Raw genomic sequence first — 60140 nt, 5'->3', positions numbered from 1 at the left:
ACAGTTATGTGTATACTGTTGATAACTGTCCTTGTTATAAATCAAATAAAAATCACTTAAAACTTTTTGTAGATATGTTGGATAATTTTGAGTTTATAACCCAGACCATTCAATTGATGAGATGACTTACATTGTATATTAATATATATAATGTTTATTTGCCCTGATTCCTTCTCTGAATGTGAAGAAAAGGTACAAGAGTCAAATTTTCCTTTGTGTTAGGAAAAGAAGAGCCCAGGGGAGACTGAAGTAGAGAACTTGGAAGGGGGGTAAAGGATGCATACTTCTTCCTCTAACAAGATAAGAAGGTATTATGACCAGATGCTTCTTTGACCTCTTATAGTTAGAAACTGGCTAAAAAAAAAAAAAAAAAAAAAAATTTACATGTGGAAAGCATAAGAAATGAATTGGCTCTCAACATAAAAGCCATCACAGGTTGTAATGAGCTCTGGATTTCTTAAACCAAGTTTATAGAAATGCTGTAGGAAAACGACTGGTCTGGAGAAGCATGATTACAAGTGTGAATCTAGGGTGGGGGGATTTTAGAAACAGCCAGGACCATTTCCAAACGGTATGTACTTCCCCCCTCTGAGTTGTGACCCTACACACGGACACACACGTGGCCTTGAGAATCAGTGTTGAAGGAGCACCCACATTACCAGTGGTTGCATTGCCAGGTGCTTTACATTTGTTAGTTCATTTGATTTGATTTGATTTGACTGAATTTAATTTTCACTACTCCATGAGAATGGTATTTAACACTGGTACAGATAAAAAAAGAGGCGTACACAGACAGACAACTTTTCTGAACCCTCCTGGTAGTCAGTAAATAAAAGAACAAAGATCTGATTCCAGGTGTATTTGAACTCCAGTGTACTTGTTCTCCTGTAACATGTCTTCTGAGTAGACAAAAGCCATCGAAACAGTGGAACATACTTATTCCCTTACCGCCCACTGCCCCCAACTCAGAATCCACAAAATTAAACTTGACCACACTTACAAAAACCAATTATCATCTGATTTTTTAATATGTATTTATAATAAAAGTAAGCACATCTATTTCGACATCTTACTGCTTTCAGATGGTAGGCACATCCTCTATCTTTCTTTTTCTATCTATATAATAACATGGTGAGGGATGTCATGACAAATTCACTACCAACCAGAGTCTATGACTGTGCTACCCTAGATGTGATGACTAAACAAACTCCAAATTCAAAGAAAACACTCTGCCCCACACCTTCTTAGATCATCTGCTTTTTGGCTGTTTTCTTCTGGTCATATTATTATGACGGGCTCTGTTGAATGACTCACTCCTTTCAAAGTAAGGTCTATTTCCAGATATTTGTGTATTGAAGATAGTTCTCTTTACCCTGCTCTCCCCCTCGGCCTAGGTGGGCAAAAGAATCACTCTTTATAGCTCGTACACTGCCTGGTTTATCCTCCATCAAAGTAAGTGATCTCTTCTATTTCCCTATGCCTGTTCCTGTCCATCCTCCTAAATCAGGTTGTTTTGGTTTTGTCAATGTGCAGCTAGAGGAATAAAATCAAGCCTAGGGCAGAGAAGAAGAGGAATTTGATATTTTTTGTGTAGTGTCATTCTACTTTCCTTATTCTTGCAAAGGCTGCCCCTAAAGAATAGAAAAGGTCAAGGCCTATCCTGCCCCTCCCTGAGCATCTGAAAATTAAGAGTCAACATCTTTTGAATTAGTCCCTGTTAAGAGCAATTCCTTTGCCTTACAAACCATAATTTCACGCCCCACCTCTCTTTCTGTGTTGAGCTCATCCCAAGCAAGCAGGAAGTTGCTTTCAGACTGAATGCAGTTTTCCTGGTGCCTCTCCTCTGACTCATTCCAAAGTTCTGTTGTGAATAGTAATGGGACATCAGAATCTGCTTTAACATAGTTATTGGACTTTCAAACAATATGTGTTGACTAAGCCCCTACTCATTACAAAGGGCTTTGCTGATCCAGGAAATACAAAGATGGAAAAGAAAAAGCATGCATGGTTGGGAGAAAGTGCTGTCCACAAAAACCAGAAGACAATGTACTTCACATCTTTTAAAAAATTATTAAAACTTAAGTAAAATTTTAAAGGTCATTAAAATATTTAAATAATTTGCCCCAATAAACTACTTTTCTTTTTTCATTTATCTCAAGGAAAATTTCAGCAATGAGGTTAAAAAAAAAAAAAAAACTATGTTCATGAAGGTAGTCAAAACACTTCACATTAGGAGATGGTTTCAGAATCTTATGATGAATCTGTTCGGTGTAATACAATTCACCCTTTAAAAGGTACCCATTAAAATTCTTAACAATGAATCTAGGTACTATATTTGCAAGTTTTCCTTAAGTTTTAAATTATATCCAAATAAAAAGTGATAATATACTTTTTATATAGCTACTAGATAAATATACAGGTACTAGAAATAATATATACAGCTAATAGAAATAAAACTTGGTAACACAAGGATATGCTTATGAAATAGCATTAAGCATAAAAAACACAATATAAAGTTATATATTATAACTTGTGAAAAAGACCTATATATGTGAAAAGTATTGAAAGGCTAACATGTAAAATGAAAATGGTTTGTTTAGGTAACTTTTTTTTTGTCTTTTTCTTTTTTGGGGGAGGGGTCTTTTTAGGGCCGCTCCCAAGGCATATGGAGGTTCCCAGGCTACGGTGCCAATCGGAGCTGTTGCCGCCAGCCTACACCATGGCCACGGCAACACCAGATCTGAGCCCAAGCAGCGTCTGCAACCTACACCACAGCACACGGCAACGCCAAATCCTGAGTGAGGCCAGGGTTCAAATCCACAACCTCATGGTTCCTAGTCATATTCATTTCTGCTGTGCTACTACAGGAACTCCTTGTTTAGGTAACTGCTCAAATGTTCTTAATATATTGTTTATTCTTTTTACTAAAAAATGAATGAACAAACAGAAACGAAAAAGCCAAACCCAGGATATCCTAGGATCTGACGGAATATGTCAGGGAAGGTACAGAGGAGCCCATGCATATTCCTGTTCCTGTTGTATGGTTTACACATCGTATAAAAACATCTATCAACAACTGGATACTTCTCAAGCTGCAGTCATGGAATGGATCCATCAGCTATTAGTTACCAGTGATTTACAAGGTCAAGTTGGAGAATTTTAGAGTTGAAATTGTCCTCTAAGGCCACTCGAGTCAGCTTCTTGCTTTCTGACAAAGTAAGTGAGACTCACTGAGGGATAAGTGATTTTTTTCTTAGGCTACATAATTAGTTGGTGAAAAAGCTGAGACTAGAATTCAAGTTTTCTACGTCAATTACATATTCCAATTATCTAGCATTTGTTATTTGTGACAAGTGACCTCAGTATAACTTCCAAATTTCTCTCCCATCCTTCCCAATGCCATAAGACAGGGATATCCTTTCTCACTTCTACGCTATTCTTGCCTCTATGATTCCTTGGGCTGTACCTCTGCCTGCAAACACTGCCTGGCACTCTTCATCCCCACCCCCAAACCCCACAGGTACTCGTACTACACTCTACTGTCCACTTACCTACTAGCAGTATTGGGTTAGAATTTTTTTTTTTTTTTTTTTCAGAAAACATACCAGAAAAGATAAAGAAATTTTTAGTTCCAGCTCTTCTGGTCACTTACCCCACAACTCTGTAACCTACTCAATTACTTCTCTGAATCTGTTTTAAGTGCTTTGAGGAAATCAGTATTTTATCACAGAGAAGGAAGAATCCAAATATAGTACTATCCATTCATGTATGGAAGGAATTTTCTGATAGTCTTTGGCTTGCCGTGGCCAAGAATGAGACACATGACAACATGATAACCCAGGCAAGAGTGTCCCATCTTTTTTAAATTAAAAAAAATGATGCCACAGCCTGTGGAGCATTTGCAAGCTTTCACAAAATACCTATCACCTGGTATTATGTGTAATCACAACTTACAGGTATAAATAAGTCTTACTGATTTGTGAAATTTCCTGTCCATTTCTGATTCCATTCCACAAGTCATGCTATTGGTTCCAGTTGATTCCTTTAGACTTGTTTAACAAGTTTGGTTTTAATTATGTGGGATTTCCTCCTTTGACTTCTATTCTTTCATAGATCACATATAATACACTAGAGTCATTCATTTGAGTGGAAATCTCAGAGTGGTCAGATAGCAGAAAAAAGGACAGCCTCACAATTCAGGATTAAAATGTATAGGTAAGTCCTGTTTTTTTTTTTTTTTTTTTACCTCTGTAGTTCTGAGTTTTTACTATATCATAAAGGATATAAAAAGTGTACAGAAGCTTAAGAAATTTTGGTTGTGCCTAACAATCCTGTAGTTACTTTTCCCAAAACTTCACCAAAACACTTGGATATTGTTTGGATAATATGCTTGATATTGTTTAAACAAGGTGCTTGGCTGCCTGACTGAATCTTTACGAAATGAATAAACCTAAAGAGATAGCTCAGCGTTATTAAAACGTATCTTTAATAAGGAAGTGCTTTTGCTTTCTCAGGTTTAACTTTTCAAAAAAGTCATGTGTGGATTTTAAAATGTAATCAGTAAAAGTTTCCCATTGTTTTAAAGTTTTTTGAGCATTCTGTATTTTCACTCCTGTCACAGCATCATTACTAGCTATTAAATGTGCAATGAATCCTGAAGCCCTCTTTAGGAAAGGTAAAGACAGCATATGTCTACCTTTTTTTATATATACTATAGTATTGTTATTTTCAAGGAAGTATTTGCTGATACACAAGAAAGAACAGTATTTGCCTAGTTTCATTTTCAGTTAATAATTCCTTGACTTTATACGCTTTCACATAAGAAAGCAACAAATTGTATCACAATCTAGAGTTGGATGGTACAATCTCAAAATTGTATATTTTGATGTGTTTGTATCTGCAAGTATATTGTTATTTTGTTTTCTCAATGAACACATAAAAATGATACCAATCAGTCATTTTAAAGGGGAATATATAAAAGCACGGACAATCTGTTGGCTGTGTTAAGTGTAGTTGAATTGACTTTAAATCTCCTAAACTTTAGAAAAGTCTTATCAAAATTCAAATCTTTTTAATAAAATCTATACACGTATGTGCATTTGAGTATATATAAAGGATTAAAAAATGGGCAGAAGTCTGTTTCCAAAAATAAATGTAATTAATGAGAAAATAATAATTTCATATTCATACAAGGGAGGGGTTCAACCACCTGTTAAAATCTATAAAGTAATTGATACATTGTGTCTTCTCATTTTAATGTGAAAATAAATCACAAAAATGTATTTACTCATTGACTAACACTGTGTAAAGCTACACATTTGAAAAAGTCTAATAAGAAACATAGGAGTTCCTGTCATGACTCAGGGGTAACAAACCACACTAGTATCCATGAGGATGCGGTTCGATCCCTGGCCTCACTCAGTGGGTCAAGGATCCGGTGTTGCTGTGGCTGTGGTATAGGCCAGCAGCTGAAGTTCCAATTTGACCCCTAGCTTGGGAACACCCATATGCTGTGGGTGTGGCCCTAAAAAGACCAAATAAATAAATACAATATAGACACTAATCATATTTGTTGTATTCCAGTGGTGAGCTTATGAATTATATTTTTACATTATTCCTAAAACTTCTATAACAATGTAGTATGTTTTAGTAATCACAATAAAATCTGAAATGCATTTTGCTGAAACATTTTCAATTTTGCAAAGAAATTTCTGATTTAAAAAGAACTGATCCCCATAAATAGCTAAATGTCATTCAAAGGAATGTAAAGGAAAACATGTAAACACTGCAGACATGAAATACATGTACAATTTCAGAATGCCTTGAATAAATCGAATTTATAAATTGATCCATCCTTACAGGAAATATGATAGATACTAAATCAGAGGAAACTTTCCAATCACAAAGAACTCTTCTTTGGACCTGAAGTTTCTATAGAATACATTTTGAAATATTTTATATCTTAAAGATAAGCTGCATCTGCAAATAACCAGTCTTTTTTTATTAACCTAAAAATATATAACTCACAATTAGTTTTGTTCATTGGGTGGTTGGTTGATTTTTATTAGAATGAGATAGAGTTACCACATCAAGCTGGTGAAATTTTGAAAATAACTTATGAATCCTCATTCATCAACTTGAGAACCCATGACTAGGAAACAATGCCTTCTGTCAACCTGAACAAAGAGCAGAATAAAATTTTTAGTGGGGAGGGGAGAGCATATTCAAATGGCCTGGGATTTAAAAATCAGACAAATTTTTATTTTGACAATCTTGTTTCTATAGCAGGACATCTCCCTGAATTTAATAGTGCAAGGAATGAATTAAAACACACAATTTCCTTCTCTCTTGGAATATTCCCAAAAGTGTAAAGACACACTATACTATCTCCAATTTTTAAAAAACCCTCAAACTTCACTATTTTCTAATTCCTCCACGTGCTCTGAGAGGCCAAGGTATCCAAATTGGGTAGGGGAAGGAAGACCAAAGTAATATGTTTTTAGATAATTCTAGTTCATTTTTAGGTAATTTTAGGTAAACCTCCAGGTAACTCTGTGATACCTTTCATTGAGAACAAGCTCTCTTGGATGGTTTGATAACTTTTATATATAATAAAGACCTCTTTTAGGTTGTACTCTCCTGAAGGTTGCAAAGATGATGAGTTCCTTTCTTAACCAACCTGTCCAGCCCACTATGAAGAAGGAAATCCTACCACAGGACCCAGGAACCCAGGCAGCTGTGTTATCATGATATAATAATTACTCATTTCAAATCCTGAACTATTCCAGATTTCCTCAGGTCTTAAGAGAATGTTTTGTCCACTGGACTGGTATGAGGTGAGGTTTGGAAAATAGGATGAAGGTTAAAAGCTGGAATTCAGAAGGCCGTTTAAGGAGAGATTTAAGGTAAATAAGTATATATCTGCTCGGGAACAGACAGTCTTAGCAGGACTCCTCCCACCATAACAAATCTTATTTCCATTTTCTTCCTTTTTGTCCCTGCTCAGGATATGATTAACTAACTACAGAGACATGTCAAAACCAATCAAATGCCATGGGGAAAAAAAAGCATTCCAAATTATGCCTGTTGTTTCAATTCTGGTTTATGGATTGCTATTTTAATTTTTTAAAACCATGCTTAAAATTGTAAATCATTAGGCAAAGAATATATTTCTACATATTAATTAGGCAAGTGGACAACAACTTACCTTCACAGTCACAGAGGCCAAAATGATGCATTTCAGGAACAAGGTAGTGCCCATAAAAGCCTCCGGCCACATGCGACAACAGTTGTCCATTTGGCCAAAATGTTTTTCTAATGTTGGTACAGACTAACGAGTGGTGATGGCATTATACTATGTGGTGACTTCAGTCACCTAGAACCATATATTCTCTAGCAAATTCTCTTGTATCCACTGCTAACTTGTTCTCTGAAAGGCACTCAAACTATTTCCTCAGAAATCTGTTACTTGCCTGACTCATGACCCTCCAGCTCCCAAGACAGAGATGGTTGATACCTGTAAAATAAATCATGAGGACAAGAATCTATATCTATTGTTCTAAGGGAACTTAAAGATACCCTCCTATTCCTTAAAAGGTTGCTCCAACTTGAAAAAATCTTCTCCTGAGCAAAGAAAATTTGCCATAATTTCCATTTTTTAGAGAATTCTTTAAATATAAATTCTGCATATGCTCATGGTATGTAAAATTAAGCACCATCCCAAGTCTAAAATCATTCATAGGGTTAAAAAGATCATTGAAAATAAAACTGTCTTTGGAAAAGTTTATGCTGATGAGTAACTTAGCAGAAATATGCCATTTATTTCAATGGCAGATTCTATAAAATATTTATAAGATCCATGTGCCAAAAAAATATGAACAAGCATATCAGAGATTGATAAAAGAATATGTGAGCTCAGGTTTCAAGTCAATGGCTAAAAATAACTATTGAACATTTTTTCTTAACCTAGACAATTTTTTTATTCTGAGTGAAACAAATTAAAACATATAGTTTTCTTCTCTACTGGAATATCCCTTTTAGTACAAAGACACACCATGCTATCTCCAGTTTCACACACACACACACAAAAATCCCTCCTTTGATCCACACCCCTTCTCTAGTTACTACTTTCTCATTCCCTGCCCTTAATGGCAAAACTCTTATAAAAGTTTGTCCAGACCCACTTCCTCCATTTCTTTCTTCTCCCAGTCACTTTTTTTACTTTAAAAAAAATTTTTATTATGAAATATATCACACATAAAGACAAGCCTAAAAAATGAATCTCTGGTTACTTCATTTTTATGAAAAAATAACGTCACTAGAACTTCAGAAGACCCTGTGGGCCCCTTCCCAATTAATCCTATTCACTAACTGTCCTCCCCCACCCAGCCCTTATAGCCATATCTGGCATTTCCTTTACATACATATATATCCCTAAGGAACAGATCATTTAGTTCTACCTGTATTTTAAATTCATTACATGGGATCAAAATTGTTTATAATGTGTATAGTAAAACTACTCATGTTCATAGCTATATGATATTCCATTCTAAGAGTATAACTTCATATGCATCTACTCTTTGGGGATCTTATCATTACAAATAATGCAACTCGGAACATTCTTGAATGGGTCCAGTGGTACAAACATGCAAAAATTTCTCTTGGGTTTGTTCCTGCAAATGGGGTTTTCTGGACCCTAGGATGTGTGTATGTTTAATCTATTCTCTCTTATCCTGTTACACACAGATTCTCTTCTCCCCCCTCTCAAATAGCTCTTGTCCAGCCCTCTGGTGATCATGCAAAATCCAATGGTCAGATCTCAGAGCTTTATTACTTAAGAGCTTCACAGCAGATCATTCCCTTCTTGAAATACAGTCTTGACAAAGTTTCTAAAATATCATGCTCTTCATTTTTCTCCTATAGCAATGGTAAAAATTTCTGAGTTTTTATTACTGGATCCTTCTCATTTTCCTATTGCCCAGATTGTGAGTAATTTGAGGTACAACTTCTTTTCTTCCATAGCTCTACCTACTTTCTGTGTGATTCTATTGGGTTCCATGGTTTTCAATGCTACTTAAGCTCATGATTCTCAAGGGTAGGCAGCAAGTCCTCAAGTCCACAACCACCTGCTAGGAAACCCAAAATGCTCTTGCTGGAAAGCAACTTTTAATTCAGTGTGGCAAATAAGCCATTTTGAACCCTACATACCTACTTTATACCTCTTTTATGGTAATTATCTTATTACTCCTTAATGCTTTACTAATTCACTTGTGCATTATTCACCCATTGAAAAAATATCTCCTTTCTGAGTGCCTAATTTGTGTGAGCAGCTGTGTTAGGTGTTAGACATACAGAAATGGAACACAAAGGCCTGGACCCAGTTTTCATTTTGTTAATTAGGAAGACAGGTACTAAAAAAATTAAACAAGCAAATGTCTATGGAATTACAGTTGTGGGAAGTACTATGAAAAAAATTTTAGGGGCTGTGGTTAATTAAGATGAGTGAAAGCAACTGTCATTGGACACATGTCTTCTATGAAAATCTCAGCAAAGCAAAAGGTAGTCTTTATTGAAAATCATAACCTTCCTTGCCAAGAGACAACCATATCAGTAACTAATATGAAAATATGTGATCTTATTTGCTTAAAAAGCTGATACTAAAGTAAGCACTATAATAGAAGAAACTAGGAATTTATGGAAGGCTTCTCTGAGGAAGTATTATTCAAGTAGAAACTTAAATGCAGGAAACTGATCATGCCAATCTTTGAGGGCCACATTAAGGAGCTGGGATTATATCCTAAGGGAAGTGCAAAATGAAGATCTGACAAAGGAAGAGACATTACTATCTACATCAGAATTTTTAAAAGGTCATTCTGATTCTCTGTAGAGGATGATCACTGTGGAGGGCAGTGACTCTCTTTTGTTTGGGCGGGGTTGTTTCGTCTTTTAAGGGCTGTGCCTGCAGCATATGCAGGTTCCCAGGCTAAGGTTCAAATCGGAGCCACAGCTGCTGGCCTACCCCACAGCTCACGGCAATGCCAGTTCCTTAACCCACTAAGCAAGGCCAGGGATCGAAGCCGCGTCTTCATGGATACTAGTCAGGTGCATTAACCACTGAGCCACAGGAACTCCAAGGGTGGTGACACTCTTGATGAAGGGAGGCCAGCTTGAGGCTGGTTCAGTATTTCAGAAATGGAATAAAGATGGCCTGGATAAAAGCAGTGGGAATGGCAATAAAACCTGTGACATATCCAAGTAGAAAGGATGGGACTGACACTCAACTGGATTTGAGTGATGAGAAAGGCATCAAATAAGCTTTTCAGATTTTCCCCATGAGTAATGTGGTAGAGGTTGGTATTATTTTCTGAAAAAGTAAATGCCAAAAAAAAACTCTATTTGAAGAGGGGAGTTGTGTTAGAAGCAAGAAGACAATCAATTTAGCTTTGGAAACACCAAGTGGGGACATGTGAAGGACACAGATGGACACTTCAGTCTGAAAATCATGTATAGATCAGTGTTTCTTGGAGGGTAATATTTAGTCTGTTTCTACCTGAATCCACCAGGACACATGATTAATAATTAGTTTATCTCTATCTGAGCCCCCCAGAGTACATGTTTAATAAAAATTAGTTTATCTGAATCCCCCGGGGCACATGTTTGAATTGCAGATTTCTGAGCAGCAAGACCAGACCCACTGAAACAGTCTGAGAGTTGGATGCAGGAATTTTCACTTTCACAAACCTCTCAACTGATTGTTTCACACGCAAAAACTAGAGAACTGTTAGCTTAGAGGGTAACTGAAGCTGATTGAGATCAACTAGAAAGAAATGTGAGCACCCAAAATAGAGCATGGAGCAGCACCTAACACTAAGGTTGATTAGAGGAGAAGCCACCAGCACTACACATTTAAAAGGGGAATCAGATGGATTTAAAAAAAAAAAAAAAAAGTGTGGAATCATGAAAATCAATAGAAAAAGAGTGTTTCAATAAAAAGGAATGATCAAGGGTATGAAATGCTGCTAATGGGCCATATCTTATCTTTCCTCTGAAAGTCATGAGTGCCTTAAAAAAAGGACAATTCTTTGGCTATTTTTTTTAAATGTCTCCAGTATCTAACAGAATGGTGTAATAAGTGTTCAATATCTATTGATTTTTCTACCATTCATTCAATAAACATGATGGTAATAGAGTGCCTACAATGTCTGGTGGTTAGATAAGATAGACAGACAGACAGAGCCTCAGAAAAAGAACACAGAGAAAAAAATCAGGAGACAGCTCAGTACCACCATTTAATCTCTCTTTAGATCAGTTTATTCAACTGGATAATGGGTACACTGGAGTGGATATTACCGAAATTCTCTTCCACTGCTAACATTCTTTGATTTTGTAGAATGTTACTGCTCTTACAAAATGCCATTACAAAAAAATGATACTACTTGCAGCTAAAGCTGGGGTCTACCTAAAAGAGGAATGTATAATTTACCATTTATTGAATACACGACAGAGTTCTGAGTACTTTACAAACAGGATCCCACTTAATTCTCACAACCCTCTGAGGCATGTTTTATCCCCATTTTATGAATGAGGAAACTAAGGCTCAGAGAAGTTTTTGCCACTTTTCCATGGTCACACTGTGTCTGACTGATTACAAAACTTATAATTGTTATTATTGTACTATATCATCTTTCTATATTACTTGTAAAAAAAAAGAAAAAAAGGAAAAAAAACAGGGTAAATAGATGTATCTGTTCAGGAGACAGAAAGGAATGTTTCATGTGTTTGGTTTTCCATGCCCACGTGAGAAGTCACAGCAATGTCCACAGAGTAAACAGGCCTCATTTCCACCATCTAAGCCATTCTCTCATTGTATAAATACACTTAAAAACAGACCATCAAAAACTTCAGGAGATACATGGAGAGCTAATCACAGTCAGTCCCTTCCCCCATTTATTTCATTTATTTGACTGACTGGACAGTGACAGAGGGCCAAGTGCCAGACCATATTCTAGCTCGGTTAACATAATTTCAACATATTTATCCTCACAACAACCTGGAGGTAGGTACTACTGTTACCGTCATTTTATAGAGAAGGAAGTGAGGAGCAGTTACACCCCAGGTCGCACAGCAGCTATCTCTTTAAAGTGGAACATATCCCATTGTGGTGCAGCGGAAACAAATCCAACTTGGAACCATGAGGTTGAGGGTTCAATCCCTGGCCTCGCTCAGTGGGTTAAGGATCCAGCATTGCCATGAGCTGTGGTATAGGTCGCAGACATGGCTCGGATCTGGCGCTGCTGTGGCTGTGGTGTAGGCTGGCAGCAACAGCTCCAATTAGACCCCTAGCCTGGGAACCTCCATATGCCAGGGGTGCAGTCCTGAAAAGAACAAAAAACAGCCAAAAAAAAAAAAAAAGAAAGAGAAAAAAGAAAAGAAAGTGGAACATGAACCCATGTAGCCCAGCATCAGAGTCTGCTCTCAACTGTAGTCTCTCTCTCACAGAGCTTATTCCACCGAGGAGGGCAGGAGGTGATGTGGGGACAGATGGATGAGAAACTAGTAAGCAAACAGACATTCTTTTTTTTTCTTCTTTAGGGCCACACCTGCGGCATAGGAGGTTCCCAGGGGTCCAATCGGAGCTGTAGCCACTGGCCTATACCACAGCCACAGCAATGTGGGATATGAGCCACGTCTGCGACCTACACCACAGTTCACAGCAACACCAGATCCTTAACCCACTGAGTGAGGCCAGGGATCGAACTTGCATCTTCATGGTTCCTAGTCGGATTCGTTTCCACTGTACCACAGTGGGAACTCCTCCAGACAGACATTCTTAAGGAAATAAAGTGTCTGCAAAAATTGAGAGTGTGTCAAAGAAGGGAATTTACCTAACGGAGTGGTCATGGAGCAAGAAGGAGCCATCCATGGGAAGCAGGGAAAGGAAAGAACAGTGTGAAAGTGATAAGGAAATTCTCTGATTCTTCATTCGATGCCAAAGGAGAAAGATGAAGTAGAGGGAAGTGATCTGTCTAATAATCTCTTCATTAGTGCTTTCGCTCCTGCTACACAGACTGCTTCCTAAGATCAAAGAGAAATCTGCAGCATTTTTACTGAGTTCTGAGGAATACATTCTATTGTGTAGACTTCAAAAATATTACTGCCATTGACCTTGGAACTCTGCTCATTTCATTATGACACAGAATCATCCTGGGAAAATAATACTGAGGATCTCAACTCTCCTCTTCAAAAAATCTGGGCAAGAAGCCACCAGGATTAAGTCCTGAAGCGTTTGAATAAAAGATGTTGTTTTCAAATACATATTGATGCAACTAAATATTACTCAAGAGCATTTGAAAACAGCTAATCTTGGGTTTGGTTCATGATTCATGACAAGTTATTTTTTTTTCCTGTGAGAACAATTATCACTTACTGGATATAGTTAAATAGAACTAACCCTGATATATACATATGGAGTTCTGATTTCAGTCTCTATTCCTTCCAAGTTACTGGTAATAATCCTTAACTAGCAGCCCTGAGAGAACAGTTCCAATAACTTTGTGGATTTTCTATTCTGTCATCTCTCATTAACTTACTCCATCCAGTTTGTGCTAAAACATCTTTCTTGCTTTAGACCCTTTACTAATACATGTTTTCTTAAGCCTTTAATGAAACACTTTTCTTTCTTCTACCTTATCATTCACTGCACCTCCTTTCTAGCCTCCCTGTTCCCTCCCACCCCCAAGTAAGCAGCGATAAAAACCTGGTATTTGTCTTTCCATACAAATTAAAGAGGATTGTGAAGTTCCCTTGTGGCACAGCAGGTCAACGATCTGGAGTTGTCACTGCTGTGGCGAGGGTTCAATCCCTGGCTTGGGAACTTCCACATGCTTAGATGCAGCCAAAAAAAAAACAAAAAAGCAGGACTGTCTCCTTGCAAATTGTTAGATTTTTTTATATATATATATATTTGGGTCTGTATATAACAGCCAAATCAAACACTGGAGGATGAAAACATTTGGGGCAAAATAATGCTGCCTTACACTTCCCCGGAGTGTGAGGTCCCAAATTTCTTATCTTACTGGGACACATTCTGTAGAAACAATGAAACAAGAAAGAACCTGATACTTTCAATTTAGCATCACAAATCAGGTCACACTGATGTATGTAGGAATAAGGGCCCCTAAATCCTTCAACCAATTTCCTATAGGAAGCACATGACATCTAGTTTTATGTTAGGGTCAGTCTATTTTGACAAAACAGTAAGTTAAGGTCTTGGGCATTTCATAATGATCTTATAGCAGAAAAGGATTGTCTCTGTACTTGGACTTTAGGAAACAGGGAAGAAATTAGGAAGACTTCAATAAAAATCACTCTGTTCGGTCTTAGAGCTACTCTGATCTAAGTGTACCCAAACCTATGTTATACAAAATGGGATCCCTGGACTAAAAGCATCAACGTCACCTGGGCGCTTGAAAATGCAGAATCTTGGGCCCAACCCCAAATTCACTAAATTTAAACTTGCATTTTAACATGCAATTGATAAACACATTCAAATGTAAGAAGTACTAAAGAATACAACTGCAATTAAAACAGGGACAGTCTCCTAAGTATCCAAAATAGAGAGAGGTACAACAAGCCATACCTTCGTGTCTTCCTATGTGAATGAGCACACCCTCTAAACTGGCTGTGCAGCAGAGTTCCCAGTCCTCTCCTGCAGAAGAACTTAGTGCCTTGGGCAAGTTCAAACTCACAGAGGAGCATCTTCTTAACTGAGTTCTGGGAACACTGTGCTCCTCAAAATGTTAGGTACTTAAAAATAAATGTTTCTGTGCTCAGGTAAGTTTGGGACATACTTCTGTCTAGTTAGTTCAGGCTGCATAAGAAAGGAAGAAAGAGGAGAACTGGGTAATGTGCAAAAAATCAATTTTTTTTTTTTTGTCATTTGGCTGCTGGGATTTAAATATTAATTTTTCTGTAAGACTTCTCAGCTTTTTTTTCCCACCCTGACAGGTAACAGTAATATGTGTGACATACTCTTGTGACTCTATCTAACCAGGCCTTATAAGCAACAATTCCCAATGTACTACTACAAACTCCCCTTTAAAAAAAAAAAGTGATAAGAAAGTTATGCTAGAATTATCTGCTTTAAATTGTGTAAGAAGTAAATCGTTTCAAAACTCTGATGCTTTAACTAGTATTTGTAACAAAGTGCTTGCTAGTATTGTTATTAACAATAACATACTACTATATCCCAACACCTAGCTGAGAACTGCTCTCAAGGAAATGGCACTGAAACTTGAACTGAATAGGTTACTGAGTCCTTTTCTGTCTCTGTGAGTTTAAGTTGATTATTCTTTGAAAATCTGGTAATTCTGTTACTGCAGTAAGTTCAGAATCATTAAAAGATAATTTGAACAGCCTTTCTGAAAGGTAATTAGGTATCATAAAGTTCACTTGTTTAAATATACAATATATTTAATATATTTATAGAGTTGTGAGACCATCAGCAAAATTCAACTTCTGAATATTTTCATTATCCCAATAGACACATTTAATTTTAAAAATTAACCTAAAATACACATTTTTTCAAAGACCATTTTGATAATAAAATCACAGAGTTACAGTATTTTTTTTTAATTTGCAGAAATATGACAAAATAGCGTTGGTGCCAATAAAGGTTAAAGATCATCTTCAATTTAAAAAAAATTAAAGGAAAGAAAATAAAAGGAAAGAATAAAGAGAAGGGAAAGGAAAAAGAAAATCTAGTTTTTGAAAACTAAGTCTAGATAGGAAAAAGTACTATTTGGAGGAAAAAAGACAAGGAAGCAAATCTTCACCTAAATAGTTGTTTCTTGCTCTGAAGCTACTGTGGGCTTAATAAGCCCTGTCGATAGCTACCTACACTTTCTACAGCTCAGACAGAATACCAACATGGAAGAGCAGTGCCCTCTATGTGCTAAGCTTTCCTTAACATTAATCTACAAAAAAGATCATGTAGGACAGACTTAGGTTTGTGGGGTGGTAGAGGGAGGCAGTGATTGGGAGCCTGGGGTTAGTAGATGAAAACCACTGCACTGGAGCGGATGGGCAATGGGATCCTCCTGTATAGCACAGGGAACTATATCTAGTCACTTGTGATGGAACATGGTGGAGGATAATGTAAGAAAAAGAAGGTATACATGTATGACTGGGTCACTTTGCTGTACAGCAGAAATTGACAGAACATTGTAAATCAATCATAATAACAATTTTTTAAAAAACCATCAATCACGGAGTTCCCGTCGTGGCGCAGTGGTTAACAAATTCAACTAGGAACCATGAGGTTGCGGGTTCGGTCCCTGCCCTTGCTCAGTGGGTTAACGATCCGGCGTTGCTGTGCGCTGTGGTGTAGGTTGCAGACGCGGCTCGGATCCTGCGTTGCTGTGGCTCTGGCATAGGCTGGCAGCTACAGCTCCGATTCGACCCCTAGCCTGGGAACCTCCATATGCCGCGGGAGCGGCCCAAAGAAATAGCAAAAAGAAAAAAAAAAAATCCATCAGCAAGGAGACAGTCAGTCGGGACTCTCTCTGTTACAGCTGTTAGTACTGAGACACCAGGTACCCATTCTTTGACAGTGGTCCAGTCAACAGAGCATTGCTCCCATCACTTTATGAACTGAGGGATTCCTAGAGAAATATTCTTAAAGTATCAGCATTGTAAAGTTCCAGAAGTACTTCCATTTGTTCTGTTGTTGTCAGATGCCCTAGGCAGGCTCACCTTTGCAGACAGTGCAGGAGTTTACCACAGTGCCACTGAGTCTGTGGGCATACTGAAACGGCTCCATAATCTCAGTTACAAATGCAGAACTTACCTTTGGGCAGCTGTACAGTCCAGCAAAGTTGGCCTTCCTTATAAAAGCAAATGGATATTAAGTTCAGCTGAGCAGTTATCAGAATACACTTTTAAGTCTTTAAGCGACTGTTAGTCAAGAATCTTCAAATTAATTATGCAAGGCCAACTGTATTACTGAGTATGGAGGTATATGCTGAGTTAAGAAAACCTGGCCAGCTTTAGGGATCTGTGTCCAGCAGCTTTCCTCAAACCTTCCTCAACAGTCCACTCCATTCTCTTAACCAGACCACCTGCTTGAGGAAAATGAAACATGAGTGGGACAATTCAGATATACCACTCCTTCCTTAGTCTAACGTAAGATACATATCAAGCAGAGATCAGAAACAATATTGCTTTAAAATTATGGGTGCAGGGCTTTATTAGAGCTCTGATTGAAAAGGAAAAAAACTTCAATTTTTTTTATAATAAGGCTTTCACAGTCAAGAATTTCTTTCCCTGAAAAGGCCTGTGAAATCAGCCTATGAAAAGAGACTCCTGGTTTTTGGCATATGTCACATTCCTTTCTAGTCTTTTCAATATCAGAATCAATTCCTGCTTCTGGCCAAAGCCTTCCTTGGAATAGTTCTTGAATATGTTGAATATAAAGAAAACAGAGTAATGGGACCAATCTTAAAATAAATGCATTATTCATAAGAAAGAAGGAAGGGAAAATCCCTGCCTCCATGGAGTTGGGGGAGACAGATAATAAACTAAACAAGTAATATGGTTTATTAGAAGTCTCTACGTGCTCTACAAAATAATAACGCAAGAAGAGAGGATGTGGGGTGGGGAAGCAATTTTAAACAGGGATGCCTCACTGAGAGGCTGTCATTGAGAAGGTGCCAATTTACCAAAGAACTGAAGGAAAGAAAGAGGGAGTGAGTCCTGGGGAAACGAGTACAAGAGCGTTCCAAGGAGAAGGAACAGCTGGCACAAAGTCCCCGAGGTGGACAGAGCCTGTCACGCTAGAGAAGCAGCAGAGAAGCCAGGATGTCTGGAGCAGAATATGGAGGTGGACAGAGAAGCAGGAGATAGGGTCAGAGATATAAAGAAATGTGGAGTCACATTAGAAATACCTAGAAGTAGCATCACCATGCAGCACCAAGAAATTGAGACAAAAGGGTTATTTTGGGTGTCTGATAAATATTTCAGCCTCAGCAGTCCTAATCTTGAAGATCTAGATAGTGTTAGAATGTACAAAAAAAAATGCAGTCCCATGCAAGAACAGCCTATGGCATTCAGCAGGAAGCCTTCATCAGGGTGATCAGTGTGGCACCTCAGGTGGTAGAGCTTGTGCCAAGACCATCTTGTTTAAATTAGATGCTCAACCCTATTACTTTCTATGGGGTAAGAGGGGCAGATCTGTTACTACAAAAAAGAACACGCTTGCAAAATAGCAAATAAGCAAATTTGTAGAACAGCAAATAAGAGCAAAGGCTCAGCCTATAGCTGTGAATAAGTGGGAAAAATCTATCTACAATGAAACCTTTGACTTGGGTCTCATACTACCACGCCTTAAGTAACCAAAATAATCGGCTACTGAAGGACCCCTCCTACTCCATTAAACCACCAACTGACAGTTTAAATTACCATATGTTCAATCACCCAGCATGAGTAGTTATTTATGTTGTTTCATTCACTTGACTATTTGTACCTCTTTAAAGCATAAGCTAGTAAAAGAAGTACAGTCAAAATTTTGTAATTCTTTCTTTTCTATTTGTAAGCCACAATAAGTCATGATTCAATGCATTTTTGGTCTCACACATAAAATTATTTCACTTAGGACAATGGTGTGATTATATGTGTTTAATAAATATTAATTGATGGCTGCCTAACACATATATTCACAATGATTTTCATAATGCCAAGGGCTTTTCCTTATTACTGGATACCCAAGGCTCTAATAATTGGATGTTTCTTATGAAATCAAATTCTTATGTATCTGCATATCTACCTAGACATTTACACTGTAGTTTTTTTAAATCCAAATGTAGTTAGATGGGTTGCTTTCATACGCTCTTTTTCAGAGCTTTAAATTACTATTTCTCAGATAATTGCTTCAAAAAGGAAACCACACTGGGAAAGAATATGAAAAAGAATATCCACAGCTTGTTGTACACCAGAAACTAACACAATACTGTAAATAAATTTTACTTCAATCAAAAAATAAAAATAAATAAAATGCTTGGGGAAAAAAAGAAAAGGATACCTTCAGTCCCAAGATATTTTCCCAGGCTAGACTTCCCTTTTCAGATAACTGCCAGGAATTACCATACAAACACTACTAGTTACTAAAACTACATGTTATTAAAATATATGGAAAAAACTCAAATTGTATATTCATGGAACTAATAGAGCCAAGCCCTAAGTTACTCAGACTCAGCCCTCAAGGTCTCATCTTGGGCTGCTTCTCTTGCCTCTGGCTCTGCATTCTGTATGGGGTAATGGTTCCAGTCTTCCACGATCTGTGTCTTCCTCAATCTCTCCTTTCCATCCTCGCAGTCCCTACAGGACCCTAGGCCTGTCCCATCCCATTCACGGACTAATGAGCGAGTCTCCACAGTGATACCACTACCTCCCAACTCCCTCCCACTGCAGCCCAGTCTTGCCACCAGATTAGCCTTTCTAAAACACTGCTGTTTTCTCAGAGCTCTTCATTTCAAAACCCTCAGTGATGCCCTAAAGCAAAGACCCCAAATACATCACACTGAGTGTCTTCTATAATCTCAATTGATCTTATTTTTCCAGACTATTTTCCCTTTACTTGCCTAAAAGGGCAATACAGATGCAACTGCTGTTTCCCAAGCACACTTTGTACTTTCCGTCTCTTCTGTTCCTGTTTCTTCATCTACGCTGAAGTCCTGCCCATCCTGCAAAGCACGGCTCACATGCTGCATGTCCCATGAAGATTGGTAACAATTCCTTCTTCCTTTAACCAAAAGTTACTTCTCTGACCTCTCAATTTTTATAGCATTTGGAGGGCTTATGTGCCACTTTTTACCTATCACTCTAAAGTTATTTAAAGAGCTTAATTTCTTTTTGCATGCCTGGCAAAATAACAGGTATGTAAAACCAATGAATATTTCTAAGTGAAAAAAAAATAGTGACTATAGTTTAAATGTAGAAAACTAATATAAACTTTCTTCTACTACACAAAGTACTTCAATGGAGACAGCTGAGGACATGTTCTTTATTTGGTATATGTGTGATAACACCAAGGAGTCATTTGGAAGAAATTAGGGCTCATAAAAAATGCTACAACTAAAAATATAAATTAGACGTCATCTATGAGTACGAAGTATAAAATAAAAGTGGAGATAGAGAAAAATAGGCAAAGTTTAACATTTTAAATGGAGCACAATTTTTCTCTTAATATTATAAATATGGACGTGGGGTAATAAACTGAATAATTAAAAGAATTTTATCTTACTCCAAAGGTGCCTTGTGCTTCTTCAGCACTGTACATGGCATGTGTATTATCTGCTTTAATTCTCACAAAATCATAGGTGGTGGGTATTAGTATCACCTGTATATAGCTAAGGGAACTAAGACTCAAGATCACAACAGTTACTGGCATAATCTTTCTGGTATACCTTAGCTGTCCCTATAATAATGTCTTAAATTCTGAAAAATTTTATAGAAAACTGTCACATATGTTTTATTTGGTTCTTTTTGGATGGGGAGGGTATTGTTTTGCTCATTTCAAAAATGAGACAATGGGAGTTTGGAAAAGCCATGACTTACATGAGATCTCATAGCTTAGATTTGACACAATAGTTGAATCCATATCTCCCAGCTCGAGTTTAAACAGTGTGCTTAGGAGTTCCCATCGTGGCTCAGAGGAAATGAATCTGACTAGTATCCATGAGGATACAGGTCTGATCCCTGGCCTCGCTCAGTGGGTTAAGGATCAGGCATTGCCATGAGCTGTGGTGTAGGTCATAGATGTAGCTCAGATCTGGCATTGCTCTGATGTAGGCCAGCAGCTACAGTTCCAATTCAACCCGTAGCCTGGGCAACCTGTAGCCTGGGAACCTCCACATTTGCCACCGGTGTGGCCCTAAAAAGACTAAATAAATAAGCAAATAAAAAAATAAACAACAGTATGCTCCTAAGTTTAAAGTCAATTACAGGAATCTTTTATATCTCATTTAAAAAACATGACTGATGTTAGAATGAAGGAAATCTCAAAAAGAAGAAATTATTTTGAATTTCCTTACTTATTGCAGAAATACAGAATTGATATACAGAATATATCACTCTTTTTCAACATAGCTAGGTCCAAATAAATTAAAATTTTATACACTGTGATGAAGCATAAACTGCAGTTTTTCTCTTCTCTAACAATTGTTTAATACAGCCCAAGAGGGAGGTCCCATCGTTGCAAGTTCCCGTGGTTGGCGAATCCGACTAGGAACCATGAGGTTGCGGGTTCGATCCCTGCCCTTGCTCAGTGGGTTGGCGATCCGGCGTTGCCATGAGCTGTGGTGTGGGTTGCAGACACGGCTCGGATCCAGCGCTGCTGTGGCCCTGGTGTAGGCCGGCGGCTTCAGCTCCGATTCGACCCCTAGCCTGGGAACTTCCATATGCCACAGGAGCGGCCCAAGAAATGGCAAAAAGACAAAAAAAAAAAACACAGCCCAAGATATATCCTCAAACACTAGAACCTAGTGAATGTTTTAAAATCAAGTAAAAATTTCTATAAAGCATCTTATATATTTCAATGATATAATAATAATAAAATAGAGAAAAAATATCCATGAACTTCTAGTATATGAAAGATTCCTTCAAGGCTAGAACCAATTAGACAAAGTAAAAATAGAGTATCATAGAGAAGGAATTTATTTTTCTACCAGTAATAAAGATGGATTTGTCTTCTTGTGGTCACACCTTCTCACAGGGTTGATTCTGTGGCCTAGATCTGTTAAAAAGAGCCAGAGAGGGAGCTCCCATTGTGGCTCAGTGGTAACCAATCTGACTAGTATCCATGAGGATGCAGGTTCAATCCCTGGCCTTGCTCAGTGGGTTAAGGATCCAGTGTTGCCGTGAGCTGTGGTGTAGGTCACAGATGTGGCTTAGACCCTGCATTGCTGTGGCTGTGGTGTAGGCCAACAGCTTAGCTCCGATTGAACCCATAGCCTGGGCACTTCCATTTGAGATGAGTGTGGCCCTAAAAAAAAGAAAAGAAAAAAAAGAAAAAGAGCCAGAGTTTCAGGGTAGAGCCTGAGTCCTAGGAAAGAAAGAATTTAACTGGCCTGTGAAGCAATTAGCCCACACTCTTGCTTCACTGGCAGTAGGTTCTCCTGAACCTTCAACACTCAACTCAACCACTGCACATGTGCATACATATGCACAGGCTTACATACATACCTATTAGTCATTTGTATCAATCTGCAAACTTTATGAGAAGAATTTGAATCTCAGATTGGCTTTTCCCATAAGTAGCAGATTTCAGAGCTCTGACACATCATCTCAGGTCTGCTATACGCAGTTACAGTTTGTGCCACACATATAAATGCTTGGCTCAGAGGTAAACTGGAAGCTGAGATGGCACCTACGCTCCCTGATAAGCTGTCTGCTCCAGAGTAGAGCTTCATGCAGCACAAGGAATACCCCTGAATAATTATCTCCATTTCCCAGGGAACATGCCTTTTCCTAATTCTCACAAAAGCATTATATAGGCTTGCTCAGGCGCCCTGCCACTTGTCCAGCCTTGTATCCTCAAGAAGTATAAGGTTATTTATATCTTCGAGGAATATAAATTTATTTAAATGTTACCAAAAATAAAAATAAATTGGAATGTAAATCACTGAGTTAAAAGAAAGTCAGGTAGTACCTTCCAAAGGTGCATCCCCATAAAGTAAGTATCGTGGATTTGTGACTCCAGGATAGGAATCTTAGCTTACAAGGGAAACCACAGTTTTCAGAATGCATCACAGTTAGTAAAACAAATATATTCAAGAAGTCTTAAAACGATGGCACTGACTCTGTCATCATCCATTTGTGCAATCCTGAATAACCCTGTGCCTCTCTTCTTTTTTACAACATACCTAAGGTTAACAAGAATTAAAAAAAAAAAAAAAACTTAAGAAATAAATAATAAATGTGTTGGACTAAAATACTAAAAATAAATAAATAAATGTGTTTCCAGTGATTTGCTGAAAACAGAAAGGGATCCTTTTCCCACAATTCAAATTCAAGAGAAGCTACTCTATTTTCACCTGCTTTAAACCATTGAGCTTCCAAGTCTTTCAAGACTTAATTTGAACAAACTGTTCCTCAACTTAAAAACTGTATTTTGACAGTTTGTATTACCTCCTTATGACAACCACCCAGAGTTAATGAAAGGGGCTAAAGTAGAGTAAATCTCTCTATTTTGGAACCATTTCTCATGTTCTTCCTAGCTCCAACATATAATGTAATGTAAACATGTACACACACACTCATAGATGTGTTTGTATATCTTGTAATACAAAGTCTGTAAAAATATCTTTGAGCTTAGCATTTCCTTTTTTTTTTTTTTGCTTTCTAGGGCCACACCCACGGCATATGGAGATTCCCAGGTTAGAGGCCTAATCAGAGCTATAGCTGCCAGCCCACACCACAGCCACTGTAACACGGGATCTGAGGCGCATCTGCAACCTACACCACAGCTCATGGCAATGCTGGATCCTTAACCCACTGAGCATGGCCAGGGATCGAACCTGCAACCTCATGGTTCCTAGTCAGATTCATTTCCACTGCACCACGACAGGAACTCCCCACAGCTTAGCATTTCTTCATATCAACAATAAGGTAGTAAATGGGACAGAAATTAATAGTAATACAAGATAATTAACAAAAAAGTTCCTCCCATCTCAAGCGCCCGTTTGCAGTCTGAGCTTGAGAGACCTAGATTCACATTCCAGCTCTCTTACTCGCTGAGTAACCAAGCTTTTATTTCATTATCTGTAAACAAGGGTTTTTAACAGGGATTAAATTATGTAGAAAAGTTCAGACAGGTACATGGAAAGCACTCAATAGATGGCAGCGATTATTCTCTGATCTACATTTTGGTCAGTATTTTAAAAAAGAACTCACAGCAAACAACCCTATACAAAGTCCCTACAAACTATAGTAAAATTATTTCCTAAGTCCCTGTTTGCAGAGTCCTTCATCAATTTTTCTGTAGCAATGCCTGAGGCAACTCTGAAATGGGTGTTGTGCTAGGAATGGGGCCTCTCCTGGCAGACAAGATACGTCCCCACCTTTCACAAGTTAGAGCCTAGATGTGGATGCCAGCACATGAAAGGACAAAGACTATAACGGAGAAATGCACTGAGCATTTTGAGATCAGATGAGGGACAGCAAGAGGTACCTACCTGGAGAGAAATGAAAGATGTCTGTATATTCTAAGAATAAAATGTGAATTATCGAGGCAACTAAGGTATAACATTTTTCAGGCAAAAAACATCACATTCAGAAGGGGCTGTGGCATTTGATCTGGCTGGGGTCAAGCAGGCAGGTGAAGACGTGGCAGAAGATGAAGTGCAGAGGTGATATGGTTGGCCTTAAATGCCACAGAAGGTTTGGATAGCATCTGAAGATTTTGATGAACTACAGACAAATTTCAAATGAAGTACTGGAAGAGGGAGATGTCAGATTTCCATTTTTACATTTTTTAAATCCCTAGAAGGATTTTTAAAGAGTTGATTAGAAAGAAGCAAAAATCTTACATTTCATCTAGATTCTTCTTTTTCCCACAACTGATAAGTGAATCATCAGAGTCTAAATCCTCTAGGGTCTAAATTCAAAATATATGGAGATTCTGACCACTTCTCACCATTTCTTGCTACCACCCTTGTCTAAACTACCATCATCTCTTACTTTGATTACTGAATGGTCTCCCACTCCATCCCAGGCCCACTACTCCCGCCAAAGTGCCCAGAGTGATCCTATTTAAGAAATAGATCTGATGTTACTGTTTTGCTCAAAACCCTCAAAGATGTCGTCTCACTCAGAATAAAGACACAAGTGCTTACATGCAAAGCCCTAAGTCTTCCAACCACTGACTCCCTGCTCCTTATCTTTCTGACCTTATCTTCTTCCAATGCTCACCACCCTAACTTTCTTACTCCACTCCAGTTCAGCTGTCAAATTTACCATGTGAGCTCCTGGCTCAGGACCTTCAAACTGCTGTTGGTCCACCTAGATAATTCTCCCTCTGGTATCTTCCTGGGTTGTTCACTCACCTTCTTCTGGTCTTTACTCAAATGCCATCTCCTCAGCAAGGCCCTTCCTGGCCACTCTAGCTCACTTTTCAGCACTCAGTACACACTCCGTTTCCCACTGCTTTGCTTTTTTTTCCTTTAATTTACTTACTTATCTTACTCATTTCTCTACCCGCACCATTAGGATTGCTATGATTTTTTTTTCCATTGTATTCCAGCAATTAAATTTTGCCTAGAACATAGGAGGCACTCGCTAAATATCTCTTCAATTGACCGATTCATTAATGGAAGAAGGGAGACCAATTAAGAGGCATTTCTAGTAACATAAGATGCTGACAGCCAGAATTAAGAAAGATATAGAGTGAATGGACAGAAAGATTTAGGCAGTAAGATAAGAACCGCTTGATGACCTACCTCTTGAATGTGGGAAATCACCAAAAGGGAGCAGATACAGCCAATTCCTGGGTCTTCAACTTACAGTACTAGATAATTCTCAGTGACACTCACAGATATTAGAAGTAGTGGGGCATGAATGCAGGCTGGAGAAAAAGATAGCAGGTACAATTCTGAACTAAACTGTTGTTATATTTAAGGAGTTTATAACTGTTGTTATGTAAAACACTCATAAGACATCCAGTGCATAACTGAAAATGATGGTGTGGAGTCCAAAGACAGAGGTCTGAGCTTAAGATTCATCTTAGGAAATGATATCTGTGAAACACTTGCTGAAACTAAGGTATAGGACAGGATCATCGAGGAAGAATGTTTATCAGGAGACAACAACCACAGACCAAATCTTTGTTATCATCACTCCTGAAATCTTATTTAAATGGACACAAAATTGTCTTAAAGTCCGCTATATACATATAATATATATCTCAATTTATAATTACCCTGTCATTTTCCTCTATTCTTATGAATAATGTAAAGTTATTGCCAAGTGACTCTATTAATCCACAGCTATATATTGGTTGTCAATGGCATAAGTTAACTAATATTTCTACATAAATCTGATATATTCAAGTAAGGTATACTTTCATATCAAAACTAAATCAGCAATTATATTATTGCACATTTACTATGTGTAAGGACAAAGTCCTAAAACTCAATTTATAAGCACTCAATTGATGTTGATTCTCTTAGCATTCCTCCAAGAAATGTCAGGAGACATACGGATCTCAAAGCTTTTCCACCTCTTACAGTGTGAAGGAAGAAATGCATGTCAGAGGAAGTCAGTGTTTTTTATTCTAACCACCATAGTTTCCATTTCTAGCTCTGCTGCTCCTGCGAAATTATGAGTTATTTACTATCTGAGCCTCAGTTTTTCTATCTTCCAAACAGGGATCATCACACCCACCTAAAAGACTACTATGAAGATTGGCAAAAAACATGTACAATGCCTGACACCTAGGTTCTCATAATAAAAAGCATAGAATATGTTTTCCAACATTCATATAATTTTCCAAATCAATGAGAGAGAAAGAGAGAAACATGGGGAGGCTGGTTAAATATGTGACAACTGAATATTTGTTTTGCTGTTTCAATGCAAGCACTAAAAATTTCACTGATCAGGATCCTGCTTTAAAAGCAAAGTATCTGCTTGTAGATTTCCACTGCATATGAATACAGTTCAGACAGTGTTAGCAAACATATTTTCTCTGATAGTTTGCAAAGCAAATATTGTACACAAGTTAGTGTGTGTTGGCACAAGCTTTACAATCAGTCCCATACAGAATTCAATGACAAGTTGCACTACTAACAAGAGAGAAAATATTTCTTTAGCTGTTCCTACAGGGTGGAACAACCCATTCTTATGTAATTAATTACGGCTTGTGGGATTAAGATAATTTGAGCTCCACGCCCTTTGTTTATTGAGTCATATGTCTCATGGTGTTTTTCAGCCTTAGGGTTTAAGACATTTTCCGTGAACTGAAGCAAAGTTGGCTCTAAAGCCATTTCCATGGGAGGTTTATCCAAACTAAAGTATATGCTGACAGTAGCCTTTGGTTTTTGATTTTTGGGGTTTTGGCTTCCAACTTAATCCTATTTTTTAGTAACTTTTCACTCAACACTCATGAATCTTTGCACTCCTGCTCATCTCTGGGATACATTCAGCTCCTGGTTGTTGAGGTGGAAGTCAATCAGTAGGAACCACATCTGAGTTATCTTGCCTCCTGCTCATCTTTGGCTTTCCCCCAATCAGCACCCACTGGCATTTACTGAACTCAAAAATACCAAACCCTGTGCAATCAGCAAGACAAACCCATAAGCAAACAGACAAACTGAGGCTCAAAAAGTCAGCAAGTGGCAAGGTGCAAATTTTCTCCTACAAAAAAATTACCACAGTCACCATTCCCTAATGCTGGAGTCTGGACCAATGTCAAGTCATCATTAGGCTAAAGTTAAATTATTCATCTTTTTTTTATTCTGAGATTAAGTCCTTCCTATTTTTCTGTACCTAGAGGTCCTTTTATTTAACAATAATGTTTGAGGATGGTCATTTTTTGTAATTTTTAATATATTTATTCGACAAAATTGAAAGTTGGCAAGTCTATGTCCACCAATAATCTTCTGAAATGATACTGGTCCCAGAACCACAGCATACAATGTGTGGGTGGTATAATGTAAAATACCAGGAGATGCCCTGTCATCTGTATGGGGGTCAGGTAGAGCCCAGACCACACAGCAGGTAACCCTGCTGTGAAACCTAAAGTCTGGGAATCACTGACTCTCAGAGTATTCCCTTCACACTTATACCAGAATGTTAGCAAAACAAATAGAAAAAAAATGGAAGTCGGACTATATTCTGGCCAAATATAACAGTTTTTCAGTTCTGTTAAGGCTTTTAAATCTAAAACACACCCAGGAGTTAACACATGCAATATTTAGAAATATCATAAATCTATGAACCACCTACATATGCCAAGTATCCTATTAAGTGCCAGAAATATCTGCATGAATACCATCTTATCCTCAAGGTTCTCAGAGCCTAGTAGATAACCTACTTATTAGAAACAGACACTTCAAACACCTAACATCATCTCATGGATCTTCAAACAGCCTTGTGAGGCAGGTATTATTATTCCTATTTTTTTTAAGAGAAGAAAATTTCAGATAAATGACAATATGATCTCTAAGCAAACAAGGGATAAAACAGGAATTCACACTCAGCTCTTCTGTGGCCTCCGCAGTAAGAGTGTATGTGGTGGTCAGAAGGGAGGCAGTGACAAAGATAGTAGTTGGGTTATATGCCTAATATAATACCAGATACTGTGCTAGTACAATCTACTGACTTACACAACCATTGATGAATTTGTGTGTGAAAAAAAAAAAAGATCACACAAATTCTCTGCTGCTGGTACATTCTAATTCATTTCAAGAGCTTACTACTCTCCTGGATCTCAGCTCTCAGCCTCTGGCCATATCCCCATTTTAATAATACAGAGAATATTACAGTGAGAAATTAGACTATTCTGACTCTCCCCACCCCTCTTCCTACCCAAAAGGATCTCTCTTCAGCACATCCCCGGGACTGGTGGCCACGTAAGGGAGCTGTGTCCAATGCAGGGTCTTGGAGTTGTAGTAGAACAGAAAAAAGTTGTTATTCTTTAGAACTTCATTAACTGGTACAAGAAGGGAAAACAATTGCTAACCACAGGTCATATTTTTTTTATTCTTCTATCAAACTATCTAAAGATCAACATTTTAGTGCTGAAAAAAATTGAAATAAAAATCTTTGAGGAGCATGTGATTCAGTTCGGTTTCATTCCCAGAACTATATTCCCATCAAGAACCAATCAGTGTTCTATAGAGCCATGTGCAAGCTAAGAGTTAGGAAGGCAGAGAATGATCATTTCTGAGTGAAATGAGTGGCCTTTGATCTTTTTCCCTTGTTCAAAGGCCAGCAACAGTACGATCAGCTTCAAGATCTCTGAATCCATACACAGTATGTTTTGTTGTTGTCGCAGTGGTGGTGATCCTGGCAGTGACCATAGCTCTACTTGTCCACTTTTTAGCTTTTGGTAAGTATTAGAAGACTGTTAGTACCACTTTTCAGATTAATTAACTATATTCAGATTAAAAGTTTGGCATTCTCTCTTTTATTGCCATTTTTATTTCTTAATACAACATAATTATTTACCTTACTTTTGGTTCCCTAAATATATGCTCATATCTGTAGTTTTCCTAATTCAGTATTTTTTTCTCTTTTATATTTTGTCTTTTTTTTTTTTTTTTTGTACACTAAACAACATTACCTAAGCAAGAATTATTCTAACCATGGGGAAAAAAAATTCGGTATTTTTCTGACGCTAGAGTTTGCTTGTTTTTCATTAATACCATGATTTCCTTCATCATTTAATAACCTAATACAACTGTAAAAGTCAAATATTACATATAAAAGATGCTAATTTAAATTTGTTAATTCAAAAATGTCTCTTGAAAACAATTTTAGGAGCAGAACTGTTATGAAAGGAGATGAATTTGCTGTTAAGAAACAGAAATGGGTAAAAACAAACTTTAAAAAAGGATTCTGGGAGTTCCCATTGTGGCTCAGTGGTTAACGAATCCAACTAGGAACCATGAGGCTGCAGGTCTGATCCCTGGCCTCGCTCAGTGGGTTAAGGATCTGGCGTTGCTGTGGCTCTGGTGTAGGCCGGCGGCTACAGCTCCAATTTGACCCCTAGCCTGGGAACCTCCATATGCTGCAAGTAACGCCCTAGAAGAGACAAAAAAAAAAAGGATTCTTTGCATTTTTATTTTAATTTTATTACATCACAAAAACTAGGGGGAAAAAAGGACAAGAAATAAGGAATATAAAGAATGCATATACCCTCTCATTCACAAGTTTGAACTAATACCTCAGTGAATATTCTTTCTGATGTTTTAATGTAGATAGAATGTGTAAAATTTCACTAGATAATATATGTTATCTGTTTTTCACCTGAAAATACACTTTGAGGGTTTTTTTAATTTTATTTCAGTTACGATCCTATTAAATTATTGAAACCATTGGGGTGGGAGAGGGCAAAAGCTCATGGGTACATGTGAGTGTGGAGACTGAGCGAGAACAGATTTATTTACTTCAGTAATTAGAAATATCTTTTCAGTCCATCTAATCATAAAGTTGTGCCTAAATTTTGCTTTTGACTACATTTTGCTATTAAATCACCTGAAGACAACTATGCCCAAGGTGAATTACAAAAGTAGGAAAAACAAACGGCGTTTCAGATTAAACTAATGAATTTTCTCTCTTAATGACACTGTGTTGTCACACTGAAACACATAGGGAGGAGCTTAAATAAATCCTCTTCAAGGTGTATACCAGTGCCCACTTATGGTCCTGGAAAGACTTGCCTTCTGCCAAAAAGGACCACACTACTCTTCCCCCAGGATCTCCAATTATTTCTCTGCATAAATTATGTATATGAATGATCAAATGGAAGCAAGGATTTTTCCCAAGACAGATTAGGTTATGTCCATGTTTTTAATGTTTCTAAGATATGTACAAGTGTATTTTAGTAATTTTTATTCCTTCACACAGCTTAGTATATCCTTTGGAAGACCCTTTCTGATGGAAAAAATTCACACTGAACAACCAGATTAGCTGTCTTATCAGAACGGTTATTTCCTAGCTTAGTTCAGAAAACTAACGACAAGTCACTAATTCCTCTAAAAAGAACACTATGTGAAATAATTTTTAAAACTATTCAGAATTATTTTGGGCTATTCCTTAATGATAAATAAATAACATATTATAGACATTAATATTTCCTGAATGAATAAATCTGCAATTACAAATCTCCCTAATACAATAAGAATGAAATTACTTCTGAAAATTTTAATTTCTCAAATAACACTCTTCTGATTTTCATACATTTTTTTTCACTTTTTAAAAAAAGTCAAGTCTTATTGAAGTATAGTTGATTTAGAGTATTTTGATAATTTCTGCTATACAACAAAGTGATTCAGTTATACACACATCCATTCTTTTTTGGAAGATTAGGCAAAGTTCCCAGTGCTGTACAGCAGGTCCCCACTGGCCAACCATTCTACAAGCCCATTGCTTTTGCCATATTCAAGTCACAGGTCCCATCCACACTCAAGGACAGGGGATCATAGTAGGACATGAACACCAGGAAGCCCAGGTCATAGGAGTGACCTTAGAGTCTGTCTTCCACATTGTCCAAATTGGCTGCCAACATCACCTTATGGATGACTTGGTTTAAATGGGGATGGCTCCATCGCCGTGACTGACAGTTGGACCATCTTCTGCCATAACTCTTTTTTTTTTTTTATTTTCCCATTGTACAGCAAGAGGATCAAGTTATCCTTACATGTATACATTACATTTTTTTCCCCACCCTTTGTTCTGTTGCAACATGAGTATCTAGACAAAGTTCTCAATGCTATTCAGCAGGATCTCCTTGTAAATCTATTCTAAATTGTGTCTACATTTTTAATAGTTCCAGTTTTGCCAATCTTTTGTAAAACTGAAAGAAAAATTTTACTGTAGTTACATTTACATTAAGTTTAGAGTTTTCGGAGGTCTCATCATGGCTCAGTGAAAACAAATCTGACTAGTATCCATGAAGACTCAGGTTCGATCCCTGCCCTTGCTCCGTAGATTAGGAATCTGGCGTTGCCATGAGCTGTGGCGTAGGTTGTAGACACAGCTTGGATCCCACATTGCTGTGGCTGTAGTGTAGGCTGGCAACTATAGCTCTGATTAGACCCCTAGCCTGAGAACCTCCATATGCCACAAGTTCAACCCTAAAAAAACAGAACAAAAAAAAATCTTAGGGTTTTCTTTCAAAGTAATCACGTTTTTAAACTGTATAACATTGCCTCTCATAACCCTATATAAAATAAAGATTAAAGTACTTAGTGATGTGAAACTGACTGTCTTTTCTTTGTTTGACAGATCAAAAAGCTTACTTTTACCATAGTAGATTTCAAATCCTAAATGTTGAATATAGTGATGAGCTAAATTCACCAGCTACACAGAAATATAGGTCTTTGAGTGGAAGAATTGAATCTATGGTAAGTTAATATTTGTCTTTGCTCTTTATTACATCATAAAACGAGTATGATAATAAACCTAATACTCTGTGATATATTTGCAACTGCTAGATGCACTGCATTTTTTTCTCTAGGAAGGGGAAAAGATATATTTTGTTGTGCTTTTTTCCAAGTCAGTTTGCTAGTGTGCATTTTCTTACATCATGAGTGAAAAGTAATAGGTTATGAGTAAACATGTATTTTTGCATGATTGTGACTTCGAAGACTGGAAGTCTATGCTTGTATAATTTTAACATGTATCATTTCTACCCCTGAGTTTGTCTTTTTATTTTTTGTTTTTGTTTTTTGTGGGGTTTTGGGGGGTTTTTTAATTATTTTTTTAGAGTTTGTCTTTTTAAATCCTTTTCATTTTGCTTTCTCTCCTATTTTCTTAACCAACTAAACACACAGGTAGTAGGTGCTAAAGGACAAGTTAATATAGTTTGGGTAACATCATCCTTTGGTTCAGTGACTGACATGGAAAATACACAGACTCACTGGAGGAGGCCCACAGGCTGCCTGCCAGGAAGCCTCAGAAGCAGACCCTCAGCACTGTTTACCATCACAGACCAGGGTGTGGCCCTCAGCCCTGTAGGGTCAGAGATGGCCAGTCTCAGGGTTGCTCACTTACCCTTACCTTTTTTAAGACTCCTAAGAATATAAATGAATACAATGGTTCTAAAACTTTAGCATGTAACAAAATTATATCAAAGGCTTATTAAAACACAGATTTCCAGACCCCAATGTCAGAGTTTCTGATTCAGAAGGTCTGGGGTAGGCCCAAGAATTTGCATTTCTAACAGGCTCCCAGGTGATGCTGGTGCTGATAATGGTCCAGGGACCACACTTGGGGAGCCACTGAGTTACTCTGTAATGAGAACTACCATGGTTGGGGGACTAAAGCATCTGCTTGTCCAACATGCTTGTTCCCTAGAGGCAAACTACACTGGAAGTCAAGTAATGAGACAAGCACTTGGTGATCATGGAATTAGAGTAAGGGAAATTAGGTGTATTACATAAATGTTTAATAAGATCAGAATAAAGACCTGAATCAAGGTGATGTGGGAACAGAAAGCCAAGAGGCAGAGGTAGGGTCAGTCTGTAACATCAGTGGTGGGAGCCTCCTATACCTTCAATAAACATTTATTAAGCATCAATCCTGCCAAATGTTGTGCACACACAAAAGTGGAGTAGATATTGGATACTACCCACACGGGGTTCAGTCTAACACGGGAGGTTAAACAAGCCTACAGATCTTTATAATACAAGGTAGGTAGGTAGTGTGTGACATGAGAGCAATGCAGATATAACTGTGTGGTAGAAGGATAAATTATACCAATCATAGAGATCAGAGACAGCTTCTTATAAAAGATGACTTTCTGGGTTGGCTGTAAGAATGAGTAGGCACACCATAGCTAAAACATGCGCCAAGGCAGAGAGAGGAGAATATGTGTATCTAAGAAGTTAGGGCTTTATTTTTTAGCAAAATGTTTTGAGCTAGAGGCAGTGTGATAGAAACAGGCTCTGACAGATTCCCGTTCAGAAATGTAAAAATTAGATTGTAAACAGAAGAGCCTGCATATAGTAAGACTAGTTAGAAGCTCATACAGTGGTCCAGAAGAAAACCAAGGGCTTACAGGCTTGAATTAGGGAATATTCCAGAAAATGTGGAAATGCAGATAAAACTTCCATTTTAGGCTTACTAAAGCAATCTGCCTCCCCAACCCCCTACTTCTTATGCCCAACCTGTTCTAAAAAGTCAACAGAAATATTTAGTTATATCATTTGCATCATGAGAACTCATTATTGAGACTTCACACCAGGGCACATTCTTAAATTTCTTGAGAAAGTACTAGAAGTATACATCTCAGAGGGCCAGTCTGTGGGTTCCTCATAATGAAGCCCTTAACTCCACGCAAAGACATCTTGTAATATCTCAGCTGTGTACCCAGTTTAAAATTGGGATCAAATGGAAAGTGTGTGTGTTGAGAATTCCAGCGTCATCACAGGGAATCAGAACCCAGCTATTTGTTATTAAAGCAAGACATCAAAGATGTCCTCGGCCCTAAAGAGGCCACTCGGTTCCTGCCAGAAAGATCAGATAGGTTAGGTCAACTCATCCTTCAGAGAGCATATGTAAAATTGCAAAAGGCTGACTTGGAGAGAAACGTCACAAGGCATAAAGCATAACATATACAGCAATATGAAAAACATGATTAAATAAATTTCTTTTAAAAAGCACTACCAGTATCTTTGCAAGATATGCAGGAAAACTTTAAAACATAATTCCCATTGACAAAAAAAATTATACAATCAAATTTGTTATTCTTAAATTACTCTCAAAATGGCCTATAAAGTAAATTATGTTATCTAAATCTTGTTATAAAACTGGAAGTAATTATAGTACTGTCTTTTGTTATAAAGATAATACACAAGCATGCAGAAAATTCAGGGCATGTGAGAAATACAAAGAAGAAAGAAATATACACAAAATCTCAATACCCAGATATATCCACTATTAATATTTTGATGTTCCAATTACCTTTCTATGCAAACTGCATGATCACACATGCATAATACATAATTTTCTGTCAAGAAAATAAGACCATACATGCTTGTTTATCACCACTGTTTTCTAAAAAAATATGCCATAGAGGTATTTAAATATCAATGAAGAAATATGCTATTTTAAGTAAACAGTATTATAGTGGGTAGAGGTACTTTTGATAAAACTAATAGCTTCACAGTTCTTAAAAATGTTCAAGGCCTCTAGAAAGAAAAAAATTATCATTTGTCTAACAACTGATTGTTCTGATATTCAGACTAAAGAAATGGATATTTAAAAATAAGATACAATACTGTGGGATAGAGACTGCATAAACTTTACAGTCTCAAGAAGAACTGACTTGAAATGCTGGCTTATACAATATTTACCATGTGATTTAATTTCCCCATCTTCTCCTTTTCATGTTCACCTCCACCTTACAAAAGCTCAGTACATCTCACTCTGAATCTTAGGGCAGCTGTTCCAGTCACAGAACCACCACCAATTCATTGTGAAGCTAAACCTTATATTTCAAGAGGACCATCCTTGCTGGCACTGAGCAATGATTCAGGGGCAAAGTTAAGTCAGGGAATACCAACTGATGCTAAACATAATCTACGCTAAGTCATTAATCAGGAAGAACAGAGAAAAAACTGCCCTTCACCTCTCATCAAGCTCGCCACGGCTGCTCATTTTAATCTGATTTCACCCACTGAAGAATAGCCATTTCAGGATCACACACTGTAAGTTGCATCAGTGGACCCACCTAGTGTTGAGCTGGCTCATGCCTCAATCCCTTTAGGAAGAGCCACTAAATCATATACCACAGGTCTTCATGGAGTCAAACATCTGCTGTGTCTAGAATGGCTTCTAGTGAAGATGCATCTTGTCCATTATCATCTTTGTGCAATAGAAAAAGAAACAAGCACTGCATTAGAAGGTTACACAAGCTGCCTAAATCGATCCCATGTGTTCTGAGATGGTGCTGAACTGCATTAAACTGAACTAAAAACTCTAGACTCTATTCCTCATTAACACAGTCCCCCTTGTTGCAAGATTTTGCAGAAAAAGAAATGAGAGGAAGAACTTTAATTACAGAGAGGTTTTTTCCTTTCATTCTACAGATTACTAGAACATTTAAGGAGTCAAATTTAAGAAATCAGTTCGTCAGAGCTCATGTTGTCAAACTGAGGTGAGTAGAACTACATCAAAAAATCTATAAGCATAGATACAATTTGGTACATTTGACTTTGTTCGCAGCATGGATGATAAATGAGACATTACACAAAGTGTTGCAATACCATAAAAATAGTTGTAACGGGAAGCTTTAAAAACCAATGCCAAACAAAAACAAGACATGCCAGATATTGTCTATATACCTACTAATGTAAATAACTACATTACTTCTTGGTGGGAACTATATTGATTCTTGGTGGGAAAAAGGAGGAAAGGGTCAAAGACAGTCGGGTGAAGGCACAGTCACAGGGCTATTCTATTATACAAATCCAAGGGATACCACTGGCAATGCAGTAAATATGTAAACAGTGCCCCCTGGAGATGTGCAACGCTATGGTCCTGGGCACATTCCTCCAAGATCCAAACACTAAACCAACATCAAAAATGGCTTTTTGGTTTCTGGCTGCCTGGAATGTTAGAGTATCAAGGATGCTATGGCCAAATACAGACAACCTGCCATGAATTAATGATAGAGGAAGTAGCAGCATACATGCTAGTTATCTGCCATTCCTGCCTTAATTGAATGTGGACCTATCCCTGTGATATGATGCAACAGTTCTCCCAACTAAAACAGCAGCCACCCTTACCAACCCTACCACAGATGCCTCGAATGTCCACACTGCTCTACCCCTCAAATAATACACAAAAGTTCTTCAGAAGAGAGAAAAACTATACTCTTTCGCAAATACTAACACTACAAGAAAATTAATTTTCCTTATTTTCAGTAAAGCCACCTAGTTAAGTACCCAGAAGCATGGAGCTCTGGTCAGATAAAATTTGCTGAGGAGTTTGAGGATTAAAAGAATCCATAGGAAGAGTATTTTCCAAAACACATTTCAGTCAGTTCAGTGCACATTCACCTCAGTACTTTGTTGGGCAAGTCTCTATACCAGCCACTGGCTTGCAATACTTGTAGGACTGAATGCACCACCTGTGTTTTTTCTCCTTGTGTTCACTTCCTACTTACTGCTCATTCCACCACAACCTGGCCTCTGACCACACCACAAATGTCAATTGCCCTTGCCAAGTTCAAAAATGGTATCTGAATCACAAACTCCAAAGAAACCACAGCAGTCCTCCTCTTGGACCTCTCAACAGTATTTGGCACCACTGGACTTTCAATCCTTTTTGAAATAGCACCATCCCTTGGTTTCTACAACTCTATACACCCTGATTTTCCTCTTACCTCTCCAGTTATTCCTTCTCAGTTTTCTTCGCTACCTTATTCCTTCTTTTTACATTCCTCAAATGTTGTCAGATTGTGCTATGAGCTTCTTATCTTCTCAGTTCACACTGATGCTCTTTTTAGCTACTTCATTGGTATTAATGTAAATGCAAAACTTTCACAAAGTGAGGCTCATGATTATGAATTCTCAGGAGAATATTTTTTCTATCCAGACCTGGACCTCTGAGACAACTAAACTTTTTCTTTCATGAGATTTCTTTTTCTTTCTAATCCATGCTTTCACCAAACATTTAGTTCTTTGAAAATCCTAGCCTTCTTCTGAAACCTCATGTCCATCTCCCCATTTCATACTAGGCCAAGGCCTCATCTCCAGTATTTCTCTTAGTATAAATGCTAAAATACAAACCTACTGGATAATTCTAATGCTTAATGCATAATATTCATGTTCTTTATTTTTAATCTTCTCAGATTTCCCTTACCTTCACGTGAGCCCAGCTTTGTCTTTCAAATGGAATTTATTACATTTTAGTTAGCATTTCTGGTTGGAAAGGTTTTTTTAATTATTTAGATGTTCATGTTGCTAGAAATACAAAATATAATTATTTGTTCAGTGTTTGCTTTTTCATCTAAATGGCAAGACTCATGAGAATGGCACCTGTGAATCATGGTCACAGGTAATTTCTGAAACAGAACAGTGCCTAGAGCACAAAAAGGCACTCAGTTAATATCTCAAGTGAATATTATGGCACAACTGTCACTTGAAATGAGAGGAAGTGGCCTAGAGTGAATATAAGAACATCAAAACCAAATCTGCCTAATGCACATTCATTTTCAGAAAAGGAGAGTGCTAGGAGTTCCCGTCATGGCACAGTGGTTAACAAATCCGACTAGGAACCATGAGATTTCGGGTTCCATCCCTGGCTTTGCTCAGTGGGTTAAGGATCCAGCGTTGCTGTGAGCTGTGGTGTAGGTCACAGACGCAGCTCGGATCCCACTTTGCTGTGGCTCTGGCGTAGGCCAGAGGCTACAGCTCCAATTACACCCCTAGCCTGGGAAGCAGCCCTAGAAAAGACCAAAAAAAAAAAGAATAGTGCCAATGTTAGGTGGAGGAAGTGATTTACATGGTAATTTACTTGGAAGGAAGTGGAATTTTCTTGATTTTAGATAATTATAGCCTTTAGTCAAATTATCAAGGTTTTGTGAGAAAAGTTGTGGGTTAATTGAAATAGAAATAAAATCTGAACATAATACTACAGAAGCTAAAATTTGCTCTTGTAGCCAGATAAAGGAGTATAGGTATCAGAAAATTAACTCAAGCTTATAAGTCACATAAATTTAGAAGCTCATATCTTTACAAGTTTGTTTAAAGAGAGATGTGCGGGGGTTTTTCTAACCATAGCTACCACTTATAGTGTACTTATAAGTATACACTATAAATTCTTCCAAAAGTTTTATTTATATATATATGTATATGCATGTGTGTGTGAATATATATATATATATGTATAATATATATATATAAATTCACAAAATCTTCATAACCTATTTTAATGTGAGGAGACAGATACAGAAAGATTAAGAAACAAAAAATCTGCCTCAAGTCCAACGTGGACTCTGACTTCAAGACAATGTATTCTGAATGGTGGGTACAGTATACTATGCATTGAAATCAAATGTCTCTGGGATAGCATTGTGACATATCATTATATACATAAACATTATTATGCGAATCTGTTCTAACACTAAATTTCTTAAGTGAATTTTTCAATGTTTAGTCAGGAAGCATATATAAAGAGAACAGCAGAAAGTGATCATAATAATACATTTTTTAAAAATATCTTTATGGTTTTTTCAGGCAAAGTGGTAGTGGTGTGATAGCAGATATTGTCATGAAATTTAAATTCACCAGATATAACAATGGAGCATCAATGAAAAGCAGAATTGAGTCTGTTTTACGCCAAATGCTGAATAACACTGGAAACTTGGTAATGAACCCTTCAACTGAGTTAACACGCAAGTACCATTTTTTATATACCATTTCATTTCAATATAGCCCTCTACCAGTTTAATTCATGTCTTAATTTAATGAAAGACTAACTTTTTTCTCCTTGGAATTAAACTTTATGAAAACAACTTATTATAAAGCTAAATATATATCTCTAATATAAAATCTTCTAAAATTTAAAGAATCATTTAGCATTCATACAGAAATTTTATTTGCTATAAATTCTTTATTAGTCTTCCCTCTCAACACTCCTGATAAGGGTTGTTGCTATAAGATGTTCAATTTGTAGGTATGTTATAAGAATGGCAGATAGCTGCACAAGATCAGAAAACAATTTAACTAAGGACCCATCTCACTGAGAATAGAGCCTGCACGTGGAAGGTGTCTGGTAAATACTTGTAGAATAAAGAAGGAAATTAGATTTAACACTATCCCTACTTCCTCTCTGAAAATCGTCTCTACTTCTGCCTGGAATGGAACCTATTTCCACTGTTTTCCATCTCTACTGCTACCACTCTGGTCCAAGCCAATGTCATTTCTTACCTGAACTACTACACTAGCCTCCATGCTACTCTCCTTATATACTTTCATGTTCCTTTCCAATGTATAGTCTGCATATTGATCAAGGAAGTATTTTAAAATTTAAAAACAATCTTGCTGAAAAAAACTTCCCATGACTTCTGACAAAACAGAACAAAATAAAAACAACAACAATAACAAACGCTACGATCTGTAAGCAGAACACCATATTTCCTGGTTTGTCCAGGACAGTCCTAATTCATGCCAACTGTCCAAGGATCATTATTAATATTACCCCTTACGTGTTCTGGTTTGGACAGTAAATGACAATGATATGATTATGTCATTTAAAGCCCTGTATGATCTGGCTCACACTAACCCCTCCAGCCATTTACCATTGTCTTCCTCATTCACCATAACCTGGCCACGCATTCCCTTGTTCACTTTGTCCATCTGCAAAGATTCTCTCCTTCCTGACTCAAGGCCTTTGCATACACTGTTCTAGTTTCTTGTAATACTCCCTAGACCTCTTGGACATGTCAAGTCTCATCTGAATCATATCTTTCTAATGCAAGCCTTCTCTACCTTCCACCACTAAACTGTATGCCTCTGACATAGACGCCTTCATTTGCCATCACAGCATTTATTACAATTGAAACCACAAAATTATTTCTGATTTTTTTTGTCTTTTTTTTTGCCTTTTCTAGGGCCGCTACCGCAGCACATGGAGGTTCCCAGGCTACGGGTCCAATCAGAGCCGTAGTCTCCAGCCTACGCCAGAGCCACAGCAACGCAGGATCTGAACCGCGTCTTCAACCTACACCACAGCTCACAGCAACGCCGGATCCTCAAGGCCAGGGACCGAACCCACAACCTCATGGATCCTAGTCGGATTCGTTAACCACTGCGCCACAACGGGAACTCCATTTCTGTGATTTTCGTATTGTTTTCATCCTACTCTATAAATATTCTAAAGGCAAGAACCAGTCTGCCTTGGTCATCCTACTGTCTTTTTGCTTCATAGTATCTAGCACATAATAGGTACTCCATTAATATTTGTTGCATGACTTCAGAAAAAAGGACTTACTTAATATATGCATAGAATTTAAGGATACTCCTCTGACTCTGTCACGTATTGCTAGACTAACTATAATTCCCCTTATAATAAACTCAAGATAAGGGATTTTGGTGGTTCCCACATTGGACTGGATTGGATTGGACAGCATATACTTGTTACAGTTTTACAAGCTGTTAAAATATTGAAATGCGGAGTTCCCATCATGGCTCAGTGGTTAACGAATCCAACTTGGAACCATGAGGTTGCGGGTTCAATCCCTGGCCTTGCTCAGTGGGTTAAGGATCCAGTGTTGCCATGAGCTGTGGTGTAGGTCGCAGATGCGACTCGGACCTGGCATTGCTGTGGCTCTGGCTTAGGCCAGCGGCTACAGCTCCAATTAGACCCCTAGCCTGGGAACCTCCATATGCTGCAGGAGCGGCCCTAGAAAAGGCAAAAAGACAAAAAAATATATATATATATATATATTTTTATACATACATACATATATATATCATCCCTACCTGGACTCCCATTTCCCCCCCCCGTAACTAGAATTAATGCTTAGCACAGCAAGGACCTCCAAGACACTTCTCCAGCTCCACAGGTGGCTGTGCCTTCCCTGCCTCGCTGATGCACATGCATTAGTTTGTTTAATCCTCACAACAAGCACATGTTATATATAGATCCTTTATCGTCCCCAGTCAGAAAAGATAGCTAATTGCCCACAGTCATACAATCATCATGTAGGGGAGTCAGTATTGAAATAAAGGCTCTCTTATTCAAAGAATGAAAAGGAATAGTCAGCTCTTTTTATTTCCTATCTCCAAGAGGATGTTTTGGCTCCTCTAACACTTAACAAAGCAGATATGATATTCAACCACTTTGAAACTTCTGGCAGCAGATAAATTTGCATAAATTGATTTTAAAGAGCAGGAAAACCTAAGAGGTTTAGATTTATCTTGTGGGAAATAGCTGATTTTTCATTAAAAGACCTCATGCAGGAGTTCCTGTCATGGCTCAGTGGTTAACGAATCCAACTAGAAACCATGAGGTTTCGGGTTCGATCCCTGCCCTTGCTCAGTGGGTTAAGGATCCAGCGTTGCCATGAGCTGTAGTGCAGGTTGCAGACACGGCCCAGATCCTGCATTGCTGTGGCTCTGGTATAGGCCAGTGGCTACAGCTCTGATTAGAGCTTCCATATGCTGCAGAAGCGGCCCTAGAAATGGCAAAACAACAACAACAACAACAACAACAACAAAAGACCTCATGCAGAGGAGGATATAATTTGATACGATCTACATTTTTAGAAATGTCAGTCTGGTAAAGCAGAGGTGGATGTGCTAAAAAGTGCAAAAGTGAGGAGGCAGAGAACTCAGCTGAAGGCTACTGTAATAGCCTAGATAACGAGTGATGAAAGCAGGAACTAAAGTAGTAGCCAAAGAGAAAGAAGATGAGGCTCACTCAAAGGAGATAGTTAGAGGCTAGAAAGTACAAGATCTGGAAACCAAGAAGATGTGGAAATAGTGAGAAAGAAGTTAGAGACCATTTCAGATATCTAGCTATTGGTGGAAGTGATGTCATTTCCTAGCTAAAGGAGGAAATGTAAGTAGCAAATCTGGGGTAAAATTTGGTGACATTGAGCTTGAGATGGCTGTAGGACATGCAGAGAAAACTGTTCTGTAGGCAGATCTTAAGCTGGAATAGACAGCCCTTCACCATCTGGGACCAACATGTTCCTCTCCGGGCTCCTGCACCACTTCCCTACGCACAGCACTGCTTGTATTAGCTCCACTGACTGTACTGCTCCACAAGCATCTTACACCTCCCTGCATTTGTGCCCACTGTGCCTTCTACTGGGAATGTCTTCTCACCTCTTGCCTGCCAGAAAAGTGCCTTTAAGGTATTCAAAATACAATAAATAATAAAATACTATTTTCAGCATTAGTAACTCTCCTTTATCTACTTTGCACTTAAATTTATCTGAATGATTCCTTGATTAATTTATATCTGTAAATTATGTAAGGGCAGACCACCTATATTTTGCTCACCCTTATATCTGCCATACTACACAGTATCAGCACAGTAATACAGATAGAGTTATATGTATATACATATATACTAAACAAAAATTATCTTACAGCATTTATCACATCATATCTCAAAGACTAGCTTATATTTCTGTTTTCCCAAGTAAAATGAGTTACTAGAGAGCAGGGGTATCTTTTAAGTATCTCAAGTGTGTGATGAGAAATTAAAGCACAAACTTTGGTGTGCATAACAAATAACTGGGGGAAGATTATAAACACAGACTTCTGGAGCCCATCACTCAGATTCTTGCAGCAGGTCTGGCACAGAGCCCAGGAGTCTGTATTTTAGCAGTCCTCTAAGTAATTCTGATTGTGGTTGTCTGAGGACTACACTTTAAGTAATTAAGGTGAAGCAGAGTTTCCATTGTGGCTCAGTGGGTTAAGAACCAGACATAGTACCCATAAGGATAAGAGTTGGATCCCTAGCCTTGCTCAGTGGGTTAAGGATCTGGCATTGCCACAAGCTGCAAAGTAAGTCGCAGATGTGGCTCAAATCCAGCATGGCCATGGCTGTGGCATAGGCCATCAGCTGCAGCCCTGATTCAATCCCTAGCCTCAGAACTTCCATATGCCACAGGCACAGCCCTCAAAAAAAAAGGAAAAAGAAATTAAGGTGAAATGATATACAGTCTTTTTATATTGTTCTGTTTTTTTTTTTTAACACAGCAATAACTGACCAGGATACAGTTAATATTTTCACTCAAGGTAAGTTTTTAAATTATTTTGTAAATGAGGTTTACCAAAACAAAAAGAATAAATTTTCAAGTGATCTGTACTCTTTGCCAAGGCAGTATCTATTGAGATGGTATCCTTATTATCAGCTCACTCATGTGGGTTGTTGTTGAGATAAGACATTGCTGATACCTTTGGCCTATGAACTGATGCTTGGGTGTTCCCCTCCTTTTAGAAGAAGGGAGAAGTGGCAGTGCCATTCTAGCCACTCTTTCTCAGTTTGATTTCATTAGAGTCTTCTTGGTAGCCTTGGAAAACTTCACCTGCCCTGGTTCCCTGGGGGCATTTTAGTAGACTTGTAAATCATGTTGGGTTGAACCATTTATATTGGCTTCTCCTAACCACCAGAATAGTTTCTTTGTTGTGGGTTTACATTAAACATAAAGTATATTTTAAAAATTACAAGAAAGCATTATCAGTTCTACATCTGTAACATAAAGGAAAAGTCACTACTTTGCAATGTCATTATGTATACTCCCAGGCTAGGCAGCAGAAATGTAATGAAGCTGATTAAACATGGTTATAAATTACTTCAATGTATCATAATGGCTGGCCAATCTCAGATACTTCAGTGATATTCTAAGTTAATGGATGCTTTTCACCTTTGTTATACATTTAGGTCATGCTTCTTTTTCATTAAAATGTGCTTAAGCAATTTAGTAGAGAGTGTGGTTGGAGGCTGCAGCAAAGGAACCTATGTTCCATGTATATTCTTAACGGAAGTCTGATCCTCCTCTACCTGGGAGAGCTGTTAGAAAAAAATGCCTTTGCACGGTTGTCCTACTGAAGCAATGTCACCACTTTGGAGTTAATCCAGCAATAGAAATTGGTGGTGATTTACCTCTACTTTGTTAGTAATAGACTAAACAAGAGAAAACAAACCATGGGAATGGGAGCTGAGAGGAGCTGCATAATCAGCCCCTCCAGCCTATTTAACCTTTGTCATTGGAGTACCATGGGCTCTCTTAAGATGGGTAAGTAAACCTCTTCTAGACACATGAACATATGAACTGCATTTCCACTTAGAGTCTTCTTACAAGAGCAGTTTCCCTCCAACTTCCCTGTGTACGTGAATCACCTGTTAAAAGAAGTTTGGAGAATGGAATTACAGCTTGGTGACTATAGTGAGTAGTATGTATTGTATACTCGGAAGTTGCTGAGAGTAAATCATAAGCCTTCTCATTACACACCACACAAAAAAATGTTACCTATGTGAAGTGATAAATGTGTTAATTATCCTGATGTTGGTAATCATTCTACAACATATATATCAAATCATCACACTGTATACATTAAATCTATTCAATTTTATTTGCCAATTATTCCCTAATAAAGTTGGAGAAAAAACACAGCTTTTTATTTGTTTCCTGATGTGGGTCTGAGAATCAACATTTCTTTTGTTGTTGTTCATCTTTTTTTTTTTTTTTTTGGTCTTTTTGCTATTTCTTGGGCCACTCCTGCGGCATATGGAGGTTCCCAGGCTAGGGGTCGAATCGGAGCTGTAGCCACCGGCCTACGCCAGAGCCACAGCAACGCAGGATCCGAACCGCGTCTGCAACCTACACCACAGCTCACGGCAACGCCGGATCCTTAACCCACTGAGCAAGGCCAGGGACTGAACCCGCAACCTCATGGTTCCTAGTCGGATTCGTTAACCACTGCACCACGACGGGAACTCCTGTTGTTGTTCATCTTTATTGTGAAATAACTGACAAAATTGTAAGATACTTAGAATGTACAATGGCATGTTTTGATACATGTGTACACTAAGAAAAAATCCCCCTCATCTAACTAATTAACACATCTGTCACCACACATATTTATCATCTCCCTCCTTTTTTTTTTTGTTGCGATCAGTTAGGTTCTACTCTCCCAGCAAATTCCAATTATACAATATGGTGGTGTTATCAGCTACAGTCATCATGTTATACATTAAAGTCTTAGACCTTACTCATCTTATAGCTACAAGTTCACAGCCTTTTACCAAACTCTCCTTACCCCCACCCCTACTGCTTTCTACTGTTTCTAGGAGTTCAACTTCTTTTTTTAATTCCACATATAAGTGCTACCATGTAGTATTTGTCTTTTCTGGCTAATTCCCTTAGCATAATACCCTACAGTTTCATCTATGTTATTGCAAGTGACAGAATTTCTTCTTTTTGAGGCCAGGTAATATTTGTGTGTGTGTATATATGTGTGTACACATATACCCCACTTTGCTGATCCATTCATCTACTAACAGACACAGAGAGATAACATTTCTAACAAACTCCCAGGGAAAGTCTGTGCTCTGGGTCCACAGATCACACTTTGAGTAGCAAGGCTATTGAGAAGATGGAAATTTCCCAAGAAGCTGTGGCCTGATCTGGTACCCCCAGCACTGACCTATCTTAAACCCACTCAGAAGGAGTTCCAGAGAACTCTGAAGCTGCTCCAGAATTTGAAGCCTCCATGCCAATCGAATTCAGAAATGTTCTCTAAAACACAGTCTATAGACAACAGTCACTTAAGTACTCTAAAAATATAATAACATAGCGATCATGACTTTGGAAAGCCTAACATATCCTAGGAAAGAATACACAAATTACATAAATGACATAAAAGTCATAAATAATGAATAAACTTACAGCATCTCCCAAACATAAGAATAATAATCATCTCAGCACATTAACTCCTTTTTCCCATTAGGATGTGGGGCCCGTCCAGACCTAATAACATTGTCTGAGGAGAGAATCATAGGCGGCACTAAGGCTAAGGAAGGAGACTGGCCCTGGCAAGTCAGTCTGCAGCGGAATAATCTTCATCACTGTGGAGGCGTCTTGATCAGTAACAGATGGATCCTGACTGCAGCTCACTGCTTCAGAAGGTAGGACCACAGGGACCTGCCCATCTGGGAACTAGGAGAGACACACACCTAAGGATTCCACTCATGTGCCCAGAACTCAACATGTTTGCATGATTTAGAAGAATTTAATGCAAAAAATTAACGAATCTTTTCTTCCTATTCATGATAGCAGAAATATTTTTTTCTCCTTCAGCTGGCTAATTTTTACTCTTATTTCTCTGTTTTAAGTAACAACATGTCGTCATGATAAAGAACAAAGAGTTACATGTCAGAATGATTTGATTTAAATCCTAGCTACAAAAGGTCAAGAAAATTACCGACCCTCTATAAGCCCTTATTTTTCTTCAAATTAGTGACAAATCAGGGACATACTCTTATCTATGTCTTAGTGTTACTGGCAGTGTTACTGGTGTATAAATACACCAATAAATTAGTGTATTTATATACACTAATGTGAACATGTTAAATGTAAGCAAAATGTATTGTTGCAGGAAATTTGCTCATTATGTCATATAAACTGATCAGCAAGCTGGTGGCTGATCTCAGATGGCCCTATGCCATTAATTTATTCTTTCAAGAAAATGAGCATCTACTATGGGCATTGTTATCTAACAAAGAAGCCAATTAAACAAACATCTCCACTACTTTAAGGGAACCCACGATCCAATGTAAGAGGTGAACATGCACAAAACTTATGATCAATTACAGTGAGTAGCATAAAAATGAATTTAAACAACTTACAGAGAATTCTTCATTGATTTACCAAAAGCCATCGCTAACACTAGAGAAATAAACTGACAATGTAGAGTAGGATGCATCAATTTATCCTATCTGTATAAAGAAAAGGTCCCACTGCTCACAACAGAAGTACTTTAGACTTCAGTGTGACTAAAACTGTCTAAGGTCAAACCTCCCCAACACCTGAGGCATCCTATACCCAACAGTTGTTGGGAACGAAACTCAAAGTGATGGTGATCTGAACTCGTGTCTCTGACCTTGACCTTATCTAGTCCCTTCTTTCAATAACCACTGACTAAAACCCAACTTTCTTACTATATGCTCAAGCCCTCCATCAGATCAATCAAGGCTTTCTTCTCAAAGCGTGAACCTTGAGCTCTGCCCAAACTGCATTATTCTCATCTCTTGGACTCAGCCTACATTTTTCTACTTAACAGCATTTATTCCATCTGCTCTTCTCCCTAATATGTTAATATTCCTATCAAATCTTCTACCGGAATTCTGTAAACCTTCACTATTTCTAAGTCCTTTGCAGACTTGAAGGTGCTGCTTCATAATACTGTACTGTACAAAAGTGTTTGTTAAATTAAGAGGGTGTAAAGATTAGTGCACAGTTTCTGAACAAAAGTTTTAGGAAATCTCAAATTATTCTGAATTTTTCTTACGGCTATCTTATATCCATATTTTTTACACAGTCAATAAATGTGAAATTTCTGATATCAGAGTCATCGAATTCTAATTTTGATGGACGTATTTACTACTGTGCCCCAGACAATACAAGAAGTGAAATTCACAAGAATATTTCAATACTCATTGCCATCTGAAGGCCAAAGAAGAAGAATGGCACTAATTTATTACAATTACTCCTTAATGTGGAAACCACAAATTCAAATACTTGGATTTAGCAGGCCCTTAGCATAATCAAGGATGTAACAGAAACAGTACTGATTTCTAAGCTTCTTTAGGTCCAGCAACCCAAAGCTATAATGAAAGCCACAACTACAAATACTCCCAATGATAACCAAAGGAATCCATGATTTTAAAGGCGTGGAATATCTTTAAATTTTGCCTCCCCACATCCTTCTATTCATTCCATGCTTGATCCATGAGAGCTGGCAAACTACATGACCTCATGCTGGCACCCTCCCTATGGACCTGATTGGCCCTGAGAATGCATTGATGAGGCCTGGCCATGACAGCCTTACGTCAAGGTACACAGATGTGATGAGGACCTCAGAGCGCATTCCTGAACTGTCGCCTCCTCTAGGAAGTCTTCCTGATGTTCTCTTCCCTCCTCCACGTTATTCCCACAGAAATTCATCCTTAACAGTCATGCCTGTGACTCACAGCCCTCTGTCAGTCCCCTCTGTTATCGTGGAGCTACTCAAGGGCAGAAACCATATTTACGTTTTTTTATTCCCAGACACTCACACTATTCCTTAAACAAAGTAGATACATGGCAATGGCTCGTGGAACCATAGTTGATGAAATTAATCATAATCTTCACTGAGTGCTCACCTTACACCAGGCACAGGGGTTGGCATACCTTACTTGTCTCAATTAATACTTACATCCATGTGACAGGATATCAATCAATCACATTTTATAAGAAACTTGCCCTAAAGAACGCCACCAACCAATATGCAAATAGCCAAGATTCAAATCTAGACTCAGCTGGTTCCAAAACCATGCTCTATTCATTTGCTGAAAGAAAAGAGAAAAAGGGAGGGAAGGAATAAAAGAGTATCTTAAAGATACGAAAGCAAAAGAAGTTTAATGTAAAAATTTCATGTATTTGCTTGTTGTCAAATATTTTTCTTTAGAATTTTTAATTAGCATTCACTCTTTTGCAAGCTACTGTACCTAATAAAACTATCTCCTGGATACACGATTTTTATTTTCTGTATCAACTGCACTACCTAAAGTTCACACAACTCTCAAATTATTTGGTTACATTTTATTTTTATCCAACTTTAGGAGCATGTTGAATTAATCAACCTTCTACTCACAGATCTTTATTTTCATCAGTCTGTACCAGACCTGTCTCTCATTTTATTTTTTATGCTTCTGGTATGTCTGGATTCCACTGCCTTCCCTGCCCTCACAGGCCTCACACAAATATGTGATATGTCTTTAAATATGCAATTACCTGCAAAACCTACAGTATGTGTGTGTGTATAGTATACCTTTAATTTATATGAGCATCATTGTGTTTAAGTCTCACAGTGTTCCTTAACTCCCTGGGAATTTTAACACGGTCCCCACCACATCCACCATATTCCTTCTTCCAGCCAAGCCGCTCTAACGTCCACAGCCACAAAGAGGAGCGCACACACACTCTCTCCCTCCCCTTCCTACGTACCTCTCTATAAACCTTGGAGGATTCCTTGACATATGTACCCAGAAGTACATTTACAGTGTGCTAAATATACTACAATGCTTTCCATTACTTTTTTAAATTTTTGTCATTCTTATGAATACACGTTAATGCTCATTATTGTTATAATTTCCATTTCACCACTTACTAGCGAATTTGAATATCTTTTCACACATCTCCTGGCTGTCTGGGCTTCTTTCATGAAAGGCCTATTAATACTTTTTGCCCATTTTAAAATGGTTTTCTCTCCATTTATTGCTAATTTACAGACTTTTGTATATTCTACAAAAATTTTAGATATTAAACACTGCAACTCTTTTCTCATGGTTTCTCATTCATCTGGCAAATATGTCTACGGTACACTTAACTTTTTATGTATTTTGATTTTTAATGTTAAAATATTTTTAATTGAAATATAGTTTATGTACAATATTATAAAAGTTACAGGTGTACATTACAGCAATTCACAATTTTTAAAGGTTGTTATAGTTATAAAATAGTTATATATATTTCCACTTATAGTTGTTATAAAATATTGACTATATTCCCTGTGTTGTACAATATATCCTTGTAGCTTAAGTATTTTATACATAATATTTTGTACCTTTAATCCCCTACCCCCTCATGCCCCTCCCCTCTTCCCTAGTCACACTAGTAACCTCTAGTTTGTTCTCTATATATGGCACAGTTAATTTTGATTTCATGAAATTGATCCATTCTAAACTGCCTGGTTTCTGTTCTGGGAGTTTAGCTAAAAAGTCCCAATTCTAGGTTACAAAGGTAATGCTTTACTTTATATAAATATAAATAAATAAATATATATATATGTGTGTGTGTGTGTGTGTGTCCTATATATTGTCCCAGAGTGTGCTCACACTCTCTGTGTGTGTATTCATACACACACACCAACTTCTTCAACAAGCATCACACTTAGTATAGGAAAAAAATCATTCTTCCACTATTTAGACATGGAGCCCCTTATCATCACTACTATTTAAATAGAGCTTCTGGCTAAAGAAAAGAAAAAAAAATAAGAGCTGGAAGGAATGAGTTAAAACTAAAGTGATCATTATTTCAGCCTTTTTTTGCTTGGATGGACAGATACAGAAAAGGGAAAAGTCAAAGAAAAGGTTTGCGTCATACCAGTTTTCATCAAAATATCAGGATACCCTCATGGGAATAGCAAAAAAATCAGGATGTTCATCACCCCAAGATATGTTTTCTAAAATATTTCTATGTTTCTTTGGGCATATGGAAGAGTTACAGAAAATCACAAAGAAATCTTGACCAAATAGTTCCTAGATTGGGAGGGGGGGTGACAAACACAAACTCCAAAAACTTGAAATTCCCATAAGTTCTCTATTCAAATAGTATGTTTTCATATTTTTCAGCTACTCTGATCCTCGCCAGTGGACTGTCACCTTTGGTATTTCCACTATATTTCCTAAAGACAGAATAGGAGTAAGGAATATTTTAATCCATAACAATTATAACCCTGAAACTCATGAAAATGATATTGCGCTTGTACAACTCAACAGAGAAGTCACCTTTACCAAAAATATCCATTCAGTGTGTCTCCCAGAGGCCACCCAAACTATTCCACCTGGTTCCACGGCTTATGTAACAGGATGGGGATCACAAAGCTATAGCGGTAAGTATCAGGAAAAATAAAACAAAAACCAGCAATATCTCCTGGTACTTGTTATTATTACTATTATTATTTTGCTTTTTAGGCCACACCCGTGGCACATGGAGGTTCCCAGACTAGGGGTCCAATTGGAGCTACAGCTGCCAGCCTACACCACAGCCACAGCAACACCAGATCCAAGACGCGTCTGTGACCTACACCGGAGCTCACGGCAACACCAGATCCTTAACCCACTGAGTGAGGCCAGGGATCAAACCCGCAACTCATGGTTTTTGGTCGGATTTGTTTCTGCTGAGCCATGACAGGAACTCTATGTATTTTTATTTTTAATTAAGGAACACCCAGAGGGCAGGTTCTATGGACAGAACCGTCCTATGGTCTGGTCATCCTAAGTTCTCACCAGAGTTCCCTCAGCAAAGCAAAGCAATATCCCTAGAAATGACAGGGAATTCTCAAACACAGCAAGAGGGAAATGTAAAATGAAACGATGAAGAAACATGAGTTCTTCAATAATCCAGAGGATCAATAGGACTCAAATGTCTTCCCTCCAAAGAAAATTTTAAAAATTTAAAAGAGGATTTGGATAGGTAGTCTCAAAGGGTTTTAACATTCTTTGAGATATTAACAGCCATTTATGGTATTCTGAGATAAAATAAATTTTGCCTTTAGAGCAAGGAATTCTGTATTTATATAAGTATTGCTCACACTTGTTTATTAGGCAAATAAAATTATAATAAAAATGAAGGTGACGTGAAAGAGCAAATATAGCCATGGGGCAAAAAAGAGTATCAGCTAGGCAGTGGAAGGACAGCATTAACAATTTCCATGGGCTTCTACTGATGTTATAAATTGTCTCTCGAAGGAATAAAGCAAAGGCTTAATTTTCCTAGAAAATACCATGTTGCTTTTTCATGGCCCAAAGTAATCTGGTGTAGTAGATAAAATTTAAATGGCAATGCCATTTTGAAGGCACATCAAAACATTATTTTATAACAAATTCATTCTTTACCCTTGAAACCCATACTGGTTTCTCTCTAGTTATTAGATTAAATGCTACTCAATATGTAATTTTCTAATTCAAAGTCAATCCATGGGAGTTCCTGATGTGGCGCAGCAGAAACGAATCCAACTAGGAACCATGAGGTTGCAGGTTCAATCCCTGGACTCGCTCAGTGAGTTAAGGATCCGGCATTCCCATGAGCTGTGGTGTAGGTTGCAGATGCGGCTCAGATCTGGCATTGCTGTGGCTCTGGTGTAGGCCAGTGGCTACAGCTCTGATTAGACCCCTAGCCTGGGAACCTCCATAAGCCACGGGTGCAGCCCTAAGAAGGACAAAAGAAAAAAGAAAAAAAAAAAGTCAATCCATAGATATTTCCAATTGTAATAGTCAATTATAAGAAAAAAAAAGACAGGCATCAATCTGTGTAAAGGAATTATCCATTTATACTATGGGAATCTTTGCTGAGAAAAAACTAGTACATGGTCCATAGCTTGCTTTGCTGAGTAAGAGATAATGTTTGGATTATAATTTTTCCTTCCTAAATTCACCATAAAGTCATTAATTTATACTTCCTGAAGTCTATTTTCTTTTTTCTTTTTTTCCTAACAGGCAACACAGTTCCAGATCTAGAGCAAGCACGGGTCAATATAATAAGTAACAATGTATGTAATTCGCCAGCTGGTTACAATGGGGATGTCCTGCCTGGAATGCTATGTGCTGGGCTACCTGAAGGGGGAGCAGATGCATGCCAGGTAAGTTCATCATCCAAGTTATAAGAACTTACTAGCATGCAATAATGAGACAGGCACGGAGGAAATAGTGTTATAATATGCAGCCTTGAGCCTCTAAAACTTTATCATCTAGATTTTAGAGATAATATTCTTTTCCGAAGTTGATCTATCATGAAACACAGATTCTGAGAAGCCAAACTACACAGTGGTTAACTATCAAGTTCAAGAACCAGACAGACCCAAGTTGGAATTTCTTAACCTCAATAACCAATTCTTTTGTCTACAAAATTGATAGAATAACAGTATCTACATTTTTAGGTACTACTAAAGATTAGATGGAAATCAAATATGTCAGGCACATACTAAGCAAAAAAGAAATCTCAGCTATCTCAACTGTTTTTACTGTTGTTGTCAACCTGGACCATGATCGCCGACATCAATAACTTTCATCTCAACCTTCTACTCTGAAGACTTAAATCACTCATCCAAGAGTCATAGATAATATATATTTTATAAATATAAATAACATCTGAATATCAGCATCTGAAGGAAAACTATTTAAATCTACTTTCTAATATATCCAACCAAATATAAAAATGCTAACCTTAAACATGAAGGTCTTATACTTAGAGTAAGATTTTAATCCTAAATTTTTAATTAAATTATCTAAAAAACTGATGTGTTTATATCTTTTAATGGATTTTATTTCTATATACGAAACCCAACCCCATACAGTAACAGCAATAGCTACTTAGTATTCAAAATTACATTTTTGGCATTAAGAAAAATCAACGGTTTTTTTTGAGGAATCTGCTACTACTTTGCTGAGTAAACTGTAAGCAGAAAAATGAGGTTTATTCTTTCCTCAAACATTGCTGACTTTTATCTTGAGCATTCATATTCTTAAAAAAGTGGCTAAGAAGTAGTTCTTACATAGTTTTGGCAAAGACACCAATCCAGGAACTCTTTCCCCCAAATGAGACATTTTTATCAACTGAAAGTTGTGTGGGGGTGGAGGGGAATTGTTTATCAATTTTTAAGAGACTGTTAATTATCCACTGGATTGAGTTCCCTTTGAGTGAAGATATCTTTGTGGTAGGAACACTTCTTGCTGCCCTTCCTGTTTCTCTTGTATAGCTAGTCCTGTAAGGTTAAATCCTCAACTTTCAGAGTAGTTTTACAGAGAATTCACCAAATAGGCAACACATATCTACACTGATAATTTCAGATCACAGAAGAGTATTAACTAGAACTGACTTAAGGATGTACATGAGATATAGAAGGGAGTTTATTCATGGTTTACTCATGAGGCCCCTTACGTTCTGCATATACAAAGTCTGCTCTTCCTCCAAACTCAGTTCAAACCATAATTCATCATGAAACTTTTTTCTGTATGTTACACTCAGGCCCTCACTGATTTTCTATAAGACAGAGTTTGGCCTCAAAAAATACATAGTACTTTACATTAGAGCTTATCAGATCCTATTTGCTTTTGTTCATTCATTCATTTTTTTTTTAATTCCACTACTTACTTTCTATGCACCACATTCTATGCTTACACAACAATGCATCACCTGAACTCAGCGAGGCTATGGTCTAGAAGATATCAATATCTGTGCAATCAGGCAGTGAAACTAGCCAGACACAGGAAAAAACTATGTCTCTCTTAGTTTAATATTTGCTTGCCTGCTCTTGGTAAGATATTATACAGGAAACTGTCTTAATATACAATAAATAGCAGGAAAACACAATAATGGGAAAGTGCTGAGAACTGGGTAAGTGGAGCATATATGCATGATGTAAAGGAGGCAAGTGCCAATCAGCTCCATGCAGCACTTGCCATACAAGGCAGTGATTCACATGCTAACCCTTCTCCCCATCTAAACCAGTAATTAAGAATGGAAGGACTAGCGACTAAGAGCAGACAAATGAATAGCTAACTATTCTCAAAGCACACCCGGTAATAATAGCTGACTTTTATTAGCTCTGACAGTTTAGCAGGCTGTACTCAGAGTGCTGAGTGTGTTAAACTCATTCAAACACATAAAAATATGATTTACAGATAAGGAAGCTGAGGTCAGAGAACTATTAAGTGGCTTACTGAAAGTCATACAGCTAGTAAGTAGAGGATTCAACCACAGGCTATCTTAACTCCAGAACCCACCGACTTAACCCATCATGCAGCATGTAAGATATCCTAATTTTTCTCCCCAACTTGATTATTACATGCACAAATATGTGCTTGATCATTTTATTATTATAACTGGCTAGTAAGTGTTTCATAAGGAGTGCTTTACTCATTACCATATAAATTTCTTTTCTGTTATTCACCATAAGAATATCTGTTGATACACTATGCATCCAACACCATGCATTGTGCTATGAATAGGAAGATAAGTGAGATTTCTAAAAACTTATTCATTCAACAAATACTTTCTTAGCATCTCCTTTGGGCTCCTGCCTGGGATACAGAAGTGTCTAGAACAGGTATACCCCTTCCCTGATGGACCTTATAGTACAGACTGAAAAACAGACAATGAGTAAGTATCATAAATGCAATGAAGATTGCAGAGCTGTACAGCTGTGGTAAGGAGGGGAGGTGATCCAGTTCAAGTAAGTTCAAACAGGCACATAAACATGCTTGTATAAACGATGAGGCAGCAGTGAAAAAGATAAGCACACAGGATGTGGGAGCACAGACAGCGAAAAACAAATCTAGCCCAAAGCTGGAAGGGGTAACAGTGGGAAGGAAAGGTGCGGGTCAGGGCTGGCCCCCATAGGAGGTAAGCCGAGGATGAGCAGCCGAATGCTGAAGTCTGGGAGATGTGCTTATCTTCTCACACTAGCTGAAGGAACAACGTGTGTACTTGGAGCAAAGATTCTGGTGAATTTTCATGTGGCTTGGTACAGTATAGCAATAGGAAGCATCAGACCAACTGTATTGTCATAATGGATGTGACTTCATTACCATAGAAATAAGCTCAACACTTCCGGGTTGTCTTCCCACTTACATAACCTATCATTCTGTTTCCTTCAGGGTGACTCTGGTGGCCCACTACAGCAGGAGGACTCACGGCGGCTTTGGTTCCTTGTGGGGATAGTAAGCTGGGGGGTATCAGTGTGGTCTGCCAGATAAGCCAGGAGTGTACACTCGAGTGACAGCCTACCGGGACTGGATAGCCCAACAAACTGGGATCTAGCACAATAAATACACCTCTCTAGCAAGCCGGTGCACACACATGCTCGTCTACAATTCCAAACTTTTACTTTCCAGCCACAAAAGAATACATGTTTCACAAACACTATTTAATCTTTATTACTATGGATTTTATATTCTCTCAAGAAGATTTAGATGAATGTTGCATGGTACTGTGGATATATGCCAGGGGAAACATTAGTTCCAGAGATAACGATATGACTACAAGTGTTATAATTTAAGTGCTAGTAGTGAGAAAACCAGGTACCCTGAGAGTGGAAACTAGAGGAACGTGGATAAGTCTGCAGGGTCAGAGGAAGTCTCATTGAAGCTGATAGGTGGGCAAAGCATAGAAACTTGCAAAGGAAGAAGTTGTAGATAACGTTCAAGACAGAAAAATATGAGTCAAGAAAAATACCATTTTTTGAAATTTCTGGTTACTTAATATTTTATAGGTGGTTTAGGTCCTAAAGAACACATATGACGCCCTTTGCAGTCCTACGGCCATCTTAAATATCTTCTAAGAACATGCCTCCACAGGAACTAACTGATCAGTTTCAGGCATTTATCATCAAAGCTATTCACTCTTCACCAGAGACCAAAGAATTATAATTTTCATTATGACTTTTATTGAAAATATCCTTCATCTATGTGAAATCTCTTCCTCCATAGAGACACTGAGTAAATACACCTACACGACCTTCTCAGGTAACTTAAAACCATAAACATACAGAGTGCTTTTTAACAACTAAGGGTAAATTAAGAACAATCACTAGTGGCAGTTATTTTTGAGAGATTAGAGATCCTCAGTAGCTAAATTCAAGTAATGAATTGAAAGTTATGCTGGGAAAAATTGGAAGAGTTGCTTTAAAAATTAAAGGTTAAATAGCTTAATTTCAACAAAATTAACCTAGTGAAGAAACTTCTCTCTCCCCCTTCCACCCCCCCTTCCCTTATACACACACACACACACACACCCAAAGAACATAAATAAAATTTATTAACATTTAATGGCACGGCAATTTATATAATCCAAATTAAAAATGCTACTGAGTTTTTATGGGATTCTAGCATAGCTACAGCTTGGTTATGCTTGGTTATGCACAATCACCTATGTGTCAGGGCTTCCTCTTTCTAATAGCCAACTCATGACACCTGGGTGTCAGAACAACCACATGCACTGTGATGAAAACATCTTATATTTCTTCCTGTAAAACTGTCACTTCCTACATTGAAATCATTTACTTTAAAGAAGTTGAAAATTTAACTGACTTTCAGTGAAATGTACAAACAAATACTTGGTATACCTTATTTCAAATAAACTCTTGTAAAATCATTTCTCTGCCTAAGGAGTTATGGAAGTTCTGATTTCTGAAGGACAACCCAATACAATTTACTAAATTGGTTCTTTACCAAGGGAACTGCCAACTAGACTCTAGCTTTGGCACTTTCTGCCTTATAATCAAGCTCTGTAACTAAGGCAAGCGTCCAGCATGACACTCCCTGGCTGCACCCTGTGAGGACAATACTAAACTGGTAATTTAGAGTAAGCCTCGGAGGAGTGTGTTTGTGCATGAGTATGTGTGTGTGCATGTGTCTTCACATAATCATAAACATACTTGTTTATTACTATACACTGAAAGCTATATAAAGGAAAGTAGTTATTTAGCAGAAAACAGAGCAAATTCAATTATTTATTGAAAATAAAATATCAAATTTTCATATTTCTATGAAGAGATATTTGAACACCTGAATAACACTTATTTTAAGAGTTTTTTTAAATGTACTAATGAGTTTTATTTTCCTGATAGCTAATTAGCTCCATGAAGCAATTTTGAATATTTATGGAAGGAGTAGTGACTCAAAAATCTTTTCAGTTATTAAAAAAATCATTCTGTAAACTCTGGTAGAAACATCCTAGCACCCTAATTCAGTGCCCAGAAGAGTTATTAATGCCAGAGAGAATTCTCTTCAGCCTACAGAAAATACACAGACTAACCAATTTTTCTTTTAAATGGCAAACAAGGTGAATATTTTAATGTTCAAACCGAATTCTCTCAAGTTTAAAAGAGTGAACAAAACTAATAACAAGAGAATTATTCCAGAAAGTTTAAAGGAACAAGTGAATATCACACTACTTGGAGGTCTTAATTATAGAGTATAGATCATTCATTTTAAAAATTTATTGAGCCTTATATGTTCCAGGCTCTCTACTATCCTATACTACTTTCTACCATACACTATTGAAACTAAGATAAATAAGACATAGTTCCTGCCATTAAGACACTCAAGGACTTCCTGTTGTGGCGCAGCGGAAACGAATCCGACTAGGAACCACAAGGTTGCGGGTTCGATCCCTGGCCTCTCTTAGTGGGTTAAGGATCTGGCATCACTGTGAGCTGTGGTGTAGGTTGCAGACGCAGCTCGGATCCTGTGTTGCTGTGGCTGTGGGTGTGGCTGGCGGCTATAGCTCCAATTCTACCCCTAGCCTGGGAACCTCCATATGCTGCAGGTGTGGCCCTAAAAAGAAAAAAAAAGTATGCATAAGACACTCAATACATTTTATAACAGAAATATAACATCATGGATGCAATGATAGTAGAACATTTATTAGGGGATAATAAAAGAAGGGGAGAGTTCTAGAAAACTCAGAGAAAATATTTTATAATAATATCCAAAGTGTGTCTTCCAGAGCATTAATTTGCCATGAACCATACTAACTACTCCATGGTTAGAGAGAAAGGAGGTCAGAATTTCTCATGTTATTTATCTAAATATGTCACAGGCTCTAATGTACACAATTAATTCCCATTTTCCAATTTGCTAAACATTAATCTTCAGATTCAAAATATAATTTTTTTTCATGTCTACATAATCCAAATCTCAAAATCCAGTGTACTCCACTTCTAATCCACTTTATTAATCTCTGTGGGGAAGAGATCATTTCCTTTGAATCTCATATTTCTAGCAAGTCATTTCTGTAAGAATTAGTTATCTTTTGAAACAAAAGTTTTATGAGTATGGGAGACATTTAAGCAGAAGTCAAATGATCACCTGAATAAATGTTTTACAATATTTCTGCAAGGGTCGAGTTTAACAGATTATTCCTTGGTGCTTTCCAGTCTAAGATTCTACCCATGATAACTGAATGTCTTGAGGAGGCATAAGATCTGAGAAAAATGCATCAGAGTATTGGGACATTTGTTTGTTTAATCTGATGCACAATCATGAAACAAATCATCTAGACTAAAGAAATCAAACTGATTAGAATTCAAATTAAGTAAAATCTATCTTGAAGAAAAAAGAAACAGAATTAAATTGAGATACTACTGCAAAAAATTAACTAAAATGGCATTTTCTTACCTCCAGTCACACAAATTAGACTGAAATTACTAACGTAATAAAAACCTGTTGATACTGTACTAATATAGGGTTGTTTTCCCTGCAAAATTTATTCATCTAACCAGTCATTCATTTGTCCACAAATCTATTTATCAATCACTTTTGCACACTTGGTATGTGCCAGGCTCTATTACAGGCGAGCTGAGTCAATTTCCAGGAAAGAGTAAGACAGGCACAGGAAAAAGCAAGTGTAAAAGCCCTGAAGTGACCACAAGTTTGTGGGTTAGAGGAGCACTGAGAGGTCATAAGTTTGGCTAGAGTAAAACTAGTAAGAGAGACTGGTGTTAGCTGAGGTAGAGAAATAGGCATGTGAGCCACATAAAGAAGTTTAGATTTAATTGTAAATGTGAAGGTCAAGTTCTGGAGGGAAATTATATGACCAATTTTCTATTTTCTAAAGATTAAACTGGTGAAACCAAGGTAATCACAGTTAGATCCATTAAACCTGTAACCTGCCTTCACTGATCAAGTTCCCTTTAATTGCTGCCAAAAAAAACACACATGTCCTCCAAGTGGCACATTAGCTGAACAATAAGGTGTTTGCCCAAGTTGTTTTTTTAGGAATTTAGAGCCAGCGGTGTCCAGTTTAAGCACAAGCCAGTTAAGAGTGGTTAGGACCACCAACCCTCAGACTGGTATGCCTGACTGCCCACTTGGTGACCTTTTAAATCAGAGGGCCAGGTGCTGCAACCTCAGAACAT

At 37.7% G+C, this 60140-nt stretch overlaps 1 protein-coding gene across 1 annotated transcript; it reads left to right on the top strand.

The window, feature by feature from the left end:
• The first annotated feature begins 4074 nt into the window (after positions 1-4074).
• Positions 4075-57373, top strand: TMPRSS11D (transmembrane serine protease 11D). The gene is given in 12 exon segments (XM_047799427.1): positions 4075-4215; positions 6789-6905; positions 28977-29098; positions 31999-32117; positions 35805-35872; positions 38958-39115; positions 43437-43475; positions 46191-46368; positions 50854-51113; positions 52720-52862; positions 55879-55950; positions 55952-57373. Coding segments are annotated over 11 exon segments (1299 nt in total). The 5' UTR covers positions 4075-4215; positions 6789-6855; the 3' UTR covers positions 56042-57373.
• The last annotated feature ends 2767 nt before the right edge of the window (positions 57374-60140 follow it).

The sequence above is a fragment of the Phacochoerus africanus genome, chromosome 10 (assembly GCF_016906955.1).
Source record: "Phacochoerus africanus isolate WHEZ1 chromosome 10, ROS_Pafr_v1, whole genome shotgun sequence".
Taxonomy (NCBI): domain Eukaryota; kingdom Metazoa; phylum Chordata; class Mammalia; order Artiodactyla; family Suidae; genus Phacochoerus; species Phacochoerus africanus.
This window is presented reverse-complemented; position numbering and strand designations above follow the sequence as displayed.